The sequence below is a fragment of the Hakea prostrata genome, chromosome 2, assembly GCF_041222555.1.
Source record: "Hakea prostrata isolate BN-2017 chromosome 2, UWA_Hpros_2, whole genome shotgun sequence".
Taxonomy (NCBI): domain Eukaryota; kingdom Viridiplantae; phylum Streptophyta; class Magnoliopsida; order Proteales; family Proteaceae; genus Hakea; species Hakea prostrata.
The window spans coordinates 11,641,163-11,713,251 of NC_142601.1; the positions used below are offsets into that span (position 1 = coordinate 11,641,163).

The 72,089-nt window shown below is 37.6% G+C and overlaps 4 protein-coding genes and 1 non-coding gene across 6 annotated transcripts in view; 1 reads left to right on the plus strand and 4 right to left on the minus strand.

The window, feature by feature from the left end:
- Window positions 1–938: 938 nt before the first annotated feature.
- On the minus strand, window positions 939–3,560 carry LOC149023736 (alpha carbonic anhydrase 7-like). The gene is made up of 7 exons (XM_089143353.1): window positions 3,473–3,560; window positions 3,117–3,334; window positions 2,869–2,975; window positions 2,659–2,761; window positions 2,398–2,562; window positions 2,036–2,089; window positions 939–1,211 (listed from the first exon to the last, which is right to left on the minus strand). The coding sequence occupies exons 1-7, from the start codon at window positions 3,558–3,560 to the stop codon at window positions 1,101–1,103; spliced, it is 846 nt and encodes a 281-aa protein (XP_088999479.1). The 3' UTR covers window positions 939–1,100.
- An 11,750-nt stretch (window positions 3,561–15,310) lies between these two features.
- LOC149023737 (uncharacterized) lies at window positions 15,311–17,695 on the plus strand. Its single transcript, XM_089143354.1, has one exon. The coding sequence runs from the start codon at window positions 15,311–15,313 to the stop codon at window positions 17,693–17,695; it is 2,385 nt and encodes a 794-aa protein (XP_088999480.1).
- Window positions 15,847–15,948, minus strand: LOC149023738 (small nucleolar RNA R71). Its single transcript, XR_016171880.1, has one exon. It is a non-coding gene; the product is annotated as a small nucleolar RNA R71 (small nucleolar RNA).
- An 8,084-nt stretch (window positions 17,696–25,779) lies between the features above and the next one.
- LOC149023739 (ABC transporter G family member 9-like) lies at window positions 25,780–28,961 on the minus strand. Its single transcript, XM_089142843.1, has 4 exons — window positions 28,863–28,961; window positions 27,970–28,759; window positions 26,647–26,969; window positions 25,780–26,433 (listed from the first exon to the last, which is right to left on the minus strand). Exons 1-4 carry the CDS (start codon window positions 28,959–28,961, stop codon window positions 25,780–25,782), a joined length of 1,866 nt encoding a protein of 621 aa, XP_088998969.1.
- Window positions 28,962–57,143: 28,182 nt separating this feature from the next.
- Window positions 57,144–72,089, minus strand: part of ATP5 (delta subunit of Mt ATP synthase) — a 15,556-nt gene continuing 610 nt past the window's right edge. Inside the window, exons 3-7 of one of the 2 annotated variants that reach the window (XM_089144237.1) lie at window positions 70,567–70,810; window positions 64,262–64,374; window positions 60,879–60,965; window positions 57,507–57,657; window positions 57,144–57,416 (exon numbers count right to left, since the gene is read on the minus strand). In XM_089144237.1, the coding sequence (XP_089000363.1) occupies window positions 57,529–57,657; window positions 60,879–60,965; window positions 64,262–64,374; window positions 70,567–70,810 (573 nt within the window). In that variant the 3' untranslated portion in view covers window positions 57,144–57,416; window positions 57,507–57,528. Of the gene's footprint in view, window positions 57,658–60,878; window positions 60,966–64,261; window positions 64,375–70,566; window positions 70,811–72,089 lie in introns of both variants that reach the window. The other variant, XM_089144236.1, reaches the window with a different exon arrangement.

The following is a 72,089-nucleotide window of genomic DNA, read 5'->3' on the forward strand; positions in this document are numbered from 1 at the left end:
TATTTTCAAGAATGAGAGTTGAATATTTAAACACAACATGGATTCCTAGTCTAGTGTTCGAAGTAATCTATTGCACAATTGAACCAACCTCGATTTACTACATTTACCAACTAAATGCTATCACAGATTCACATCTATCAGTTACCTTTTTCCTGCGAATGAAATCTCTGTTATTTAATTTCAAACGCCCAATGTGTTTCCCTTGCCTTACATACAAGTTGAAATGCGTACAAAGATATGAAAAGTGATTTCTAGATAGGGTGTAAACAGATCGGATTCGGATCGGATAGTGGTAATACCATATCCGCATCCTATTATATTCTGACGGATTCAGATAATATCTTATCGATTTTCGAAACAGATTAATCGGATTCAAATGGTAATCGGATATTATTTTCTTAAGTAGATTCTTCTAAATGGGTATGAATACAGATTGAATACAAGTTTTCGACTACCCTATTAACATCTTTACCATTTTATTTGTGAGGAATAAGTTTGAAATTTAAGAATTTAGTAACATTGGTATTTATTTTAGTAGAGAATATAGAAAAATAATCACATATTTCAAGTAAAAGGTCTATAAAAATAAGAAATTAAATAAATTCAAATAAGTAACTTAATTGGATAATTTTATCGGATGGATAATAACAGGTAAGAAATGGTATAATATATCCGCATCCTATTAGTAATCAATTCCAACCATACTTATCACAACTCACATCGACACATTCTTATACACATTAATTGGAATTTCAAATTAGTTCGAACCATACTTCTTTTTTTAAGTTCAGTCTAAATTCCAACTTGGTTGTCCGATCAAGGGATGTATCATATCATAAATTTCTGATCAAAGTCAATAAAACAATAAATATGATTACAATAAATGCTTAAGAAAATTCCCATGAAAACCCCATGAACCCAAAATAAGTTCTCCCTTTTATTGTCTATATACTAAATGAATGAGAAGGCAGCTAGGGGATGCATCTGAGGATCAAAATTGAGCAATTGTAGAACTCCATCATAATGTTCTCTTCCATGTCTAAGCAAGAAAGAGGATAAGGGCCGATCAAGACAATAGAGTTCAAATATGAGTCTCCCACTCATGCATGCTTTTGTGAATGCTGATTTTCTGATGAAGTCTTCTTGGGGTCATAGAGTTCAATAGTTCGATCATTCAGTGCCTGCAATGGTCGCGCGTTTGATTCTGCATACTGTAAGGAAATGAACATCATCATCAATTTATACATATTGCATGGATGGATATCAAAATTGTAGTTGATATTGGAATAGAAATGGTTGGACCAGACTAATTAACCTTAAGATGATCCACTAACATTTTGGACTCTTGAACCAAGTCCGGATCCTCTACCCTGATGGGTAGAAATTTGTAATCTCTCATCTTTTTTCTTGTAAAAACTTAGAGACAAACACCCCTCACCCCTTTTTAATATGTAGCAAAAAGATATAAGAAAGGCGCAACAGAACCCATCTGGATAGAAAATCCAAATTCCTTCAAACCTATTGAAGAGTCAACTAAGTCCATTAACATAGCTTGAGTGGTCAACAAGAACCCGGCCAAATCCTATGGATGACTTGGGGATCAATAAATGCAGCTGCACTCAAGCTGAGTTGGTCAACCACTATGGCTTGGTTTGAAATTTTCAACCAACCAAGCCTCCATCTTCATCGGACAGGTGGGCATAAATTCCATGCATGCAAAATATTATCAATATATAGAGGATAGAGTAGTTGGTTCTAAGCTTTCCCAAGAATTAAGTAAACATTATTAAAAGAAAAATTTCCTCCTACGAAGAGAAGGGAAGCGTTTTGGGAAAAGGAGGGGGTTGCAAAATGATTGTTTCACCCTCATGAATAATCCAAATCCCTTCCATGGTGTGAAAGTTCACTCTCATCAGTCTCCGTGATGCCAAACTCAGATTTTTCATAAAGAATCTTACCTATCGGTCTATAATATATCTTCTCACATCAAAAGGGGGGAAAATTCGAGAGAAGAGCTCGAAAAAAATCTACTTACATCATGAACTGCTGTCCGTAATAGTTCCACTTGATATTTAGAGACGGTCCTCACCTGTGAATCCAATCCAGACTTTGTAAGTCTATAATGGAATGCAATTATCTAATATCTGAAATATTTTGAAGGGTAAGGGAAAGAAAGAAAAAAAAGCAGTCTGAGTACTTAGTTTAGTAAATTTTTCTTTTTTTTCCAAACATAATTTGGGCTAAAGGTTTGATCCTAGATTTTCTTTTCCAGAATTTGAAAAAGGAAAATGGCATGTTATTCTTCTGCTACTTCCCTCTCATAATATCTCCTGTCTATGTTGGCAGTGAATATGTCTCCAGAAAACAAATAAAGCAATGTAAGAATACTCTACGTACCCTTTTAAGGATAGTCCAGGTGACACCTTGTGTGCAAGGAGGAGTTGTGAGAGAACCCAAATATCTGTAATACTTCCTTCCACCCAATTTGATGTGTTTTGGATTAACCATCCCAACTGTAGTCTCGTTATGGGTATCAGCAAGAACCTTAATTTCCTCCTCTAACTGCCATCAAACACAAACATCCATATGACTCTACAGAGAGAAAGAGATGTAATCCTGTTGTAGACTAGCTTTCATGGGTGTCAATTTGTTTATTACCTCAGAGAGAAAAGGGTCAGGTCGCCCAATCCTGTAAAGGACTCCAATCACTGCGACGCTCTGATTTGAGCTTTCATGAACCATATGGAGCTCCAGAGCAGATCTGACGAAAATTTACCAGGTATTAGAGAGAGAGAGAGAGAGAGAGAGAGAGAGAGAGAGAGAGAGAGAGAGAGAGAGAGAACTAGAAGTGGGCAAGTTAATAAGCACCTATTGCCATCAATGGAATGCTCGGAAGGAGAGTGCCAGTGGCACTGTCGGAGATTATAATCAGTTCCATTGATGCGAATTGATCCAGCATCACTTTCCCATTGAAGCTGCCACCATGAAACCATAATAGTTAAGTAAGTTGATCTGAAAAAACTTCATATTCTGCGTCTCCAAGTTATAATCACTTCCATAAATCCAGTTACAGCTGTTAAGGAGCCAAGAGGATGATATACAAGGTTGGGTTTTACCATTATATCGTGACCCCTATTCTTGAGAGTAGCATTAGCAGTCTTATAATCTCTCCTGATCTTCCCCAGATAAGAAACCACTTCCACCCGTTCATGCAACAAGTCGATGGGAGATTGCATATCTCCATTATTACAATCTGCCCATTCTTCATGAAGCTCTCCCCAGTGCTCTGGTCCTTTACTACTCCCTTCTAAATAATCGAACTCTCTCTCATCCTCTGCACAGCCAAATGAATCATAATCATAGTTAGAAAAATAAAATCATGTATGATGTAGGTAGGGTTAGGAAAACGTGTATCGATCTCAGTGACATTAAAACGAACACATAATGTAACTAATTGACTGGTTTCATTTACCAACTTCTTGGCATATGGTTGGTCTTAACTGCAAGATCAGAAGTAGGAAGAGAAACCCAATAATACTAGAGGACATAGGTCTCGTCATATTGTTGTTAGCAATTAAAACAACTGATGGACTCATTTGCAGAACCCACAGTTGAGAGGGGAATGAAGAAATCAAGGGAAGCAATCTAATGTGAGAGCAGAGATGACCGCTAAGCTCACCTTATATAGGTTCCCAGATCAGGGAAACAACAAATCCTTGTGAGTTTCTCGGTGACTTCAAATCTGCAGATGTAAAACACATAACCCGAAGTGGAACGAATTTCAAAGTTCCATAGGAGAAGGAAATACAAACCTGTTGACCTTAAATCCATCTTAGCACACGCAGACACTTGGAAAATGAAATTTTAATAATCTGTTCACACTATGTTTTCGTACTTGCAACACGGAAAACTTCAACTGAAAAAACAGCTAGTTTGCAAATTTCGAATTGTTAACCATACTTGGCATAATTCTTAAAGCAAAGAAAGAATCCGTACTTGGTATAGTTCCCTATAATTAATATACGTTCCAAATTAAGAATAGGGGATTGAATGGATGGTTGCCATTGTTGAAATATAATACAGTGCCTACAACTCAATCGTTGTTTTTTAGTTATATTCAAGTTAGGATCTTGAGTTAATTAATGAGAAATCAATGATCCAAGGAAGAAAATAGTTGAACAGCTGATGACGACATGAATAGGGCACAATGGAATTGTTGGTTGTGAAGCAACCATGATTGATAGGTTGGATTCATTAAAATAGAGTCAGGCATAGGCGTCTTTGTTTGACGGGTGTTCAGTGTTCTTCCTTTTAATCTAACACAATTATGGGATCTGATAAATTAGAGAAACAAATTAAAAGGTTTCAGCATTTTAAGGTTGTGACTTTCTACTTCTTCCGTTTTCTTCATGTTTCAAAGTTTGAAATGACGTAAACATGCATCATTGTTTCAGTTTTCATTCAACTTTACAAGTGGTTTGAAAAAAAAAAAAAACTTCAAGAATCCAAATTTCAATTCGAATCAGAAACTCTAGAACTTTTCAGTACTGGTGCACAACTTTATTAAATAAAATTTCTTGAGAATATGTATTGCTTCTTCCCATTTCCACGCCTAGTTTGGTTCAGTTAAAACTTTTTAATTTGATGTGTTAAAAGAAACTTGATGGGCCAGGTTTATGAAGCAACGGGTCTAGCATGGTGTTGTTTGGTCTCTAATTTGTTGCCAAATTTTCTTTTGAGTCTTTCTTTTTTGTCAAGTATATACATTTTCATCCCCTTCTTTTCTCGCATATAAGTCTAGTTGAAATGTTAAATATGCTCCTTTTTATACTTAAAATCAAGATCTTTACGTAAGGATGGACTTGTACACCACAACATCAACTGCATTAAAAACAATTTTCTACTCAGTATGGAAAACATTTATTCAATTATTACAATAAATATGACGGTAGTATCACTCGTCAAATTGAATAACCTATAGAATCTTAGGTTCTACGATTTTTATTTTTTGGGGGCATGTATCTTGCTTTGTTGAACTATTCTAACAACCCACTTTTACCACCGACCTACTATGTCGAAGAAGACAATATAATGGAAGAATGAATAATGAAAAAGCATAAACCAACGAAACACTTGCTGTGTGGTGAAGAAAGCTTTTTCATGATCAATTGCAAGAAAGAAAGTCACTTGTTGAAAAAATTGTAAATTGAAATCTAAGAAAAGAATGGTATTAAAAATAATTTTGAGATAAATTTTATTAGGGATAATTTTTGTTGCCTGTTGTACTATAATTTAATTATACTTTATTCCCCAGACTTTTTAAAATTAATATTCCAACATTAAACTTCACAGGTAAGTACTATTGCCCCTTACCGTTAAACTCAGTTAGTTAAATGATGGCGTGGCAATTTTTTATTTATTTAAAATTTCCAAAATAACCGTAAGGTTTTATTCTACTTATTTATACTTTATACTAAATTACATTATTACCTTGGGTCTGTTTGGTTACATGAATCCAAAGATCTCAAATCAAATCTTTGGATTTATGAATGCGAGATTTATACCCGTTTGATCGTGAAAATCCTTGGATTCATGAAATCTAGATATTCATCTTTTTGCACTAAAAACATGAATATGTAGATTTATGGATATGAGGTGAAATCCAGAGATTTCATCCCTACTATAAAAACGCTAAACATTTTTGTATTCACAAAAATTACAGATGAATCCACAAATTTCATTCCACATGCTCAGTTAAACAAACAGTTAATTTTAAGAATTATTATTCTATATATATGAAATTTCTAGATATTTGAAATCTCCAAACTCATGTACCCAAAGTTGCAAATCCGAAGAAGGCTGAGAATTTTAGACCCATTAGTCTATGTGGTGTTGTGGTTAAAATCATTTCCAAAATCATGGTAGAGAAATTGAAAGCATACCTCCCAGATATAATTGCACCTAACCAGTCAGCATTTGTCCTAGATAGGGAGATATCTGACAACATCTTTATTGCCCATGAGCTCTTTCACTATATTAAGCATCGTAAGAAGGGGAATACTATGTTACTAGCCCTGAAGTTGGATATGAAAAAGGCCTATGATAGATTGTAATGACCATTTATTAAAAGAGTATTACTCAAAATGGGATTCTCAATAAGGTGGGTGGATTTGATTATGGAGTGTATTAGCTCAATTTCTTATACTCTTTTGGTGAATGGCACAGAGAAGAACTCTTTTGCTCCAACTAGGGGAATCAGGCAAGGAGATCCCCTATCTCCATTTCTATTTATCATGTGCTCACAGTTCCTGTCAGCTGTGATTGAGAAGGCAGAGGAAGAAAGGTTGGTGAAGGGGATTAGTATCAGGAGGAGGGCTCCCTCAATATCCCATCTCTTATTCATTGATGATTACCTACTTTTCTCCCAGGTGAAGATGGATAGTGGTGGAGTTAAAGCAATGTTTGGAATTGTATTGCAGGGGCAGTGGTCAGGAAATAAATTTAAAAAAGTAATCAATGACCTTCAGTCCCAATACTTATAGAAGAATAAAATGTTGGTTTTCTAGGGTGTTGAAAATTCCCTATTGCTCCGGTCCAACTAAATATTTGGGGCTACCCACTGAGATAGGGGTCTCAAAATCAAAGGTCTTTAAAGGCTTAACAGAGAAGACAGTGGGCCGTATGAAATGGTGGAAAAACTGCATGCTCTCAACCGAAGGCAAGGTAACCCTCATTAAATCTGTTGCAACTTCTTTGTTTACATATGCTGCTGCCCATTTTTCTTTGCCTGAAAGTCATCATAGTGAAGTGAGAAGAGCTATGAGTAACTGTATTTGGGGTCAGAAGGAATCAGAAAATAGGATCCATTGGGTGTCGTGGACAAGAATGTGTAAATCTAAAGAAGATGGTGGATTGGGTTTGAGGGATCCCACTTTACATAATAGGGCACTTTTGTGTAGAGTTGCTTGGAGGCTATGGCGGGAACCCAACACATTATGGGGACAAATCATGAAGGCTATATACTTCCCAAACTGTGGGTTGTTAGAGGCCAAAGCGGGCCATAAACCTTCATGGGCATGGAGAAGCGTCTTGGTGGGTCTTAAAGTTTTGAAAGCTGGATTAATGTGGCAATTGGGATCAAGTGAGCTTATAGACCATTGGGAGGATAATTGGTTACCATCTAGAGTGGATTTTAAGGTAATGGGTCGAAAACCCTCTCGATGCCCTATCACTCATGTAGCCCAATTGATTGAGCCTCAATCACGCACTTGGAATCAGGATATCATTAATCAATGGTTTTGTTCTCAAGACGCTGAAGCCATTCTCATGGTAAGGATACCGATATGTCCTAGTGAAGACACAATAATTTTGGGGGGGGGGGGTGCGAGGAATGGATGCTTCTCAACAAAAAGTGTCTATCATGTCTTGTTAAATCTGAGGGAATATGCGAAGCAAAGCCAGCCTACTACATCTAGAAGCCATGAGTGGGAGTCTATTCCTAAGAGGGTGTGGAAGAGGATGTGGTCATATAAAACATTGCCCAAGATCAAGAATTTTCTCTGGAGGGTTTGTGCAGATGGTATCGCAACAAGTAGTAGTTTGGCCCAAAGAGGAGTACCATTAGATCCTATGTGTCGTAGGTGCGGGGGTGGTCAAGAAACTTCAGCTCACTTACTATTTCAGTGTCCATATGCCGAAGCTGTTTGGTTTGGTAGTGGATTGCACTTTTTGATTCCAAGAGGCCCTATAATCTCATTAGTAGAGGTTTTGAAAGCATGGGAGAAAGTTACATTTCCAAGTAAAGAGGTGGGGAGAATGGTTCTAAGTCATTTTGCCTTTGTATGCTGGAATATTATTTGTGGCTAGCTCGAAATGAAGCAACATTTAAGTACAAAGGCCCTGATCCAGAAGAAGTTGTGGCTATATCCCAACGGGCATTCCAAGAGTACTGGAATGCAATGGGGAACTTTGAGGGTGTGACTACTTAGTATCATCCTCCAACTCAAAGAGAGGACCAAGAGGCAGGTGTTGCAATTGATAATCTTGATGCGACCATTTGGTGTGATGCGGTTGTACCTTTGAAGGGTCATGCTGGAGGTGTGGGCTTTATTGTAATGGATCACAACAGCAACATCCTACATGCTGTATCTAAACCAATTATAGCTTTGGATAGTTTGGTTGGGGAGGGTTTAGCTATACTGGTTGCCATGAAATGGACAGTGACAGAAGGAATTGGCAACGTGCATATTAGGTCGGATAATGCTACATTCGTGGATTGGCTCAATGGCGGGTGTGGAAATGGTTCTGCTGAGGTGCAATCAATTGTAAGAGATATCAACTATGTAATACACCACTGTCATCGATGTTCTTTTGTGTATTGTTCTAGAGAAGTGAACTTTGTTGCTCATTCTCTAGCTAAGAAGGCCTTGTCCCTTGGAGGCAGGACTATATGGCCATCTTCCTCTCCTTGGCTCCTTGAACTATGTAATCAGGGTGCTTCGGCTATTGCCTTTGAATGAATGTTGGGTTACCAAAAAAAAAATGCCCTTAGTAATTAGGAAAAAAATTAACCCTAATTTTTCAATTTGATGTTATCAATTTTAAGAAGTTCATTTTCTTAACAAGAAAAAAAAAATTATATAATCTTTTTTTTGAATTCAAATAATAAGAATACAACTCTAAAATCAGTACTTGATATGAATTTTTTTTAAATAATATTATATTTTGACTTTAATTTTAGAATAACAAAAGAGACATTAAACATTCAACTATAGATGTCTCTTAATACTGTTAGAACTGAGGGGGACTAATAATAATTTCATAAAAACCAAAATGGTTTTAATAATTAAACTATAGTATAGAGGGCAACATTAATTATCCCATATTACTAAGTATGTACCATTAATGCTCTAAAACAAAATTAAAATAAAAAAAAATATTGGTTTTGATTTATGAATTTAATATATATTTTTCAGATGAAAGTGGATTCAGGACTTCACTTATACACTTTATCTCAGTTAAATGCAATTTTGCCATGGATTGGTTGTTGGGTATCTGCAGGTTATAGTATTTGAGTCATTTAGTGTGGACAAGTGGAAACAAGAGAAAATCTTTTTGCACATTTAGAAGAATGAGAGTTGAATATTTAAACACAATGTTGATTCCTAGTTTGAGTGTTTGAAGTAATCTCTTGCATAGTTGAACCAACCTTGATTTACTGCATTTACCTACTAAATGCTATCACATCTATCAATTATCTTTTTCCTGCAAATGAAGTCACTGTTAATTAATTTCAAACGCGCAATATGTTTCCCCTTACATCAAAAGTTGAAACGCGTACAGAGATCTGAAAAATACTTCAGAGAATTAAGGTGGTGGAAATTGAGAACAAACCAAACGTGGTTGATCATCTTCTCCGTCCATCATCATTAATTGGAAAAATGAATAGAAGACGACAATTCGTCAGCAAATTAAAGGGAGATGTGAAGGAAATTAGAAGGAAGATGATAGGATTTAACACGTAGAGATTTCAAATGGTTCATACGCTGATGTTGTATGTTACGTTTATGGGTGAAGCAAAAGAGTTTTTTCACTTTAAAAGGAGATTTCACAACCAATTGCCAAGAGTAGCGTTATAAAAATTCTCACCCAAAATCTTAATCGAAATTCTCAAATTAATCACTCAATAATGTGGTGAGCGAACATAAGATATATTTATACTGGGGGCCAATCGGGTATTGTACATGTAGTATGAACCAACCGGTTTGGTCTTATGGTTCATAGCAATTATATTAGGGGCTGGGGTTGGCACTCAAGTATGCAAATCACCAAAATATATCAGTGTGAGTCCATTTTTCAAACCGGGTACAAGAATTCGAGTCAAAACATAACACTATCAAATCTGAAAGTGGCATCTCCATAATTAACTTTCTTAAGATATTATGAAAACCCGCTAGATCTCTGGAATCCCTGGGCCGGGGGGGGGGGGGGCACAATATATATATATATATATATATATATATATATATATATATATATATATATATATATATATATATATATATATAAAAAAAATATATAAAAAAAAAATAAAAAAAACAACCCCCCCCCCCCGGGGGGGGTCTCTAAAATGCATAGCTTTATACATCTTCTTAAACAAACTTGAAAAACAAAGAAAAAGAAAATACAAGGAACATCATCATTACTTCACTGAATGCAACATCAGGAAGTTCAAAGTTCTCTTCCTATAGTTGATCATTCAAACTTTAAAAATTCAACTCATTCAGCTTCAACTTCACATTGAAGCAACTTGTGATCTCATAATTACTGTGAATTAGAAGATAATAAAAAAAATATATTCCAATTAATTTGCCCATCCTTGATTTTCACAATCGTTCATACGATTCCATACACTGGAATCCAAATCCAATCGGATGATCGTTCATCAATTTGAATTAGAGTCATCCATTGAATACGAGCGATTCTCGCAATTCACTAGAATGGGTGTTTGTTCATGTTTGGTCTTCCTTCCACGGCCCCATATGTCAAAGCCCAATTAAAGCTCGCTTAAAGGCTGAATAACTAAATAAGACCCAGCCAAGCCCAATTTTCTGCCAAGTATAATTATTTCGCCAAGGCCCGTCTTGATGGTTGGCCCAGACAAGTTTTTTTTTCAATCATCACGAAACTAATCAGTGCAACTGAGGCCACAGAATGCGGATCATCACCCCCGACACGGTTTTTTCACCACAAAAATGGTGGACCCCACCACTGAAAATATTAAAAAAAAAACCCTCCCATCACCACCCCTAGGCCCCCTTTTTTTGTGGTGGTAAGCCGTCGGGGAGCACTTTTGTGCTCCCCGATGGGATCGCAGATCCGGACTCGAGGCCACTTGCTTAGGGGGTGGAGGGGAAAGGTGCGAAGGGATGGAAATTTGAATCCCTGAGCTCCTTGAATTTACTGCCTCCACATAAAAAGCTGTTATCACTATACTAAAAGCACATCTATAAAAAAAATGTAGCACGAAACTTCCCAAAAGCTCACCCATCTAGAAAATTTGGGCATGTTTTTTTATTTTTCTTCTTCTGTGGGGGTTCAAAGATAGATGTGTATTTTGGACAAATGATGAATTTTTCTTTGTTATCACATGGGTACCTTCTACATGATTCTTAGATTGAGATATATGATGTTTAGAGATTCAACGACTGTGATATTCTTGTTCTTTGTAAATATAGTTATTAAAATTTTAAAATGTTATATTTTGCGATTTGACGCAGCAGCACACACAAGGGATTTTTATCAGGTCCATTTCTTTGTCAGAAATGAACCATTCATTTTCTTCTGGATGGAGGACACATGTTTATTAATGACATTCAAAGGTTGAGGTAAGTAAGATTTAGAAGAAAGACATTTTTTTAATTTAATTTAAATGCTTAGATGTGACTGATGGATATGTGTCATTCATTCAAAGAAAAATAAATGATTCATTTGCTAATAAAATTTTGCACATAAGATACTTGTGAGGGAATAAATAAACAATGATTAACCGTCCAGCCAACCAAGGGTTTCTTGATTTTAAAAACATTAATAAAGATTGCGTATCACTAGTAGCAAGGATTAGTGATTGGACCACATGGCCATATCGCAATAGATGAAAAAGTATTTAAGCTTCTAATGATATTTATGACAAAATAAGATGGAAGTTAATGTTTGAAGCATTACCAAAAGAAAATTATATTAGACACTTGTGTTGCTGAGTGCTGGAGATATTCTCTTAAACCAAATATAGTTCGTATACCTACTTCTATCACATCAATCCATCTCCTTTTTCCACTCGATTATATCTCTCTCTGCTAATTCCCACCTTTGGATCCCTACGTAGAAGAGAGCCCAGAAAGCAATTGAAACTTTAAAAAAGGATTCCAGAGAATTGTAGAAATATCCACCATGGTGAGAATAAGACCTTCACATTACGAAGTGGCAATTCCTCCTTTGGCAAGTGATCATTAGTAATGAATTAATAAAACATAATAACATCGGAAAAGATGATGACTATTGGATGATTTCTCACCACCCAAATCTAGGCTCTGATCTGGCAATGGTAGGAAGTGGAAACTCCACAATAAATTTTTTTAAGTGTTTACTGATACCCACTTGTCCTCTCTCTCTCTGTGTCCCCCCTTCTCTTATATGTATAGCTTACATGTTCAAGTGTTTTATTGCAACCACTTCTCTCTCTTTCTCTCCCTTCTCTTATATGTTGAGTTTGCATCTTCTTTCTACTTCTTGGACAACACAGAGTACAAGAACCAACCCTATAAGAGTTCGAAGTCTAGCTGAGTTCCCAATAGTTAATCAGAAAGCTGAAGCTCAATTAGCCATCTTTTCAATTTCCACCATGAAGAAGAACAGCATCTTGCTCTCACTGCTTCTGCTACTTACTGTATTGGCAGCAAACATTGGTTGCAGCAAAGGCAGAAAGCTCTTGGGAACAGTTGAGGTAAGCAGTGGATCATCGAGATGGGAGGAAGAGATCGGCAGAAAGCAGACCCAGAAGGTGGGGAAGGAGAGCGTGGAGGAGAGCCAGGCATCCTTGAATAACCACCATAACATTCCAAGGGAATCTTACGGTGACTGGGAAAATAGCCCACCATCACCTGCAGATGATCAGCGAGGAGAACACCAGTGACAACCGTACTTGAAATCAAAGGAAGTTTTGATATGGTCATATGGAGTTTGTACATACTACACAGTGGTTCTCACCTTATTAAGTCTGTGTAATTTAGAAATAGAGGTGTGCCTTGGTAGCCTAGATAGAGGCCCCGCTGTGAGAAAAATATGTAAAGTACGCGTGCCACTTTGATGGCAGTCTTTGAGGAATAAGGTCGAACAAGATGGATGCGGCCCATGTTGCAAGGTGAAGAACTTGTACTACCACTGCTGTAGTTCCATAGATTTAAAAATGCATTTACTACAAGTTTGCTATTGGTAAATCTACATATAAATCCTCAATCAAGGTTTTACAGTATCAGAGAATGTGATTTTAAGAAAAGTGTGAACTTTTGAAGAAACTCGTTGGTTTGCCCCTGGTGAAATTTTGCCAAGTCTCACCCGGATTTCGAGTCTTCGAAACCCCCCCCCCCCATTTATCTTCCAAACCCTCGAATCCATCCACTGTTGAGGTCACAGATTGATGCATTATTTGTGTCATCATTGTTTGTGAATTTGTTATCAGTTAGTAAGATTACTCAGAGTTTAAATTGTAATATAATCTTTTCAAAAGACAAGGTAATTAGTAAGATTACTCAGAGTTTAAATTGTAATGTAATCTTTTCAAAAGACAAGGTAGTTAGTAAGATTACTCAGAGTTTAAATTGTAATGTAATATTTTCAAAAGACAAGGTAGTGTTCCAAGAAAATTTAACAAGGATAACGATTGGTGAAGGTAGATTGCAGAATGGACTTTATATGTTAGATCCTACAAATAGTGCCTCAACTTCTATGAGTAATCATGAGAAATCTCAACTTTGGCATTAGCGTATGGGTCATCCTTCTGATAGGATTTTACGATCTTTAAATCCTGGTTTATCTTTTAATTTTACTGGTTGTGATGCCTGCCATTTTTCCAAGCAACACAGATTAGCGTTTCCACATAATACTCATGTTTCAAGTGCATTATTTGATCTAGTGCATTCTGATGTTTGGCATTCTCCTATAGACTCTAGAGATGGATTCAGATATTTTGTTTCATTTGTTGATGATAAATCTCAGGCTACATGGTTGTATTTATTGTTTTCCAACAATGAAGTACTACAGATATTTCAAGAATTGGCAGATGGTTTTGACTCAGTATCAGACTCGCATTAAAGTTTTGCGAACAGATAATGGGACAGAATACACCAATAGGTCTTTTCAATCATATCTCAAAAGTTTGGAAATTTTACATCAAACTTCATGCGCAGGCACTCCTAAACAAAATGGGATTGCTGAGCGCAAAAATAGGCATATACTTGAGGTGACTCGATCTTTATTATTTCATGGGAATCTTCCCAAGACTTATTGATCAGATGCTGTCAGTACGAGTTGTTATTTAATCAATCGTCTCCCCAGTACAATTTTGAACTTTAAGATACCCTTAAAGGTTCTATATGATCGTCCCATCATGATGTCTTATCTTTGAGTTTTTTGTTGCATTGTTTATGTTCATGCTCAAGGTGGTGATAAACTTGATCATCGTGCTTGCAAATGTGTGTTTTTAGGATACTCCTCTACTAAAAAAGATTACAAATGTTTTGACCCATCTACTAGTAAACTTTTTATTTCATGGGGTGTGTCTTTTGATGAAACTCAGATGTTCTTCTCTAGCATGAATCAAACTCAAGGGGAGCTAGATTACAGTGAATTTGTTCATGTCCCGTTACCAAGTATACCAGACAACATGTTTGTAAAGGCTGATGCTAATGAAGACAATGTTATGGGCGATACCACTGAAGGTAGCACTGTTATAGGTGATGTCACTGAAGATACTGATGAGAATCTACATAGTGAAGCAACTACTATACAAACGAGAATCTACATGGTGAAGCAACTACAAATGTACCTATTGCAAGAAATGATACAGTTGAAACTATAGCGCAATTACTAATTCGCAGATCTACTTGGGTCACACAACCTTCAGTGAGATTGTGTGAGTTTACCACTTATCATACAACTAAGTTCCCAATCCAATCTCATATAAGTTATGATAATATATCCCCTCAATATTTTGCATATCTTTCGGCTATTGAAGACCATGAGGAGCCGACCAATTTTATTGAAGCTAAGAATTCACCTAAATGGGTGAAGGCTATGAATGAGGAATTAGAAGCTCTTCATAAAAATAAAACATGGGATATAGTGCAACTCCCAAGTGGCAAACATCCAGTTGGATGTCATTGGGTCTACAAGACCAAATCAAGAGTGATGGGACTTTAAAGAGGTATAAGGCAAGGCTTGTTGCCAAAGGATATACTCAAATATATGGAGTTGATTATATAGAGATATTTGCTCTTGTAATTAAAAAGAATACAGTAAGAGTGTTGATGTCGATCTTTTATCATTATATTACTTGTTACGACAGCGTACACTTGCGTTGTACTTTTTCACAACAAGTTTTTGGCGCCGTTGCCGGGGACTATTAGATTAATATCAATATCAATTATTGCTAGTTTTAATTTGAATTCTTTTATTTTTCATTTTATTCTTTTATATTATTTTATTTTATTTTTTAGTTGTGAATTGGAGTTCTTTCAGGTCCTACTGATTTTGCATGAGAAGGAGAGGAAACGATAATTTACTTCCTTTTGATCCTGAAATTGAAGCAACTTGTCGAAGGAACTCAAAAGCAAAGAAAGATAGAACAAATTCATCTTCCACTTCTAGAGCAATGGATCCTGAAAATAATCCACCACCGCTTGAAGTTGAAGCACCAAGGCGCAAGACTTTGGGAGAGTATGTTGCGCCGACTGTGAGAGATAATAGGACAGCTATAAGGCGTCCACCTGTAGCAGCTAACAATTTTGAAATCAAGCCTGCTATCATTACAATGGTGCAAAATAATCAATTTTCTGGATTGCCTAGTGAAGACCCAAATCTTCACATTAATGGGTTCTTGGACATTTGCGACACATTCAAGAGCAATGGCATTACTGATGATGCCATAAGATTGAGATTGTTCCCTTTCTCATTAAGGGACAACGCTGAGAGTTGGTTGCATTCTCTACAACCAGGATCCATCACTGCTTGGGATCAAATGGCTCAAAAAATTTTGGTAAAATTCTTTCCACCATCTAAGACTGCTAGTTTATTAACAGGTATTTCTATTTTTTTGCAGTATGATTCAGAAACACTATTTGAGGCATGGGAAAGATTCAAGGACTTGCTAAGGAAATGTCCACACCACGGAATAGAGCAATGGAGGCAAATTCAGATTTTTTATGATGGTCTATCTAATTCCACAAGAACATTAGTAGATGCTGCAGCAGGAGGATCAATCATGAACAAGGATCTAACAGAAATTTTTGATATTTTGGATGTTATGGCCTCAAATGCATATCAAAGGCCAAGGGATAGAGTTGCCCCAAGAAGAGTTTTGCGGAGGAATGAAATTGATCCCATGACTGCCGTGGCCATCCAACTTGAAGCATTAACAAAGCAAGTAGGGTTGTTAGCAACCCAAGGCACCAAACCTCCAGCTGTGATATGCAACTATTGTGAGGGAACACATTATAGCAATGAATGTCAGATGGCTAATCCTTTTGAGCAAAATCAGTTAGAGCAAGCAAAATATGTGGGGAACTTTAACAGACAGAACAATCCATATTCAAACACATACAATCCAGGGTGGAGAAACCATCCAAATTTTGGATGGAAAAACAATCAAGATACTGAAAGACAACCTGAAAATCAACAAGCTCAATCATTTCAGAAGAAGACTCCATTGAAAGATGCTATTGAGAAAATGGCTACAATTTCTTCACAATTTATACAGAAGCAAGAGATGACCAATCAGAATATTTTTGCATCCATTAAAAATTTGGAAGTACAAATGGGGCAACTCGCCCATGGGATGAATCAAAGGCAAAAAGGATCACTGCCTAGTAATACTGAGATAAATCCTAGAGAGTATGCAAATACTATTGAGCTTCGAAGTGGAAAAGTATTAGAAGAACCTTTCAAGAAAGCTGTAGTAACTGAACCCTCTTCTGAGGGGGTTCATGATGAGCAAAAAGATGCAGACGAATACATTAAGGAGGAGGAGAAGCCAAAATCCAAATTGTTTCCAGACAATCCATCACCTTATAATCCACCCATTCCATATCCTCAGCGGTTCAAGAAACAGAAACTAGATAAGCAATTTTCTAAATTTCTTGATGTATTAAAAAAATTGCATATTAATATTGCTTTTGCAGATGCTTTGGAACAAATGCCGAGTTATGTTAAGTTTATGAAAGACATTCTTGCTTACAAGAGGAAACTTGAAGATTATGAGACTGTGGCATTGACAGAGGAATGTAGTGTTATTTTGCAGCTGAAGCTTCCACCTAAGCTAAAAGATCCAGGGAGTTTCACAATACCATGCACTATAGGAAATTTTCATTTTAATAAGGCTTTATATGATATTGGTGCTAGTATTAATTTAATGCCTCTATCTATTTTTAGGAAACTAGGCCTTGGAGAAGCTAAACCTAGCACAGTGTCACTTCAAATGGCGGATAGGTCGATTAAATATCCGAGGGGAATCATTGAAGACGTCTTGGTTAAAGTGGATAAGTTTATATTTCCAGCAGATTTCTTAGTATTGGATATAGAAGAAGACCAGGACATACCCATTATTCTTGGTAGGCCATTCTTAGCGACTGGGAGGACTCTGATTGATCTTCAAACAGGTGAACTTACTATGAGAGTACAAGATGAAAAGATCACATTCAATGTATTCAAGGTCATCAAGTTTCCAAATGAAGCAAATAACTGCTTCAGAATTGATTCTATTGAGAGGTGTATAAAGGAGGTATTTCAAATAAGCTATCCAGTTGAGGCTTGTTTGGTAGGTGTGACAAATACAGAAAATAAAGGAATTTTCGAATGTGAGATGCAGTTAGAAGCTTTATCACCTATATCTGTTTACAAGTCTCCTATTGAGGACCATGGCTAGTAACTTAATCACTCCTTTGGAAATGGCTTCGACCCCCAGAAGTCACTCTTATCTTTGACCTAAAGTTGGGGGTAGTTTAGCTACGAACTATGATGCAAGCGCTGTTTGGGAGGCAACCCAAAGTTTTTCTTTACTACTTCTTTAATTTTTCAATTGTTAATTTTTTTTTGGTTTGATGTTTTTTGTTTCTTTCTCCATAATTAGTTTTTTTTTTAGGAGAATGAAAAGAAGAGAGTGGATTTGGACTACATCACTTTTAAGGCTATGAATCAAGGGAGTCTCCTTCACCTTACTTCACATCTTATTATTTTTTTTCCCATTGCATGCATTTAATATTTTGATTTTTTCCACTGCATTGAGGACAATGCTCATTTTAAAGTTGGGGGTGGATGTTAAGATTCCTGTCTATGGGTTGAGACTCACTATGCTGAAATTTCTTTTCAAAAGCAGAATTTTTCAAATATTTCAAAACTTTTTATCAATGGTTTAAGCTTACTTGTCTAGTTAGTAGAGTAAAATAGAAGGAAGTTATGACATGTAAATCTCTAATCTTATTTAGTATTTCATGTTTTAATTGTGTTCCTCTATAATTCTTTGAATATGATGACTTCGCTAAATATCAGATGAGTATGTGAATCACTTTAATCTTGATTATGCGACCCACCCTTTGAGCACTGAACCTTGTTATTGAGTTATTGCATTTAGGGATTTTCAAATGAGACTGCAATTTTCTTGTTCAGTCAACATATTAGAATCCACCAAGATTTCCTCTTGAGGTTAAATTCATGAGTGCCACTTGTTTAGGGATATGATAGAGGCCATTCTTCTTTCATTTAAATTTTTGAAAATATATATATATATTCTCTTCTAATATGTTCCACTTCTACTATACAATGTTTCACTTCGTGGAGATGTATATGGTTTATATATTAGATCTCATTGGTGACTCTCCCAAGTCGTGTGATCTCTTGAATAGACCGAAGGTGATATGGATTGTTAAAAGCATGGTGAGGGTTAAAAGCATTGTGAGTAGATCTTCTTTGTAGTTGCGGGTCTCCGTAGTTAATGCCACTGAGTGAGCCTTTTGGATTCTCACTGAGTTAACATTGCACAATTGGGGCTTAGGGACAAAGGCCACCGCAACGCTTAGATAGATAGTTATTTGAGAGCCATGTTACAGGTGTAGGATATGTCTTGGACTGCTTCTTGGGAGATGTGTTATCACCTTAAAAGAAAGAAGAAAAAAAAGTATGAAATTGCTAATTTTTGGCAAAAGGAAGAAAAGAAAATTGGTGCTTCAATGTTATCATCTCCATATATGTATTTCAGCTCTAGTCTACATTTCTTCCACCTTCACAAGTCCTCTTGACCTTGGATAAGTGATTGCTCTTCATTAGTGGAGAGAGGGATGATAGGCTGGACATATAAGAATTGACCTTGAAACTAGGGAGTTGTCGGTTGAATTTGGGATCTCAAACATGCATCCACTTGATTGGTTAAGGTATACACACACACACGGGTCAAACTTTTGATTTTTGTGATCTATCTACTCATCTCTTATTTAGCTTTTATACATTCTTTGAATTATGGTTGAACTTGACTAAGATTGAATATTAAATCAAAACGAGAGTTTGTCTGATCCTGATATTTGCTCGAGGACTAGCAAATGTTAAAGTTGGGGGTAATTTGATAAGTTGATTTCATGCATATTATTTTATATGATTAATTTACTATATTTCCATGTATTTACAATTGTTTTATATCAATTTACCTAATATAATATGAAAATGAATATGTTGCACTCTTTCCTTTAATTTCTATAATTTTGGTGATTTTATATATTTCCTAACAAATTCTAATCAAGATTTATTACTTTTACATGTAGGAAATTATCAATCAAATCTGGGTATTATTGCAAGAGTCCTACCTCAAGTCAAAAACATAGAGAGAATGAGTCCTTGCATGCTTCTATGTTTTATTTCCTATTTAAGATTTGATCAAAGAAGGGAAAAGAGGAAGAAGAATCCAATTCAAATAAGAAAGATAGAAGAATCCCGGTTTTGAGTGTCTCTGTCCAGTTTTGATCGAGATCCTCATCGGATAGTCATATGGTGTCCGATCGAGCCGAGTTTTGGAGGAGAGCTTCACGACATCTTGGTCTTCAAATCCAACGGTGGGATTATGCATTGGAGATCTCTAAGTTAGTCCGATTTATACATCAAAACACTCATTGGTTAAGTCAGATAAGAACTCTGAGTTTGATTCAAACTCTAAGTTTAATTAATCTATAAAAGGATAGCAAAGCCAAGGAAGAGGGAGAGGACGTTTTTGGAGCTTTGGAGGAGCGGAGAGATCGAACCAGGAGACGTTGGTTGGCTTTGGAGATCTGAATCTTGGGAATAAGTTTTTATTGATCTTCTTTCAATGTTCTTGAACTCCTCTGTAATGTTTTTAGTTTCTAGTATGAATTAATTTAGTTTTTATCTAGGGATCAGATGTAGCCTATCTTTGAATTCCCACTCTTGACTTCATCAATATAATTTTGAATATTGTTTCCTTTGATTGAGTTTTTACTTATATTCTTCATGCTTTTGATTAATTGGCCACTAATCAATTGATTTGTTAATCATAATGATCGGAGAGGGGATTTATGTGTCTAGTTCATTGTAGTAAAAGCCATGAATTACATGTAAGATAGAGATATACTTACATGGTTTGTGTAGTTGTTACATGGGAATCCATAGAGTTTAATGATTTCTCAGTTGTTGTAACCCACATAGAAATATAGTGAGTTAGCAATTGAGGGAATTTCTATTAGTACTCGAGAGAGACTAGTAGATAGGGAAGGAAATATCGACTATCAATCAGGAAAATATTTCTCAAATTATAAAGAGGGATAAAAGGGTGGAAATGCTTAGTTATGGTGAAATCTGATCCCTAGGTCTTTAGCAATTAATAATCTCAATTTAACTTTCAATTTGCAATATAGTCTAGAATAATTATCTTCCTTATTATTTGTTCAAATAAAATTGGTATAATTAATTTGGTACTTAATCTATAGTCTTCGAGGGATCGATCTTTTATCATTATATTACTTGTTACGACAGCGTACACTTGCGTTGTACTTTTTCACAACAAGTTTTTTTAAGGTGATAACACATCTCCCAAGAAGCAGTCCAACGCAAGTGTATGCTGTCGTAACAAGTAATATAATGATAAAAAATCGATCCCTCGAAGACTATAGATTAAATACCAAATTAATTATACCAATTTTATTTGAACAAATAATAAGGAAGATAATTATTCTAGACTATAATGCAAATTGAAATTGAAATTGAGATTTATCAATTGCTAAAGACCTAGGGGTCAAATTTCACCATAACTAAGCATTCCCACCCTTTTATCCCTCTTTATAATTTGAGAAATATTTTCCTGATTGATAGTCGATATTCCCTTCCCTATCTACTAGTCTCTCTCGAGTACTAATAGAAATTCCATCAATTGCTAACTCACTATATTTCTATGTGGGTTACAACAACTGAGAAATCATTAAACTCTATGGATTCCCATGTAACAACTACACAAACCATGTAAGTATATCTCTATCTTACATGTAATTCATGGCTTTTACTACAATGAACTAGACACATAAATCCCCTCTCCGATCATTATGATTAACAAATCAATTGATTAGTGGCCAATTAATCAAAAGCATGAAGAATATAAGTAAAAACTCAATCAAAGGAAACAATATTCAAAATTATATTGATGAAGTCAAGAGTGGGAATTCAAAGATAGGCTACATCTGATCCCTAGATAAAAACTAAATTAATTCATACTAGAAACTAAAAACATTACAGAGGAGTTCAAGAACATTGAAAGAAGATCAATAAAAACTTATTCCCAAGATTCAGATCTCCAAAGCCAACCAACGTCTCCTGGTTCGATCTCTCCACTCCTCCAAAGCTCCAAAAACGTCCTCTCCCTCTTCCTTGGCTTTGCTATCCTTTTATAGATTAATTAAACTTAGAGTTTGAATCAACTCAGAGTTCTTATCTGACTTAACCAATGAGTGTTTTGATGTATAAATCGGACTAACTTAGAGATCTCCAATGCATAATCCCACCGTTGGATTTGAAGACCAAGATGTCGTGAAGCTCTCCTCCAAAACTCGGCTTGATCGGACACCATATGACTATCCGATGAGGATCTCAATCAAAACTGGACAGAGACACTCAAAAACGGGATTCTTCTATCTTTCTTATTTGAATTGGATTCTTCTTCCTCTTTTCCCTTCTTTGATCAAATCTTAAATAGGAAATAAAACATAGAAGCATGCAAGGACTCATTCTCTCTATGTTTTTGACTTGAGGTAGGACTCTTGCAATAATACCCAGATTTGATTGATAATTTCCTACATGTAAAAGTAATAAATCTTGATTAGAATTTGTTAGGAAATATATAAAATCACCAAAATTATAGAAATTAAAGGAAAGAGTGCAACATATTCATTTTCATATTATATTAGGGTAAATTGATATAAAACAATTGTAAATACATGGAAATATAGTAAATTAATCATATAAAATAATATGCATGAAATCAACTTATCAATGTCAGTAGCCGTTAATTGTGGATGGTCACTTTTACAAATGGATGTAAAAAATGTCTTTTTATAGGGAGACCTACAAGAAGAAGTTTATATGGAAATTCCTTCAAGCCACCCATTAGAAAAACAAGATGGATTTGCTTGTAAATTGAAGAAAGCAATATACGGCCTAAATCAATCACCACGAGCATGGTATGAAAAGTTAAGTACAGCTCTTATTAGATTTGGATTCACTAGAAGTGGATCAGATTCCTCCATATTTGTGAAAAATGCCTCTACTGGCACAACAGAAATTTTGGTATACGTGGATGACATTGTAATCGCTGGAGATGATCATGAAGGAATCAATGCCCTCAAAGAATATTTGAAGAAAACCTTTGACATCAAGGACTTGGGACAACTACGATACTTTCTTGGAATTGAAGTTGCTAGGTCTAGTAAAGGATTATTCATCTCTCAAATGAAATATGTTCTTGACTTGTTGAAGGAAACTAGCAAATTGGGTGTGAAACCAACCAACACACCTATGGATTACACTTGTAAGGTTACTAATGATGATTCTCCATTGCATGATAATAATTGTTTTCAAAGGTTGGTTGGAAAATTGATTTACTTGACCATTACCAGACCTGACATTGCATATGCAGTGAGCTATGTTAGTCAATTTATGCATAATCCTACCAAAGGGCACATGGAATTGGTTAATCATATACTACGTTATCTGAAGTCTTCTCTGATGGCTTTTTTGGACTTTGAAATCCCTGACCTTGCTAATTGTATTTCTGCGGCTTTACCTACTCAAACTATTGCTTTGTGCACCCATCGGATGGTGACCAGAACATAGGATGGCACACGTATTCCTAAACTCCCCAAGAGTTTTTATGCCACACACCATCCTCTACCTTTAGCTCTTGCTGCTAATAGTGTCTCTAATATTAAGCCCACTTGTTATATGCAAGCTTCTAAACAAGTTGTTTGGCGTGCCACAATGGATGTTGAATTTAATGCCGTAATCACCAATAAAACTTTGGTTTTGACTACAACCTCAAGATCGTCGTATCATTGGTTGTAAATGGCTTTATTGTATTAAACATCGCTCCGATGTTACTATTGAGAGTTATAAAGCTCGCCTCATGGCCAAAGGTTATACCTAAGAATATGGTCTTAATTATGATGAGACACTTAGCCCTGTTGTTAAGCCCACTACCATTCGGATCCTTTTGGCTTTGGTCGTGTCCTCTAATTGGTCCATTAAACAACTTGATGTCAACAATGTGTTTCTACATGGGATTCTTAATGAGGAGGTTTATATGCAACAACCTCCTGGGTATATGGATCCTCAATGTCCGTCACATGTTAGTAGGCTTCAACATTCTCTCTATGGTCTAAAACAGGAACCATGGGCTTGGTTTCATTGTCTCAGCTCTTTTCTCTTAAAGTTGGGCTCTCATGGTTCCAAGACTGACTCATCCTTGTTCTAGTATCACGGCCGATGACCCTCTTTATATTTTAGTCTATGTACGTGAATGATATTCTCATCATGGGCTTGTCAAACCTAGAAATCAATCGCCTTATGACATCTCTTTGTGTCGAGTTTTCTCTCAAGGATTTGGGTGATGCCCACTTCTCAGGGATTGAGCTTATTCCTCTCTCTACGGGTCCTTTTTATCTCAATAGCAATATATTTTGACTATATTTCAGAAGGTTGGGATGGTAGATGTTAAGCCTATTGCCATGCCTATCCCCTCCATCTCATCGCTTATCTAGCACGGGAGGGACTCCATTATCCGACCCCACTTTATATTGTAGTCTAGTTAGTGCCTTACAGTACGTCACACTCACCCGCCCCAAGATAGCCTATACGATGAACAAACTATGTCAGTTTCTTGCTTCACCTTCGGAGATCATTGGGTTGCTTTAAAGCGGCTCTTACGCTATCTCAAGGGACTCTTCTATATGGGTTGCATTTACTCCCTCTTCTTCCTGTACACCTTCTGGCTTACTCGATGAAGACTAGGCAGGCTGCGTAGAAGATCGCAAGTCTTAGGGTGGCTACCTTATTTTTCTGGGGGAACAACTTGGTGTCATGGCAATCTCGTAAGCAGTCTATTGTTGCTCATTCAAGTACAGAGCATGAATATCGGGCTCTTGCTTCCACCACTACTGAGCTAACTTTGATACAGTCTCTTTTGACAGAGTTAGGGATTTCTACATCCTTCCCACCCACGTTGTGGTATGACAATATTGGTGCGACTTATCTCTCGGCCAATCCAATGTTTCATGCTCACACTAAGCATATTGAGGTGGATTCTCATTTTGTCTATGACAAAGTTGCAAAGGGAGATCTCCTTGTTCGCTATATCTCCACCAATGATCAATTGACAAATACTCTCACTAAGGGGCTCTCCTCTGCTCGTTTTCAGCTTCTTTACTCCAAAGTCAAGCTTCTCTCCAATTCGTTGACTTTATGGGAGTGTGTTAGGGATTAATATTGTATATTATTCTTTCTTATATTTGATATTTTTGTATATTGTATCACTATATGTTGTACTTCGTATTCTTGTACGACACACACACACACATATATGTGTGTGTGTGTGTGTGTGTGAGTCAGACACTTGACTCAACACTGATTCATTCATTACTTTCTCAAAACCTTAACATTCAGTGATTCAAGATGAATTCAATTGATAGGGTTAGGGTTACGAAGTTTCAAGATTAGGAAACCAAACAGCGAATTTTAACGATTGGCGGTTCCTGCATTTGTTGGTGGATTTCCCAATGAAACCCCTTTTAAAATTAAGAATGCACTCAGCTGTATTCAAACAATATCATCCTGCATTCATGGGAATGAAACATTCTTATGATTTGTTTACATGCCTAAAATAGGCATGGATTTGTTTCCGTTCTAATTATTTGTTCTAGGTGACAATTATGACAAGCATGGTGACATTCATGTTTTAGTTCAGATATTAAGGGCAGTTCTAAGATTTTTCCAAAATATAGTATCAACGCTTTAAGCTTAATTATTTACTTCTAAGACACAAGACAGAGCAATTCTGATAAAGCAACAACTACATTTGTTCATTTTGAGAAGGAAAAAAAAAAGATATATCCCCAAATCTGCAATTGAGAACCTGCAACCACTCTCATATCAAGCAAACATATATGAATCTTTCACTAATACCTTTGATGTCTACATTCCTTACCAGTGCAGAGGTTATATCAGTAACTGTAGAACCAGGAATCACGAGAAATTATGATTACACAGATCTTTTATCATTCTTAAGATCTCGTCTACTCTAAAGGACAAATACAAGTAAAAAGGATTTCAAGAAATTAAACCTCTTTGTCATGTCAACGGAACAAATCTGCAGCTCTCATTACTACTCCCTATCTGCATGGCGAGTTTCTCAAAAAATTTCGACACTGATGACAAGTGCTTACAAATGTCTGAAATCAATGTAGTTTGTCACTAACGGGGCACTCCTACCCTCATGAGAGCAACATAAGCAACAAGCCTATAACCTACAAGCATCAAGAACATGACAAGGATAGAGACAATCATCGAATCAAGCCCTACAATCTTTATGCCTGGAAACTCCCCAACCAAGCAGGTAGTGTTGGTACCACACTGGTACGTTTCACTGGGTTTAAATTGTGATTGCAACAATAGCTTATAGGTGTAATGGCTGATGGATAGGTATTTAATCCATGCTATGAAAGCAGGGACGTGTTGCACATAGTATCCACTAGCAAGAAGAAATGTGAGCATTATGACAGATGCAAGGCTTGAAGCAGACTTAAGGTCCATCAATATTGCACCAATCGCAAGCCCCATGCCCTGGGTAACCATTACGCTTAATAACAAAACCATCAAGGTCCCTATGAAGTTCCCTGCTGTGGGTTTCATTCCTGCCATCCAATAGGTTATGGTGACAAAAATGGTTGGGAGAACAAGCTCCATGGGAAGATCACCTACAGTGCTGGCCATGACGTAGGATGAAAGTCTATACATTCCTGAAGATCTCTCCTTTGTGAGCATCATGCGTTCTTGAGGGAAGGTGAATATAGCTTGGAAGAGAGGGTAGAAGCCCCAAAACTCAGAGTAAAAGAAAAGTAGCCCAACCTGCATACACCAGAATCAAAGCAAGATTAAATGTCATAACTGTTGGATTTGGGTGTCTTGTATTATGTGGGTCAATGTAATTATGGTTTTGGTTGTATTTATAATTGAAACAGGGTTTGGTTCAATTACTAGTACTGGGGTAAACTTGTAATTACATTGGGATTAGGATTTTAGGCAGGTGTAACTCAAGGAACCTGATTGTGGATTTCTTACCTGGTCTTGTAAGTGCACACTGGATTTCCACCATAGAAGCCCCGTGAAGAAAGCAACAACCAAAACCTGACTGACTTGGCTGCCTGAAAAGGACTCGTGCTTCCTCTCTTTTATTCCTCTGTGAAGCAACACTGAAAACTGTTGCCACCAAGTTGTACACCATTGATCAAATTTCTTATGGTCCGTTCCATCTGAAACCTGACTGCTCATTTCATTTAATTGTTCCTTCAATTTGTCAGCAAGATTGCTCCTGTAAGCTGAGATTAAAGCCTCCTTCACAGCTCCTTTGTCCTCCTCCTCCTCTCTACCATCCAAAGAAACACCTGATGAAGTATTAGGATTAATTCCTCCAGATCTAGTATTAGTTAGTTACTAAAACAAACTTGACAAGGTATTGGGCAAGATTTTGATTCAGTAACTCTCATTAATTTCGCTACCAAGTTAGCATGTGTATCTATATTTGGGGGTGAGTAGGAAGTTATTTACAGTAGAGTTATACAACAAAGATGTGAAATTGGTGAAACACACATGAACAAGATGATATGTACGTGGACTAAGATGGGTTTTCACTATGAAGATGAAGAAACAAATTACATCGGAAATTAATCTTCTATCCTTGTCTGACATATGAGAGACTATTTACAAAAGATAGATGAAAACTTATTTTAATAAAGAACCAAATGCTCGTATGCCCAAAAAGAACAGAAGCACCTCAAACAATTTGGGCCCAAAAATTACTCATTCCTTAAAGCTTGAAATTTTGAATACAACCTACAGCCCGAGAAATGCTACTGCAATCCAAGTTCTTCACTTGGTCAATTAAGACTACGTAGAAAATTGCAATTCCCCACTCGCCTCATAGAAACTTGACTCAAAGCATGGAGACTTGTTATCATTTATGATATCTAGTATCTAGATCTTGGAAATTAGCTTGAGCTTAGAAGGTTACAGCAAGAAAGTCAACTAACCAATCTGTGTGCCCTGGCTCCTACAGGTTCAAATTAGAGGAAACATCATTGCCTTGTCCCTAAAGCAAAATCCTATTTTCTGCGCTTTAGAGCAACCTTATCCCAATGCATATCTGTTTTCTTTCCAGTGCCACAAAAGTGCAAAACCTAGTTTAGGGTTTTAAAACCTTCTTTTATTTTATTTTATTTTTTCACCTGATAATGATATCCTAGTGTTTTTCTGTTTTATCTCTTTCTTCCCCTTTTCGAACACATCAACTTCTGAAATCCAATTCTCAAAAAATGTTGTTCCCAAAAGAATAAGAAAATTAAGATAAGGAAGTGAAACTAAAAGGAGGCTGATTCATGTACGTACCATTTGCAAGATCAAGAAGGAAATCCGAAGGGTTCATGGCGAGTGAAGGGACATAACCAATGCTAGAGAAATAATCCATTGCTCCAGCTCCAGTTCCAAAATACAAAGGATTACCATCTGACAAAAGCAAAACCTTATGAAACATGTAATAGAGTCTGCTCGAAGGCTGGTGTATGGTCATCACCACTGTCCTTCCACCTTGTGCAAGGTCCCACAAGGTCGACACAATTCGTTGAGCCGTGGTGGAATCAAGCCCTGATGTGGGCTCATCCAGAAACAAAAGGCTTGGGTTGATCAACATTTCTTGTCCAATGCTCACCCTCTTGCGCTCTCCTCCTGAAACTCCTCTCAACATTGGCCCTCCTATGATGCTGTTCTTGCACCGAGACAACCCAAGTTGAGCAATCACTGCTTCTGCATGCATGACCTTCTCATCTTTAGTTAAGCTGTTGGGAAGCCGTAGAAGAGCAGTGAAAACTAAGGTTTCAAAGACGGTTAGGTGGGCATGGAGCACTTCATCTTGTGTAACGAAACCAGTGTTTCTCTTCATTTGGTTGGAAAAGGGTTGGCCATTGTAAGTAATCGTTCCTCCAAGGTGCCCACTAAGTCTCCCACCCAATGCAGTTAACAGTGTTGTTTTGCCACTACCTGAAGGACCTAACATGGCTAACATCTCCCCTGGTGATACAGCACCTGTTATGCCTTTCAAGATCACCTTCTCCTCTGTGTTCGAATTTTTACTCAATAATCCTCCTTTTGGAGTCTTGATCCTGTACACAACATCTTCAAACTGCAACATAAGATTGATGTTAATTGATATCATTTGTTGATGATTAGTAGGAAGGGGAAAAAAGAAAAGGAATTTAACTCATAGAAGGTGAAATAGAAAGGACCTTGAGAATGACAGGACGGTTAGCCTCTTTAAAAATGGCGGAAATTTCTGGATCTTGTGATTCATTTAAGTTAACAGTCTGAGCCTCAATGTCCAACATCTTGGTTCCTTTGTGTGCTTGAAATATGTGTTACTTATTCGAGAACTCCAGAATTTCCTCCCTGCTGGTGTTGGATTCAGGGAAGAAAGAAGGAAATTGTCTATTCTAAAGATCAGAAGAACATATAAGGATGGAAATAGAGTCGTCGTCGTAGCTGAATTTATGATACTTCAAAGATTGAGAGATGCAATTATTATTACAATATAAAAGAGAAAGATGAGATGAACGTGTGATAGATGAGAGAGGAGGTTTGAGCAGAGGAATTTGCAGTAACAACAAATACCTCATGAGCGATAGATGAGCTTGATATAGGCTGTTTTTACGGGACAGTTTTGTTTGCTACAACTACGTGTATTCAGCAAAATCCAATATGCATGTAAATTAATGGCAACCAACTCAGTAGGTACCACACTGAAATCCGATATGCATATAAATAACGGCAACTAACCTCAGTAGGTGCCAAAGACGCACAAATTTCCAATCCTCTAAATTTGTATATATTCCTCTCTCTTTTATGGACCGCACATCCGAGACATGGAGAATCCTTGGAGAGAGGAAAATAGAGGTTACCCCAAAGAGAGAGAGATTACCCGCAGTGAAGAGAGAGGAGAGACGAGAAAATCATGAGAGATTTTAGGGAGAGAGAATTTAGAGATTAAATAATGAGATTTTAGAGATTTTCTAATTTCAGAGAGAATTCGAGAGGGAGAGGGATATAAATAGCCATAGACTTTGAGAGAGATTGAAAGAGGTCATCAGAGAAATTTAGAGAGAGATTCAAATAGAGTTCGAGAGGGAGAGGGATATAGAGAGCTACAGACTTTGAGAGAGATTGAAAGAGGTATAAATCCTGAGAAAAATTAAGAGAGGGATTAAAATTAATAATAATTCATGACTAAAATGTCTAAATTATCCTTGCAAAAATAACTAAAGAAATAATAAATGGTACAACATTATTGGTATTTGGAAAAATAATAAGGACAGAACAAATTTTGCTAAAAAGGTAGAGTACATGCTTTTAATAATTTGTCAAAATGAGATAGTTGTTTACTTTTATCCTATTAGTTTTCAAACACATTAAGGTTTTTTCAAAATAAGCATGAATAAAAATTTTAAATTAGATTTCGGTTATCTATTCACACCCTTACCACTGCCAATCAGATTGATACCCAATAGGTAGGGTGTCAATGGTGCGGTTTGGGACTGGGCCTAACGGTTTCAAGCTGAAAAACACCTAGCCCAAACACAACCCATTAGCAAAATAACGGTTTCAGACCGATTTCGGTTTGGTGCGGTTTGGGTCCGGGCTAACTAACGGTTTAGATTCGGGTTGACTAACGGTTTATGGTGTGTAAGAAAAAACAAGAAGAAACAATTGAGCATCCTACAACAAAAGCGAAAATTATATAGAAAACAAAGTTGTTATTGGTCAATTTCCATTAAAAAAAAAACCCACCCATTCTATAAAAATCAAGAACTTAGATATTAAGTAGTAAAATGACTATTTGATCTTTGAATTCATGCTTAATTTTTTTAATTGTCTATACCAACTACCTAATGGTAATATAATGATTCAAATACTATTTAATGTAAAATTACAAAACATGTTGCGGTTCAGTTTCAGGTTGGTGCGGGCTCCACAATCCTCAGCCCAATTATGGCCCATTAAGGTTCGGTTTGGGCCGGTTCGGGCTATAACGGGCCTGTACGGTTTTGTTTTAACGGTTCGGGCTATAAATTGATACCCCTACCAATAGGAGAGTTGACTAACGATTGTTGCACTTCCACCTTCTATTGATGTGCTTTTTATATTATAGGGATAATTACTATTACCCCCTATACTTTGTTTTTATTATTACTGTATCCCCTGTACTTTTCAAAATTACTAACCCAACCTTTAACTTTGTATACAATTACTAATGCCCCCCCTACAGTTGAGTTCCGTCAGTTTACTGATGATGTGGCATCTTTATATTTTCTCAAAAATCCCAAAATAGCTTTATACTTATCTCTTTACTTATTTTCCATGTTGTCAAGTTACAGTAGTACCTTTAATTAAATGTGGAGAAAATAATAACTATAATCCGTTTTAATCTAAGAAAGAAAAAAAACCACCAAATAAAGAAATAATGATTGAATAAAACTCAAATAGAAACCGAAGAGGAAGGAAAATCGAATTCAACTCAAATTGAAAACTGAATGTCACCTAAAATATTTTCAAAATAAATGAAGTTTAGTGAAGGTAGAAAACCAAATGGGATTTGGATTTTGCCCATTTCTCTAATTCAAAATAAATGAAGCTTAGTGAATGTGAGAAACCAACTCGGATTTGGATTTTGCCCATTTCTTTAATTTAAAATAAATGAATTCAAAATAAATTAAAGAAATCGAATTTCAATTTTGCCCATTTCTTTAATTCAAAATAACTGAAGTTTAGGTTAAAATTGACATTTAATCTGATTTTTATAAATGGGGTAGCATCGTCTTTTGATTTATTAATTTTAATGAAGGACAAAGTAGACATTACATATTCAAACTTAACGGCTACTTAACACCGTTATAAGGAAATGGGACAATAGTAATTTAGTAAAGAACAAGGTTCTATCAGTAATAAAATCAAACTACAAGAAGGCAACAATAATTATCCCTATATTATACTATTAGTAAAGCCCTACAGATTTCATAATTAAGTGAGGAAATTATTTAATAATTATCCCTATATTATACTATTAGTATAGCCCTACAGATTTCATAATTAAGTGAGGAAATTATTTTATACATATGTGCAACGTTTGCTACTTTATTGGTTTTCCCTACTATAAAGTTTTCTTTTCTTTTTTAAATAATTTTTTTCCCTCAGCATAAGGCATATTCGCCATTCACGTGTAAGTATAAAATTAATACTTTAAGAGCTGGTTAGCAAAAAAATAATACTTCCAGAGATTTAATAAATAATAATTACTATTCTCCCCCTGTATTATTGTTTAATTACTATTTTATCTCTTATATTTTTTTTTAAATTACTTATCTAACATTATATTTTTCCTATAATTACTTGCCCCTTTATCGTTAAGTTCAGTTAATTTAGTGATAATGTGACATTTTTTATTTATCTAAAAATTAAAAAATAACCCTAAGATTTTACTTACTTACATTACTATTCTAACTTTCTTAGTAATTAAAAAAAAATTACTATGATTAAACAATCATATTGTCCTTTTTTTTATATACAAAGGTGTTTTTTTCTTGTTTTATTAATACTCGGGATGGGGATATTAATATGCATTAACAAGAGTCGAACCCACGACCTCTTCACTAAGAGGTGTTGGTTTCAATACTAAATAACTCTGCGTTGGCAACAATCTTATTTTCTAAATAAAGAGAGTAAAAAAATTTTGTTTTCAAAATATAAGAAAATAAAAAGGATAGTTTTTATATTTTATCTTTTATTTATGTACTTTTTAATTTGACATTATCAAATCTTAGAAAATTCATACTTCCAATCTACTTTTATTTATTTACTTTTTGTTTTGATATTATTAATTTTACAAAGTTCTTATTATTGATAGAAACTTTTTTAATAGAAAATAATAAGAATACAAGTGTAAAATTAGTATTTTATTTTTTTAAATGAAGATAATATTATTTTTTTATTTTCTTAATTATAAAAATATAAATAGATATTAAACATCCAAGTCATAACAGTTTCTTAATATATTTGGAATTGGACGGGTAATAGTAATTTTATAAATAATAGAATTTTTTTAATAATTAAGTAATAGTACAGAGGCATAGTAATTATCAAAAAATAAATTATTTTAAATTATCTTTTGAGCAGGGAACGATTTCTCGTTCGTTTCGCCCGGTTCGCCGGGCGGCGAACTGGGCGAAACGGCGAGATATCGCCGAAAGTTCGCCTGAAGTTGACGGTGGAGTTCATGGATTTCAGGTTTTCAACCTTTGGATCTCGACGCACTGGGAAAGCCTTGACGAGCGACGGCGACGAAGAAGATGGAGTGCCATGGAGCTCAGTTGCAGCTTTTTCAGAAACTGTGGTCGAGAAAAAGTTCCTCTTCAAACAAGTAGTTGCCATCCATGAATATGACGATGACAAAGACAAGACTTTTTCTCTTAGCAGGCAGTTCAAACCCGCCATGGATTGAATTGAATTGCAGAGAGAGGAAGAAAGACCAAAAAAAAAGAAAAGGGAAATTTCAGAGTCTTCCGAGATTTTTTCCTTGTATCTTACCGACAGAACCAGAAGGAAGAAAGCTAGAATTCAAAATGAGCCACCTCTTCCCTTCTTGGTTTACAGTAACTCTCATGAACCTCTTATTTTCTACTTTTTATTATTTCTTGGTCGACTTGTGAGTTGTGACCTCTATTTTGGAAATCAGAACGGAGAAAGAAATGGCTTGCCGCAGTGGATCGATTGCGAGGTCGTTGATCTCTCTTCCTCATTTCGGTCACCACAGCCGCTACCACACCTTCGTCCTCCACCACTTAGTTCTCCTCACCTGCAATCTCGCCGGAGAGATCTCCAATCCAAATCAGATTCCGGGAATCTCGATCGCTGCAACTCTTTTGGCCGAAGTTCCGATTGTTCAGGCTTGTCTCTGTTGTGTTCTTTGACTCAGTAGGTCACTAGGTCGAGCTTTGTGGAGGACGGTGGTTCCCAAATACAGAGAACAGCGGCGGAATATTACCGATATTGCCTCTATTTCGCTGAATCGCCGGGATATCGTCGATATTCCGGCGATATATTGTAAAGTCGACTTCGGTGTGGTTTCGATTCGCCCACCACCGAGATGGGCGAAATTCGCCGAAATTTCTTTCCATGCTTTTGAGTACATACTTTAGAATTAAGAAGAAGAAAAATACTTCGAACGCACAAACGACACGAAACGGGGGAAAGAAAATTCATAGCGATGGCCTGGTGTTTACGCAATCAAAATTCGCAACGACCCCCACCACCCACCCTAGTAAACAACGGTCCAGTTTGCAACTGACTTGTTTTCGGATCACTTTCCGATCATTCAAATAAAATCAAGAGATTCTAGCCACTTTGCTGCAAGTCCTCTGCCCGGGATTCTCCGCCGCGATGGCCAGACTTGCTTTTTCTCTATTTTTCGTCTGTTTCTTCATCCTTCTTTCCCATGCTCATCGACTCCCACCCCTTAAATCGTCAATTTTCCCTTCAAATCATCTGACAGATTCAATCACCCATCCCAAGATCCACCTTCCGTCAGCTCAAGTTGCCGGCGCTGAATTGCCAGGATCTGATGCAGTGGCCATCGCTTCCGACGATCACCTCCAACCTGACCAACTAGAGAATAAAGAAGTCGTCGAATGGAAAGCTTCAAGTTCAAACGATCTTCCTGATTCAGCCGCCTCCGAATTGGCTATCTTCCCTTATTACAATCAGCCGACAGATTTAGCTACTCTTCCTTCGGAGAAACAAGGTGAAGATTCTGTTCCCTCGGAGATCGTCGCCGAATCTGAACCAATCAACGTTGACAAATCGATCAACAAGTGTGGCTTTCACTTCCAATTTGATTTTCTTCGCGTCCACTTCCACTTCCATTTCCCCTCTTTCCACTTTCACTCACACTGCCATCACGATGACGAGGAGGCCATGGAGATCGAGAAAAAGCTTGAGCCACGCGTCGCCGGAGAAGAGATTCCCTACACCGACGACATGCTCAAGGCTAGGACGGCCTGGTTTCCTGAAGAGAAGAGTGCTTGTCATCACAGGCAAATTGTGGATGTTGAAAGCAGGATGATGAAATTCGAGGAAGGCAATATGAAGATCCATAAGAAGAAGTGTAAGAAAGAGAAGGAAGACGATGAAGATGAAATCAAGATGCAGCGCCATAAGGAGTGGAAAAAAGACAAGGAAGACGATGAAGAGGAAGTCAAGATGAAGAAGTACCATAAGAAGGAGTGGAAGAAAGAGAAGGAAGACCATGAAGACGATGAAGAGATGATGAGAGTCGAGGAAGGCAAGATGAAGCGCCACAAGAAGAGTTGGAAGAAAGAGATGGACGAAGATGAAGGGATGATGCAGCTGAAGCGTCACAAGAAGGTTTGGAAGAAAGAGAAGGAAGATGAAGGTCTTAGGAAGCTGTTTCGGAAGCTCTTCAAGCGCTGCCGCAGGAAGTTCTACAAGCTCTTCAGCTGAAGCAGCTTTTCCCGATTGAAGAGAACGTTGCACCCTGCCGGCGTACCCTATTACTAGCTAGCACCTGCTCTATAGTTCGTTTTTAAATCATATCTTTACCATATAATCACTGTACGCTGGCAGTTTCCCATCGCTTTTGCTCCATTTTCTCCTCTTCCATTGTGAAATTACTTCTATGAGCAAATTACACGGCACCTCTATTGGGCCACAACTCCTTATAAATTACATATCACCTATGTAAATTACAAGTTATCCACGATTAACCTGGTTGTTAAAATAATTTATAAAATCATCCAAATGCTTTTTTTTTATTTAAAAATTTTAAATTTTAAATTTCAAATTACCTAAAAACCCTCTAAGTAGGAAAATGACGATAATACCCCATTTTAATTAGGGAAATGATATTATTACCATCACTGTATATTTATGATTGACAAGATGAACTAAAATTACAAAAATACCCTCCGTTATGTGAAATTACTGAAATATTCTAAGCATACCCCCTAATAGTGGCGTCCCTCTGCAACCCATTTCTCCGTCTTCTCCAACCACCCCTCCGTTGCTCTCCATTAACTCATCTTTCTACCCTCCATCTTCTCGAAGTGATTCCATCGATTCCCCTTCACTGCTCTCCATTAGCACCTCTCTCTACTCTCCATCTGTCGGAGTGATTCCATTGATTCCCCTTCATTGCTCTCCATTAACGCCTCTCTCTGCTCTCCATCTGTCGGAGTGATTCCATCGATTCCATTAACACCTCTACAACTCGCCTTGAAGAGGTTGTCACTACAACTCATCTCAATGAAGGAATTCGCCTCTGCAACTCATCTCAATAAAGGAATTCGCCTCTGCAACTCATCCTAGTGAAGGAATTTGTCGATTTGGTTTTTCTTCTTCTTACACCTCACCTCAACTCTACAACACTCACCATCGAAGTGCAAGGTAAGACTAGGGTTTTTCTTCTTACACCAAATCACACGTACAGATAAATCGCAGTGTTCACCACACCTGATGTGAGCTTCTACTACCACCAATGTTGGTCACGTTGGTCTCTTATCAGGCAACCTAGCGCCCCCATACTTGGTGCAGGATCATGCTCGACGAAAAGCCTCATTGAGATGAAGGTCAATATTATGATGAAATCCATGGTTAAAGCCAGGGTTAGGGTTAGGATTAGGGCCAAAATCAAAATAAAAAATCAAGGTTCGGATTAGTGACAAATTCATGGTAATTGGATGTTTTACTCCTAACTTAACAGAATCTTAAATGGAAAATGATGAGCGTGTAACTTGTAATTTTAAGAGTGTACAATCTATAATTTAGATCACTAAAACATGTAACCTAGAGTTTGAGTCTCAATAAAGCGTGCAATCTATAATATCACCATATTACATAATTGATCATGTTGGAATTTATTAATATGATTAATAAATTAAATGCCCAAGGGCAATATTGGAAACTCACTATTAGGGCAGTTACAAAATAGGGTTATATATTTTGGTAACCACCGCATTAGTGAGTAACTGAGTGATTCATTCACACGAGATTTATCTCTGAGAAACGACGGCTCCATCTCTCTCTCCCTCTCTCTTAGAATCGCAGGCTTGGAAATTTTTCCTTTCCTAGTTTTTGATCTTCATTCGATTAATCCACGGCATTTGGTTGTGGATATTATTCCCTTTCCTAGTGATTGTGGAATCTCGCCGGTAAATCTTTGGTGGTGGAACGAGAACGTGGATCTAGACTTCCGCTGCGAATATTTCAAGTAAGGGAAAGCGAATCCAGGTGTTGCATATAGAACTTCTTCGAGAGCCGGATATTGAGATGACCACCTTAAGAGCTCTCCACCCAAGTTGGAATAACTGAGATGCCTGCACACACAAAGAAAGCAAGAACGGTCCGGCCTAGTTTTGGCCGGGGAACCGCCTCCGACGCTCAAGTCAGCCTAGGTAACAATAATGGTTCTTGAGAGAGTTCTCAACAACGTAATGAGTAAGTACTCAGATGAAAGTTCTCGTTACCTTTCTCCATGTTGGAGGTAGGTTTATATAGAAGTTACCTGGAGGCGGCGATTCCTTAGATTCCGGATCGATAGTTGAGGAGTGAGTGGAGTAGTGGAATAACGGCTCCTTCTTTGTCGCACCTGATAACGCCGTTATGCTGACTCACCTCCCCAATTCTCGGAATAGATATGCTGAGTGTTTATGCGTAACTAACTCTTCTTGACTTAGTCAAGAGAGTCTTCTGAGAAATGCTAGAGTTGGATATTTTTCCCAAGTGTGGCACTTCTCCGACGAATAAATGAACCTGCCCAAGAGGGAGGCGTCTCTCTCGAATGAGGCCCTCGGGACCTTCTTCAGGGATGAGGTGAGCCATCCCACATGGGAGGTGTCTCTCCCGAATGAGGCCCTCGGGACCTTCTTCAAGGAAGAAATCAGATAACCAAGAGAGGTGTATTTGTCCCGAGTGAGGCACTAGGGACCCTTTATGAGGGAAGAGATGCATCAACCCGAGGGAGGTGCATCTCTCCCGAGGGGGGGTGCATCTCTCCCGAGGGGGGTGCATCTCTCCCGAGGGGGGTGCCTCTCTCCCGAGTGGGGGTGCATCTCTCCCGAGGGGGGTGCCTCTCTCCCGAGTGGGGGTGCCTCTCTCCCGAGGGGGGAGGATCGGGACCATATTTCCCCACAACACCAGGTAAGGAATCTTTTTCCCATCAATTAATTGAATTGAATTACTTTTGAAGTATTACCAACATTGGCATCAGAGCCATTGGTTCCCACGTTTATTGTTCATCCCCATTGTTTAATTTTATTGTATGGATCCAATGGGAGGATCAAGGGTTTACTACGAATCCCATGGGAGAATTGATAGGGTTTTTGGAAACCCTTAATTTTGATTCGGATCCGAGTGGGAGGATCCCTGTGAATTTCCCTAATTAAGATTTGCATGAATTGATAATCCATGATGATAATTATTTTTGTTTAATAATTGATGCTGGATTTTTTTTTTCATGTATTTTTTTTGGATTTTTTTTGGGTGAAAAAACGTGTTTTCCGTTTTTTTTGAAAAAAATTTCGTTCAAGAAAAATTGAAAAATCGCCGTTTTTGGTCACTGTGGACCAGACGGTCGTCCGTCTATTATCAGAGTAGTCACAGTGACCCAGACGGAATTTCCGTCTGGGAGACGGTCATCCGTCTGGGCCAGACGGTCGACCGTCTGAACCAGACAGTCATCCGTCTGGTCACAGAATGCCAGACGGAATTTCCGTCTGGGCGCATCGATCATCCGCCTGGGCTTAAAAAAGGCGGACGGAATTACGTCGGGCAGAGATGGCGATCCGTCTGGGAGATGGATTTTTTTGGATATTGGTCCGTCCGATTCGAGAATGTGTTTCTAACTTACTGGACACCAATGGCCCGACAATCTGTGTGATGTTTGGGCATTGAGGGCCTATTGGGGCCTAGTGGGAGCTAATGAGGTAGAAGTGTTCTGTGTGAACCACCTCATAGCTTTAACATGATTGCATGTTTTATTTTAATAAAACTATTTTTTTATTTATGGGTCTATCAATCATGTTTCTTGCACAGAATGAAGCTAGTGTATAAGTCTATGTGGGTTTGCATGAGAATTTGATTGAATGTTTTTTTAGCATCTCTTTTGGTTTAAGTGCTTATCCCATAGGTTGACTATGCTAGTGTGATTTTTTGTTGCATGAGTTGTGTTTTATGCTAGATTTATTGAACTCATTCTTGTATGTAATATCTCTAGAAAAAATGGCTGCTACCAAGAGCATTGTTGCTGACCTCACTAAAGGAGATAAGCTGAATGAGAGGAATTATGACCTCTGGCACCGAAAGGTGCAATATCTCCTGGAAGAGCAGGATATGCTTGGAGACCATAAACCGGACCATGAACCCACCTCGAGGAAGGTACCACCGCACAAAGATCGCAGGGACCTTGATATATACAATGCTTGGAAGAGGAAAGACCGGGTAGCCAGGATTACAATCCTGAGCTCCATGAGGGATGACCTGATGCTTTGTTATGAGAAGCATAGGACTGCAAAGTCTTTGTGGGAGGCTGTGAAGTTCCAAGATGGAGGGACTTCCACCACAAGAGGCCGCCAGCTCGGACTCACTTTTGACGGTTATAAGATGCGCCGGTGGTCACACCATCAGGCAGCATATAACCATCATGTCTAACATGATTAGTGAGTTGAGCGCATGTGGGCGTCAGAAGACTGATGAGGAGCAAGTCTCCGCAGTCATCAGGTCATTGCCAAAGACTTGGGAGCATATGAAGATCTTCTTGACTCATGCTAATGAGGTCAAGACTTTCGATCAAGCTGCCAAGCACCTTAAGCTTGATGAGGATCGGATGTTGGCCGATACCCCTCAAATCGATGTATTTGTCTGTTGAAGCTAGCACTAGTAAGGGTGCAGAGCTTCAAGCGCAAGAGAGAGAAAGCTTAACCTCAGCGGTCCAAGCAAAGTAAACGGGTGGGAACAAAAACAAGAGTGGGCCCAAGCGTTCAAGGGGGACTAGTGGTTGGCAAGAAGAAATCAGCTTTGATTTGCTTCAAGTGCCGAAAGCTTCGATCATTTTGCTCGTGATTGCACTGAGCAAGAGGTGTGTACTGTGTGTTATACCTCATCTTGTTATGTAACAAGTTCTACTATGCTTGCTGAATTAAATCCTTTGTGGATTGTTGATTCAGGTGCGACAGAACACATAACAAGGGAACGCTCGAGCTTCGTGGAATACCGTCGTATTCCAAGAGGAAGCAAAAGAATAACGATGGGGAACAGCTCAAGCGTGGAGGTTCATGGCATAGGCACATGCAAATTAGTTTTGCGAGGTGGCCAGACGTTGTTATTCCATGATGTGTCTTGTATGCTCCGGACATTCGGCGAAATCTTGTTTCGTTATTTATCTTTTAAGACATGGTTTTAGAGTTGTATTTGAAAACAATTCTTTGGTTTTGTATCTGGGTGATACAGTTTATGGTTATGGTTTTCTTGATAATGGTTTCATTGTATTGGATACAATTGATTATTCATTTAATTCTAGTAGTGCTTTTGTTTGCCAAAATACTGTGTGTATTGATTCTAATTTGTGGAATGCTAGACTAGGACATATTGGCTTAGATAAGATGAACAGGTTGGCAAGAGAAGGTCTCTTAGGCCAAGGTTCACTATCTAATTTGCCAACCTGTGAGTCATGTCTAGCAGGAAAAGCAACTAAAAAACCATTTATAAAGGCTTTGAGAGCCTCTCTTCCTTTATAACTTATCCATTCAGATGTGTGTGGACCCATGAATGTGCATACTAGAAAAGGACAGGCTTATTTCATCACATTCATAGATGACTATACAAGGTACGGTCACATTTATCTAATTTCTCATAAGTCAGAAGCTCTGGAATGTTTTAAGAAATTCATGAGCTTGGTTGAGAATCAGTTAGATAAAAGGATTAAAACTCTTAGAACAGATAGAGGTAGAGAGTATCTCTCTGATATGTTCAAAGGGTTATGTGATGAAAAGGGGGTATCTAGACAACTTACTATTCCAGGGACTCCACAGCAAAATGGGGTTGCTGAGAGGAGGAATAGAACCTTGCTAGACATGGTGAGATCCATGATGGCGCAGGCAAATCTACCCATCTCTTATTGGGGAGATGCTTTGTTGACTGCGGCCTATATCCTCAACAGAGTTCCAACCAAATCGGTTCCTTCCACACCATATGAGTTGTGGACCGAAAGGAAGCCAAATTTGAGTTACTTGCGCGCATGGGGATGTGCAGCATATGTTCACTTTACTTCTCACCAATATGGAAAGCTTGGACCCAGAGGAAGAAAGTGTATCTTTGTGAGATATTCTGAACCCTCAAAGGGCCATGTCTTCATTGGACTATATGAGAGTGAGAGGAGAACGGAACTTGAGTCTAGGGATGCAACATTCTTGGAGAATGATTTTCCATCTCTTTCAGGAGTTAACAAAGAATCATCAGAATTCTTTGAGATACAAGATAGTGGTCTTGTCACTCCAGGGATTCAGATTTCGGATAATGAACCCGGGGTTCATCCGGAAGATCCTAGTGGGAGTGGGAGTGCAGATGTGATAGCTACCTTAGACGGTGAGCAATCTGACATGCACTTGCGCCGTAGTGGGCGCGGGCTAGTTCCTTGTCGACGTTTCGACATAGAGGATGAAGCCTACATGGTAACTCCTGAAGAGATCGACTATGAGATGATTTCAGTCAATGAGCATGAACCAAAGAGCGTGCAGGAAGCTCTTGCGGGGTCAAGCTCAAAGGAATGGTTAAAAGCAATAAAGGAAGAGTTGGAGTCGATGAAAGTTAATCATGTCTGGGACTTGGTTGACTTGCCGCCAGGCCGAAAGGCAATTGGGAACAAGTGGGTTCTCAAGATCAAAAGAAAGGCAGATGGATCTATTAAGAGATTCAAGGCTCGTTTAGTGGCTAAGGGCTACACCCAACGAGAGGGCGTTGATTATGAGGAAACTTTTTCCCCTGTGGTTAGGTTTGCCTCAATTCGCCTCATACTAGCCATTGTTGCTCAGTTGGACTTGGAGCTTTATCAGATGGATGTAAAAACTGTTTTTCTCAATGGAGAACTTGAGGAAGAGATCTATATGGATCAACCTCAAGGCTTTGAAGCACATGGACTTGAGCGCAAAGTGTGCAAGCTTAAGAAGTCCATATATGGCTTAAAGCAAGCATCTAGACAGTGGAATGTGCGCTTCCACCAAGCTATGATGGAAAATGGTTTTTCCATGCTTGAGGAAGACCACTGTGTTTACACCAAGAGATCGATAATAATTATGTCATTTCGACACCGTACGTAGATGACATACTTATGGCTAGCAATAGCAAGGAGCTATTGGAAACCATTAAGAAATGGTTGTCCTTCGTATTTGATATGAAGGACATGGGTGAAGCAAGCTATGTGCTTGGTGTCAAGATTGTCAGAAATAGGCAAAAGAGATTACTTGGGTTTATCTCAAGAGACCTATATTGACAATGTCTTGACGAGATACTGAGATGCACAACCGCAAACCAATTGATACTCCAAAGTGGAGAAGGGTTTGCATTTGAGCCTTGATATGGGTCCTAAGACTCCAGAGGAGAAAACCAAGATGGAAAGAGTTCCATATTCCGGTGCGGTGGGTAGCCTTATGTACGCTATGATGTGTACTAGGCCGGATATTTGTTATGCGGTGGGTTTGGTTAGTCGATACCAATCAAACCCAGGCATAGAGCACGGAAAGCAGTCAAGAGGATATTGAGATATCTCGGAGGAACGAGTAACTACATGTTGTGTTACCAAGGATCGGATTTGCGGTTAGTTGGCTATAGTGATGCCGATCGGGCTGGAGACATCGATGAGCGCAAATCAACCTCTGGATATGCTTTCTTGCTGAATGGCAGGGCCATTTCGTGGTGTAGCAAGAAGCAGGCTTGTATATCCCTCTCGACCATGGAAGCAGAGTATGTGGCATGCTCAGCTGCGGTTCAAGAGGTTGTTTGGTTGAAGAGATTCCTTCGACATACTGGGATTGTGATGACATCCAAAGAGGCTGCCCTTGTCTACTGTGATAGTACGGCAGCTCTTAGCTATGTCAAGGACCCCAAGTATCATGGGAAGACCAAACATATACAGTTGAGATATCACTTTGTTAGAGACATTACATCAAGAAAGAAAGTTGTACTTAAGCACATATCTACTAGTTTGATGGTAGCTGACCCTCTTACCAAACCTATAGCCAATGATGTTTTTATTTCTCATGTAAAATCCTTGGGCTTGCATAGATTGTGACTTATTTTTGTACTGAGACTTTCTTATTAATGAATAATATGAGTTCATTACAGCATTTTTTTTATTCACTTTCTGTGTGATTGTGTTTCTTCTAGCATAAAACAACATATGTCAATAGGCAAGAGAATGGCTCACTCACACGAGCATTCGCCTCGGCGCCTTGGAGGCGAGCGAGAGATGAGACGGATTGTGAATGACTTTGTGTAGGTCAATTCATAATCATGATGTCGCCTTGATTTGGAATCAAGATGAGTTTCTCTATTGTGAAGACAATCGACATGAATGTTCCCACTATTCATGTTGCCTATAGGAGCCAAGTGCGAGTACTTTATGTGGCGCTAGGGTGGCGACAATAAAGAAACTCGGGTTAGGCGCAAGGGGTTGCGACTGGACTAAGACATGTATGGTGTTGAGATGGACATACGTTCTATTGTATATAGAATGCTCCACCATAGCACATATATCATACTATGTGTGCTTAGCAATCATTGGAAATGAGAGGATGGATCCCTGCTCCTCTCATTGTGTGAGTCCTGGACCTTATGGTCCATTAGTGTTCTTAGTGACTTTTGACGACATCATGAAACGAAGGGTTGATGTGGCTACTTTGGGGTGTTACCTATGGTCATGATTGATTCGACCTAAAGGGGCACTACCGGGAAAGGAGTCAATCCTAAGTGTAGTGATGGTGCGGGGCGAAAGGAAAGGTTTGATTCAATCGCACCCTAAAAAGTGTTTGCTGGCGCCAACTGTATGTGTTACAATAGTGAACATTTTAAGGACAAGAAGGTGATCTCTTAGAGGGATCGAGATACATTTAGTCTGGTGAGTTTGAATAAACCTAGGACACTGTGTTATACTAATACTTATTTGATTTGTTTCTATGAGTGATGTGCCATTCTGGCCTTCTGGGAAGGTTTCTAGTTTGGGGCTCACACGTGCAGGTATATCACCGGTCGCACAACCCATTTTGCCAGTATGATTGTGGATATTAGTGTTTGGGACACAGGTGGTCTATGTATCTGGGATACATAGTGAAGAGATCAATATATATGTATATCTAGGATATACATGTGTGTCTGGGACACAAGAGGTCTATGTATCTGGGTTACATAGCAGAGAGATTGAATGTGTATATCTGGGATATACAAGTGTGTCTGGGACACATTGAAAGATTAACACTTGCCCTTGTGCAAGTGGGAGCTGTTGGAATTTATTAATATGATTAATAAATTAAATGCCCAAGGGCAATATTGGAAACTCACTATTAGGGCGGTTACAAAATAGGGTTACATATTTTGGTAACCACCGCATTAGTGAGTAACTGAGTGATTCATTCACACGAGATTTATCTCTGAGAAACGGCGGCTCCATCTCTCTCTCCCTCTCTCTTAGAATCGCCGTGGATCTAGACTTCCGCTGCGAATATTTCAAGTAAGGGAAAGCGAATCCAGGTAAGTAATCTTTTTCCCATCAATTAATTGAATTGAATTACTTTTGAAGTATTACCAACAGATCATTATAATTCACAACGGTCTAGAAGATTCTATTTTGATGTCAATCTTCATTCCCCATATGGAGATTATGCTATACTTAGGGACTAGAAGGAGGCTCTTAAGGGTTCTCATAGAAAGCAAGCGAATGGTGGGTGGAAGACAGATATAATGAAAATTGAAAGTATTCTTTCTCCCCATTAAGTACGGGTGTAAATGGACCAATTTAAGATTGGTTAATGAAGTTACTATATCCTCATCCAATTTTCAAACAAATTTAGATATTTTATATTCAAATTGTTTTTTTTTTTTTTTTTTTTTTTTTTTTTTTTTTGGGTTGCCAATCCCGGTTTCCAAGGCTTTGCCCTGACTAATCTGGTGTTCGACCCGGGTCGCACACCTGTCTGTGGTGGGTGAGTCTCCCAGCAGGAATTTTTTGCATCCACAAGATGCTTAAGCGGACCAAGCTGCTTACCACTTGGACCAACCCCGTTGGTTTGTTATTCTTTTAACATAGATTCTTTTAAATAAGTACAAACACAGATACAATTTATTAATTACCAAATCTTATTAATTATTATCAGGGTCAAGATTTAAAGATTTAGATTTTTTTTTTTTTTGTTAAATTGGTAACTTTTTACAATTGAAGGTGCAGACGATTTTTTTGGCCAAATTTAACTTCTTCTTCTATTACATTTTTTTTATGAGGTTCATCCGGGCCAGCTTGCGTGCACCCCGATTACATCCTCAAATTAATGTCGCCGAATGGGTGCGAACCCAAGACCTCCCCGTGGGAGGTAGAGTCTTCAACCGCTTTACTAACCCATCATTGATAGGTGGAGACGATTACGTATACCAATTACCACATGAGACTCGCATTTACAACTTCTTCAATAAGAAGTGTTGGTATTAATAATTGAGTTATCCTTCATGGTGGTTTAGAAACTTTTCTTTCTTCTTTCTCTTGATTTTAACTATGAATTTCTTCTACATTTAATAGAAAATCTAGAAAAATTAATCACATTATCTTAAGTTAAAAGCCTTCAAAAATAAGGAAACAAATCCAATCGGATAAATTAATTAGATAATAATATGTCAAAATGAAGTATTGCATCTTATTAGTTTTCGAACGCATTCAAGTTTTCTTAAATAAACACAAATACAGATTTAAAAGTAAATTTTGATTATTTATTCACAATCTTAACATTGCCATTGAGATTGATACCTAATAAGAAAGTAGACCCGTAATTATTGCACCTTCTCTATCTTTTGCTGATGTAGTTTCTACATTAGTATGTCCTATAATTTCCATGGTTAAGTGGTCAAAGATAAAAAATTCTTTTACATGTCCGTAAAACATATACCAATTTTCTTACGAAAAAAATCTATATACCAATTTTAACCCCAAAAAAATTCCATATACCAATTCAATGGTTTCCTATTAAAGTGTTTTTACAAGTATTTTTTTTTTCCCTCAGCATAAGGCATATTCGCCTTTCAAATGTAAGTATCAAATTAATACATTGCGAGCTGGTTACCAAAAAATAATACTTTTGAGAGGTTTTATCCAAAAAAATATAATAATGATAATACTTTGAAAGCACAGTTTAGTTAGACTATGTTTGTTTAATGGAATAAAAGTGGAGTGTAAATTTCTTACTTTTTCCTTTAATTCTAAAATTATAGATTGTTTGGTTGTTTGGGGTTCTTTTTCCCACATGTTTACTAGAATAAAGGTAGGGTGGGAAAAAATAGGTGAAAAAATTCTTAAAAAAATAAAAAATTTCTACTTTTCCAACTTTTCCTATTTTTTCTACTTTTCTTAAAAGTGTATATTATTTTGTTGTATGGGGTGAAAAAGTGTGAGACAAACTTTCTCTAATTAATAAAACTTGTTTGGTGAGGTGGTAGCCCAACTTTCCCACCTCAAGACTTTTTAAAATTTCACAAATTTAGTGGAATTTTATAGTAAAATTTGAAAAAAATTAAAAAGTGAAATTCACCATTATCACTTTGATAAAAAACCTTTCATTGGTTTTTCCTCTTCACTCACCCCATTCCGCTAGACTCATATATATTTTTTTTTTCTTTCCCAAACCCCACCTTTGCAAACCGCCTTAAGGAAAAAACAATACTTCCAACGCACAAACGACACGTAACCTGAGATTCCCTTTGAAAAGAAACTCACAGCCTCACAGGGATCATCTGCCGCAAATTACTTCGGTACCAGCTGGCCTGCTTGGTTCTTACGCAATCGCAAACGGTCCAGGTTGCAACTTGAAACTGATTTACTTTGAGATCACTCTCCAGTCTTTTCAAATAAAATCAATTCTCCCCCACTGCGCTGCAGGTGTCTCTCTGCGCCGGGGGATTTCTCCGCCACAATGGCCAGACTTACTTTTTCTCTGTTTCTCATCTGCACCTTAATCCTTCTTTCCAACGCTCAAGGGCTACGACCCCTTGGATCGTCAATTTTCCCTTTGAATCATCTAGCTGATTCAATCACCGATCCCAAGATCAGGCTTCCGTCCGATCAAGTTGCTGATGCTGAGTTGCCAGGATCTGATGCAGTGGCCATCGCTTCCGACGATCACCTCCAACCTGACCAACTAGAGAATAAAGAAGTCGTCGAATGGAAACCTTCAACTTCAAACGATCTTCCTGATCCAGCCGCCTCCGAATTGGCTATCTTCCCTTATTACAATCAGCCGACAGATTTAGCTACTCTTCCTTCGGAGAAACAAAGTGAAGATTCTGTTCCCTCAGAGATCGTCGCCGAGTCTGAACCAATCAATGTTGACAAATCGATCAACAAGTGTGACGATCACTTCCACTTCGATTTCCTTCGCTTCCACTTCCATTTCCATTTCCCCTCTTTCCATTTTCACTCACACTGCCATCAAGATGACGAGATGGAGATCAAGAAACAGTTTAAACCACGAATCGCCGGAGAAGAGATTCCCTACACCGACGACATGCTCAAGGCTAGGACGGCCTGGTTTCCTGATGAGAAGAGGCCAATTGTGGATGTTGAAAGGATGATGAAATTTGAGGAAGGCAAGACGAAGATCCACAAGAAGAAGTGGAAGAAAGAGAAGGAAGACGATGACGATGAAATTAAGATGAAGCGCCGTAAGGAATGGAAAAAGGAGGAGGACGACGACGATGAAGAGGAAGTCAAGATGAAGAAGCACCATAAGGAGTGGAAGAAAGACAAGGAAGGCAAGATGAAGCGCCAGAAGAAGGGTTGGAAGAAAGATATGGAAGAAGATGAAGAGATGATGAGAGTCGAGGTAGACAAAATGCAGCTGAAGCGTCACAACAAGGGTTTAAAGAAGAAAGAGAAGGAGGATGGAGGTCTTCCGAAGCTGTTTCGGAAGCTCTTCAAGCGCTGCCGCAAGAAGCTCAACAAGCTATTTAGCTGAAGCAGCTTTTCCAGCTTTTCCCGATTTAAGAGAACTTTCACACTGCCGGCGTACCCCATTACTAGCTAGCACCTGCTGTATGCCTCCTGTATAGTTCTTTCACTTCCTTAAAACCATATAATCACCGTATGCTAGCAGTTTTCTATCACTCTTACTCCTGTTTTTTCCTCCTCGTTTGTGGTTTGTGGTTTGTGGTTTTTGCTTCTGTAAAAATATACCTATAGATCTAATAAATATTTTGTCGATGCAGTGTTCAACCGAATGACCAGTTTCCATTCCCTGGCTCCAATAAATCCCACCCATTGATGTGGTTAGAGAAATCCTCCTAATGAATTTTCACTAACTGCATCAATGGTTTGTGGATAGAATTGTTCCACGATCAATGCAACATCCATGCCCTGTAACCACTCACTAGATAGATATCTTCGGGAGAAATGTCTACAATTGTCATTTATATTTGGTTCTTGTATAACAATCATTAGTGAACCACTCGAAAAATCAGGTTTACATGTTTTGCAGATACAATTACTTTGCTCCCCAGAAATCTAATGAAAACGAAACCTCGGCTGTCTGATACAGTATACTTGATGATTCGCTGCTGAATTTGCTATAGAGTCGGCAAGTCTACTCTAGATTTGAGAGTTGGTTGTTTGTTGGGTTCTTTTATTATAATTAAGGTATGAGAAGGGTATTTAAGTTCACTGGATTGGGTTTCCATGAGGACCATGACACACCATCAGCAGATAGACAAGATAGAAGATTGGAAGAATGTTTCTTTGTTGGCTGCTTCCAACCCTATTGCTGTGGGTTACACATTAGGGATTCATAGATTTCTGCTAGTTTAATATGTTTCTTTATGAAGCTGTGGAATCAGACTAAACCAAACTCTAACTAGATGATGATTTGTTCTTTTCCTTTTGGGTGGTAAGAACAAGAAAATAGGCCTGTAAATAGACCGGATTCGGATTCGGATACTGGCTCGGATACACCAGTATCCGAATCCAAATCTGATTAGCATCCGAATCCGAATCCGGCAAAAATTTAGGGAAGGCATCTGAATCCGAATCCAAAACTTTATCGGATATCCGATAATAATCCTATCCGATAAAATATCCGATTATTGATTGATAATTGTCACTTTTTTACATTTTTTATTATAAATTTCTAATTTTCGATTACCGAATACTCTATCCGAATCCAATTATCATCTATTTTTAAAGAAAAAATGTTAAACACTTTACTCTATCCGGATGTTATCCAATCCGATAAGCAATTATCCGAATCCGAATCCGGTTGCTTAGCAGACGGATACGGATATTTTCCGGTAAGAAAATTTTCGGATACGGATACCCTTAAATGAATACGAATGCAAATTTGGAGCGGATTTCGATTATCCATTTACAGGTCTACAAGAAAAGCACTACCCCGGAGGCCTACACATCTGAAAACAGTACACATACTAATGTGAGGGGACCCACATTGCATTCCTGAAAAATAGGATTTTTATTTGCAATAGCTACTGATGACAGTACTGATTGTGCCACGTGAGCAAAATATGATCGAACGGTTGAGAATCAAATTGCGGGGATATACTTGTAAATACTAAAAAAATTACATTTTAAGGTTTTAATGCTTACTAATTTACAAAATGAGGTCCCTCATATACCTGACTCCCAAATCACTCTCAACGTGTATTTTGATAAACGGCAGATCTAGGGCAATGGAAGTAGAGCCCTACATATCTATTTGATGGTTCAATTGGGCCAGTTAGATCTTGCAGCCGAACAATCTGACGACTCAGATCTGAACGTAGGCATTTGTATCCTACAAAAAAGTGCATCCATATGAACAAAGTCATGAACTATTCAGTTAAAGCACCTCAATGCCTTTAAATACCCTCTAGCTTCTCAATAGCACAACATAAAAAGAATCCAAAATTTTATCTGTTATTGGGTTTTGTCTGTGCTTTGCAAAACTTGGGGAAAAACAACTTTGAGTTGGGCTTCTTTGTATCTTGGGAGACGGTTCGTCAATACCTCATAGCACCTTCTGTGGGGGCAAATTACGTCTTAAGGATAGCAAATATAGTAACGCACTTAGAAGTTCCAGCTTTCACACTGTGATCTCGTGCTCCTAATACTTGTAAACTTTTACAATCTTAAGACGTAATTCTTTTTCGAAATGGCACAATCATTGAAGCAACTTGCCATGGACATCATAAAATTGGACTGTTTGATGGAACTAACTTCAAGCACTGGCAGAAGAAGATGCATTTCTTATTGAGTCAATTAAGTGTGGTGCATGTACTGACGACACCCAAGACAAGGAGAACGAAACAGTTGCAAAGACTCGAAATAGGCAGAAGTGGGAGACTGATGACTATTGTTGCAAAGGTCATATTTGCAATTCTTTGTCTGACACTCTATTCGACATGTACCATGAGAAGCAGTTTGCAAAAGAGATCTGAGATGCTCTGCAAAACACCTACCTAGTGGAAGATGTGATGAGCATGAAGTTCCTTGCAAGTAAGTTTTTCTAATATTCTATAGTAGATAATTGAAAAGTGATGGAGCAATTTTATGAAATCAAACATCCTCAATCATTTTTCCCAACATGGCATGAAAATGGATGAAAGCATTATTCTCTCAGCCATCTTAGATAAGTTGCCTCCCTCCTAGAAAGACCACAGGAAAAGTTTGAAACACAAGAAGGAAGATATCACTCTTGCAGAATTAGAGAGTGATATGCAAATTGAAAAAGAGGACAGAATCCATGATGGTACTGATACCTCTAAAATTCTTGTAGTGGAAGAAGACAAAGACCCTAAAGAGAAGAAAATTTATAATAAAGGTAAAATGAAGAGGAAGGGGAACTCGAGTTCTAATCTCAACAAGAAACAGAAGTATGATCAGAAGAAAAAGGGTCCATGTTATCATTGTGGCAAGATGGGTATATCAAGAAGGAATGTCAGTTTCTAAAAAAGATATCAAATAAAAAGAATAACCATAAGGATAACCTAGTGGCTATGATTTCTTAAACTAATTTTCTTGGTGTTGACACTTCCTGGTGGGCCGACTCTGGTGCAACTAGACATGTCTATAATTACAGAAGTCTCTTTTCTGAGTATAAGTTAGAAGATGGGAGCATTCCCTATATGGGAAATGCTTCTACTGCTACAATGAAAGAAAAAGGGAAAGTGCAACTTGAGTTCACCTCTAGGAAAAAAACCTCACTCTAACAGATGTTTACAATGTCCCAGAAGTTATAAAGAACCTTGTGTCTGAAAGTTTGTTGAGTAAATTTAGGTTGAAACTTGTATTTGAGTCAGATAAATTTATTATGACTAAAGGTGGCTTCTTTGTGGGGAAATGATATTTGTATGAGGGTATGTTTAAGTTAAATATTGTTCCTGTTTCAATAAACAAAGTGAATAATTCTGCTTACATGCTTGGTTATTTCTCTTTATGGCATGGTCGATTAGGACATATAAATTTTCGTAAAATGAATGATATGGTTAAACTAGACTTGATTCATAAAGTTAACCATGATGTAGATAATTGCAAAACATGCATGCTGACTAAGATTATTAAGAAACCTTTTCCTAATGTAAATAGAGATTCAGATATTCTTGACTTGGTACATAGTGATGCTTGTGACCTTCATAGTACCCCTACTCGAGGAGGAAAAAAGTATTTTGCAACATTTATTGATGGTTGTTCCAGATTCTATTATGTCTATCTCTTGAATGCCAAAGATGAAGTTTTGAAATTTTTAAAAAATTTTAAAAGTAAGTTTAAGAATTTTTGTAAAACAACCATCAAGTGTCTTAGGAGTGATAGGGGTGGGGAATATTATGACCCTGAATACTTTGAAACTGTGGGCATAGTAAATGAGGTTACAACACCTTATTCTCCTCAGGAAAATGGCATGGTTGAAAGGAAAAATAGGACTTTAATTGAAATGGTGAATGATATGATGTCCTATTCTGGTTTAAGTAGTGGTTTATGGGGTGAAGCATTATTAATAGCATGTCATATACTAAACAGAGTTCCTTTCAAGAAGAGCTCAAAGACCCCATATGAACTTTGGAAGAAACAAAAATCAAATTTGGCATACTTAGGATTTGGGGTTGTAGAGCTATTGTGAAAATCCCATAACCAAAAAGGAAGAAACTAGGTGAAATAGGTGTTGAGTGCATTTTTCTAGGATATGCTCTACATAGCAAAGCATATAAGTTCATAGTTATTGAACCTAATGACTCAATGGAGTTAAACACAATTATTGAGTCAAGAGATACCATTTTTTGATTAAATCAGATTATCTTCCATCCCTAGAACCGCAAGTTATTTATTCGTGAGAGATATGAATGAAGAGTCTCAAACACCTAGTGCAAAACAAAGGAGCAGCAAAAGGAAAATGACTGAAAAGTCTTTTGGCTCAAATTTATTTATGTGTCTAGTTGAAGGAACTAGAGAAATTCAGAGTAATCAAACCTTATTAGCTTTAAATGTAGAAACAGATCCTAAAACATATGAGGAAATTATGAAGTCTCAAGATGTTGCTTTCTGGAAAGAGTCCATAAATGATGAAATTGACTACATCATGGGAAATAATACTTAAAAATTAGTTGATTTACCCCCTGGCTCTAAAACGATAGGGTGTAAGTGGATTTTCAAAAGGAAATTAAAGGTTGATGGAACCATTGATAAATTTAAGGCAAGGTTAGTGGCAAAAGGTTTCACACAAAATGAGGGCATCAATTATTTTGATACGTATGCTCCAGTGGCTAGGATTGCTTGTTTGAGTTTTAGTTGCTTCGGCATCTATATATAAATTTGTCATTCACCAAATGGATTTCAAACAATATTTCTAAATGGTGAATTAGATGAAGAAAACATACAACACCCTGAAAGATTTGTTGTGAAGGGATAGGAACGCAAGGTCTGTAAGTTAGTAATAAAGTCACTATATAGACTCAAACAAGCACCAAAACAGTGGCATGGGAAGTTTGACAAAGTAATTTTGTCAAATGGGTTTAAAATACATGAGTCCGACAAATGTGTGTACAACAAGTTTTTTGGAGGAAAATGTTTGAATTTTTTTATATATTGATGGCATGCTTATATTTGGTATTGATTTAGAACAACTAGAAATTACTAAGAAGTATTTGTCTGCAATTTTCGATATAAAAGATATGGGTGAAGATGTTATTTTCGGTATTAGAATAATTAAACATGGTGATGGATTAATGTTGACACAATCTCATTACATTGAAAAAGTGTTAAACAAATTCAACCATTTAGATTGTTCACCTGTTAATACATTTTTTGACATCAGTGTTAAGTTAGTACCAAATGATGGAAGAGTTGTGTCTCAAAAAGACTATGCTAGTGATATTGGTTGTCTAAGTACAAGACAAGACATAGCATATGTTGTAAGAAAACTTAGTAGGTACACCAGTAACCTTAGTAACCTACATTGGAAAGTTGTATTTAGGATTTTTAGATACTTGAAGGGAACAACTATGGCTTCACATATGCTAGTTGGATAAAAGACAGAAAAGACCACTCATCCACAAGTGGTTGGATATTCACTCTTGGTGGGGATGCAATATCTTTGGGTTAAAAAAACAGACATGTATTGTTGATTCCACTATAGCAGTAGAGTTCATGGCGTTAGCTTCTAGTGGTAATGAAGCAGAATGGCTTAGGAATTTATCGATAGATATTCCAATATGGCCAAAACCCATGCCACCAATATCGTTTCATTGTGATAGTGAAGCAACATTGGCTAGAGCATATAGTTAGATTTACAATGGAAAGTCAAGACATATTGGACTTAAACACAATTTTGTGAGGTAATTGATTGATGGAGTAATTATCATTGACTTTGTAAGATCAAGTCAAAATTTGGTAGATCCATTAACAAAAGGTCTTACAAGGGATTTGGTCGAAAATACTACAGGAGAGATGGGTCTTAAGCCCATTTCCTAAGATCACCAACAAAGGAAACTCATCTGAATACTTGAGATATCAAATTTGAGTTCGATGAGTAAAGTACTTTGTATGGTGTGGTCTGCCAACACTAATTATCTACCATCCCATACAAAAGTGTTTGGTTCCTATAATGTAGATGGAAGGTAAACTAAATGCTCTTAATAGATTTATAATAGTTATTGTTGAGGTGTTTATTACAAGACATCTTTGATAGATCTACCTAAGTGAGTGTATGAAGTGAGGCTGCTTCTATTGAGTTTGGGGCTTAGACTCTAAGATACTCATGATACCGAGACAAAGACGCATGACCTTATCCATGTCCGCTTATTAGAGAGTATTCCAAGAAGAAATCAAGTTTGTGAGATACGTCCAGTTTGTCATTATAGAATTATCAATCCAAAGACTTATCTAATGTATATATTTGATTAGCCTTGATGGATTTCATTAAGTAGTTGTTCAAGTCTAAGTACACTTACCATTTAAACATTTGGTTTTCAGTTGTTGTTGTGCATTTTTAATCATTGTATTGAAAATAGTGGGGACTGTTGTATTATTTTTAATATAATAAAATAATAAATGTTTCAATTTATTGGATTTATAAGTGCGTAAAACTTTCATTTATTTATTTTAGGAAGATGTCTTTTATTTAGTTCCACATTGGAAACCTAGAAATCGGAATCCAAGTTAATTAATAGGTGTTGCCTATTAACTTGATTTATAATAATAAAACATGTCAATGCATGTGCAGTGTACGAGCAAGGACGGTATACTGTTCGAGCGCCCACACACGGCTTGGGCAGTGGGTTGTTTAGGCGCTTTTGGCGTACGCACTTAGCACGCTTCGAGCGAGATCAGATCTGAAGTGTGTATTTTGATCAACGGCAAATATAGGGCGATGGAAGTAAATCCATACATTTCTATTCAGTGGTTTAACTGCTCAGATCTGAACATAGGCATTTGTAGAGATGCACCCATACAAACAAGACCATGAACTGTTCAGTAGAAGTACATCAACACCTATAAATACCCTCTAACTTCTCAACAACACAACATAAAAGAATCCAAAATTTTATCTGCTCTTGGGTTTTGTCTGTGCTTTGCAAAACTTGGGGGAAAACAACTTTGAGTTGGGCTTCTTTGTATCCTGGGAAACGGTTCGCCAGTACCTCATAGCACCTTCCGTGGGGGCGAATTACGTCTTAAGGACAGCGACTATAGTAACGCGCCTAGAAGTTCTAGATTTCACACTGTGATTTCATGCTCCTGATATTTGTAAACTTTTACAGGGTTGTCATCATTCTACACAAAAAAAAATCAATAGATTCAAGGCCATAGGCACCCAAAAGGATAAGAACTTTGATTTTCATATCAATAAGAAGGGCATGGACCCCAACCCAAGGTCATGAAGCCACGGAGGTAGATGACTTGTTCTACAACGTTCCCCTCTTTTCATGAAATTGTAGAAGATGATCATGGTGAGGGTAAAAGCCACTTTCAATCTTTCAATAATCCAGAGAAGCTAATCTCAAGTACTTGCGTATTTCACAGTTGCTTCAAACGTAAAATCCAGTTTTTAAACTGAAGATACATAGTGAAATTGAGACTACGAGGTTGTGGAGCCTGTCATCGTTTATTCTCATTATTAACAGAACCTCATGCAATCATGCATATCAAAACCTTCAAATGTATAGAGCTGGTGGAGAAGGTATTATTCAGTTCAACTCAAGATATAAAATACCAAGGAAAAAAAATATGAAACCAACAATAGATACATATTTTCAAACCCAAAACCAAACTGATTTGGTTCAATTATTTTGACTGTTATGTTAACAGGTAGGTAACCCAGTTCAGTTAACAGGTGTATGTTAGGGATGCAAGTTTGCCTTGATGGTCCGAACCTATCTTGAACTTGAATAGAGTTTGAGCTACCTCAAAACTTAGCCTTAATGGGCTGGTCAGAGCTAACGCAAAGACGCCTTCATTAAGATCAAGTATCCGGTCAAGATTGAGGATTTAATTATGCGTTGTCTTATCATTTTGTGGTCAAGGTTAGACTAGGTTCAGTGTCTAATCTATTTACGACACTCTTGAAGGGTCAAGGTCAAGATTAGGGTGAATGTCAAGGTCAAGCTAGGATATTTAGGGTCAGGATCAACATTTTGAAACCATGATCTAGCTTGATCCTAGTGTAGCCCTAGTTTTAGCTATGAAATTGATACTAAACTGAAAAAAGTTCATCTTTCGATTGGACTTCAAAATTTTCCAACGCTGGAGAAATATGAACTCTTTACTATCAGGGTATTGATACTTTGTCAACTAAACCAATTCCTTAGGGTTAATAACATGCACCTTCCTATTTTCAAATTAAGGAGACTATTTTTCTAGATATACTTGTGACACAGTAGTTACAGTCTCCTATACAGAGCCAGTAAGACTATAAAAATCTTGAATTCGAACTTTCATCCCTTCACATCTTCTCTTTCTTCCCCCTCCCCCTTTTTCGATATCCTGCGCTCATGAACCCGAAAGTCTTTATGATTGATTTGATGATGCTAAAAAAAAAAATGAATTTTCAACCATATGATCCAAAGCATTAGCTTACATGCCACACCAGCTTCTAACCAATACATGATTTTATTCGGTCAATGTTTTGACTTCACTTCTTTATAAAGTCCCTTAAAAAGAAAATAAATTTATGGTCTCCCAGTCGAGCAACTAAACTCAACTCATAATTAAATGTTAACCTACACCTAACCCGGAAAAAAAAACATAGCTTTGCACGTTGTCTCAGATCTCAACATTAAGAAATTGGATTACAAATGTACTCTAAGGCACGTAAAGCATTGTACATTATTGTAGACAAGTCACACCTCACCATCCGGGCTCACGGGTTTTCCTGTTTTGGGTAAACGGCCGGGTTGACGGGTTAGGGAAGGTGAAGAAGGTTTCATTCATAAATCATCATTGGGGCCCAAGATACTGGCTTTTCATTCCATGCTTTGTTTGAGAGATAGCCAAAGGACCCTTCAATAAGGTATTTTTTTCAATGTTTGGTTCGGTTTTTATAAAGAACTGGGTGGGTAGTGAACATTCCTCTTGAATTAAACTTTTCACTAGCTGACATTTTGACTAGGGTGGGGAGTAGTACATCTAATAACATTAAAAACAAAGGCCTTCTCTCCAACAGAGCCAAGGAAGCTGTAAACGGCCCCACACTTGTAACATGAACTGATCAAACTCTGATGTAATCAGTCTAAATGAAAGAATTTTATTTTTCAAATAAATATTATAAAATAAAATAACATAAAACGAGGGTTTCCAAAAGTTTCTTGTGAGTCATTAAAGGGCCCTTTATCTGGTGTGGCTGATTCATTTGCATATTGAATTTGAAAGCCACAACGGTAGATTCCTCTCAAATTATACGGTTCAAAATACAAAATCAGGTACTGAAATAGCTAAAAGAGAACCCTTCGCTTTTATTTTCTGGTGTGCCTCCAGAAAAGCAGTGACAAACAATTCAACCCTACAGAAAATGGAAATGTAAGTTCCTCCCTTCTGCCAAAAGGAGGACGCCACAGGCGACCTGAAGAAAAGGGATTGCTACCAAGCTCACCAAGCATAAGTCAGAAGCACCTTTAAATGCTAGCGAAGTTGACAGGTTCCCTGAGGAAGCGCTCCATCTGCAATGCCCTAGTCTTTATCGACACGTCAAAAACCTTCAGGTCAAATTCTACCACCAGTCCACCAAGAATGCTAGGATCAATCTGCCAATTGATTAAACAAGAATTAATTCACTTCCATAATAAGCTAGGGCAATAGAAAACAGCAGCCAACCGTAAACGGGAATTTAAAGTGAAAAACAAATATACATATAGATGGACTTTGGCTTGTGTAAAAAACATGTAGGACCAAGAAAGCGACAGTAGGCACTAGAATGAATATAGCTAACATATCTTATGCCGAGACATCTTCGTTGGGAGACCCGGATGAGGTTATGGAATGGTATAGATAAACTCAGAGAACACACACACTGATGCTAGAGAGCACTGCCTCAGTAAGAGGGCTGGAGGTATTGGAAGCCACTACAGTAACTGCCTTGGGATACACAGGGAATTGATTGTGTCTAGTTTAAGAATCCTGCAAACAAGGTTTCAAGTATCAGGATGGGGTAGTTCCCTGATACAAAACAGTTGCTTTTGATTCATTCATACATGAAAGTGGAAGGCAAACAGATTACGCTTGTAAGACCAAAGATCCATTTAGGATAGCTAGGTATAATTAGGTTGGAGTTAACTCAAACCAACAGTCTGCTATTTTTGAGGTCATACTAGATACAAGGCCCAAGCATATCCTTTCTCACCACTTCTCTTAAGGTTATCTTAAGTCAACCCCTAGTTCTTCTAATCCTTAATCCGAATTAAATCGCTTCAATCAAATATTAAGTGAATAATGATAACAACATGCTAAAGCAATTTATACAGAATAAAGTACACCAAAATTGCCTTATAAGAACTCAAGACGTTGGGACCTAGTTGGGTCCCCCAGACCAGTCAATTAAATTTGTATGGGAGTCTGATGGAGACATGCTTATTAAAATTTAAACAGTTTAGAAATCGAAAATTTTGAAAACAGTATATACAGGCTTTAAATGTTTAGATCTGAAAGGAAATGCCATTGGACATCTGAATAAAAATCAAATAATACACACACAAACAAAAAAAATTGTAGGTGGATAACAATTGCAGCCTAACGTCAGTATTGAAACAGCACCTCACAAAAAATTGTTGGGGTAAGGCTGCATAGGATCATTGCCTACATGAGAGAGGACTAATTACCTCTTCTGGATATTAGATTTTAATATGGACAGAAAAGATAGGTTGACAAGGTAAAGGCACAGAGAGCAGAAGGGTTTCCAGACTTCACAAGTGTACTGCATAACCCAGAAGAAAATATTCCTCTCTAAAAGGGACTTTTAGGCACACAAAAAATAGGCATTTTAGCCATGTTAAAAAGAAAATGTCCATAGTTGGAATGCCAGGTTGCTTTTTCTTTTTTTTTCTTTTTCCTTCCTTCCAACTTTGTTATTAATTCGGCCTGGTCATACCTAGTCCAGATTAGTGACTTTTTTATCATACTTCTATATAAAAGATTGTACACAAGTTGTGGCAAATTTTTCATCAGACAAAATTATCCTATTTCCTACTTGCGAAGACTATACACGAAGTAATCACAAACAAAGAATGGACTATTTAGGTTTCTTTTAAGGCTAGATTTGTCCATTTACTTTTGTGACAAATTTTCTCATGGACAAAGTTATCCTAATTCGTACCTTCAAAGACTACTCACAATGTTATTATAAATAAAGAATTTAGATTTTTTATGAGGTCAAACTTGTCCATTCACTTTTGTATTTAATTACTATATTCATTGATGCCATTCAAATTTGAGGTTGACAATATTACCCTCTTTTTTAATTAGAGATTTGAAAATCACAGTATGCTATAATCATCATCATCACTTTTAAATTAACATTACTAGAAAGAAAGATTTAAAATTTGGTAGCATGGTAAATGTGTCCATTTACCATGTGATATGAATTGATAAACTTTTCCCTCCCTTGTTGATTCTCTCTCCCTCATTCCCCTTTTTTATGGAAAGCTACTTGATCTCCTCCAACCCCACCCCCCCCCCCCCAAAAAAAGTGGCTCTTCGTCTACTCTTTTATCTCTCCCATTCTTCTAGTCTTTCGAATTTTAAATTTTGCTTTCCCATTCTTCCTCTATGTGGAATAGATATTTTGCAAGAAAAAAGACATGATTGGATTATTGTCCCTCAATTTTATTTCTCATGAATTTTTAAGTAAATTACTTTTTTGCTAAGCGAATTTGGAAGTAATTTTATCTTCTTTACCTTTGTCACAGCCATGCTCATTGCAGCAAGCTGGTGGTCAAAAAAAGTTTGACACTATGGCACATGGGGATATTTGAATTTTGGCTTTACTTTTACCTAATAAATTTCACAATTTGAATTCAATTCAAACTATGTTAATTTACAAGTAAACTAGGCCCCACGTGCATCTGCACGTATACCATAACTAACACACATCTATTTCAATTAATGCTTTAGAGCATTAACACTATTACATAACTTAGTCTATTTCAATTAATGTTTTTATCATAGAAAATTTGACTAATTCCAAGTAATTTAATACTACTAAGGCTGGGTTTTTTTTGGGTGTTGACTGCTGCACTGATACACCAACCCTTCTCCTTTACCCAAGCTTTGAGCTGGCAGCAAACAGTGCCAGACCTCTTATAACCTTAGGAGAAGCGGTGAGAAAGGATATGCATGGCCTAGAATAAAGGGCTTCAAACTGGCAGCAAATATCGCCGGACCTAAAAAATTAACCTTAGCAGAAGTGGTGAGAAAGGATATGCATGGCTTAGGCCTTGTATCTAGTATGGCCTCAAATAGAGCCGATTAGAAGGCAAGGATCCACTTAGCCAACCCCATTTAGTTAGGATTAAGCTTCTTCTTCTTCTTCTTCTTCTTCTTCTTCTTCTTCTTGTCATTTTAGTCATCTTTAATCAGCTACTTGTACTATTATTGCAGTGAATAATACATCTACTCAACAGTCAAACACCAAATGAGGAATCAGGGTGAGTATCCCAACGTTTTAAGAAATTTTAAAATGGGAAATTAGGTTAAACATGTTGAACTAGGGTTGTAGAAGCTTTTCATAAGATTAGATAGAAATAAGGTTGAGGATCTCCTCTAGGTTAAGTTACAGGGCTGTTAAGCCCAACGGGACCCATGCATACCAACTGGCATCTGTAATACATTAAGGCAGCTTTGCTAGCCACTATTTGATTTTTACCACTGCCCCCCTTGTGTTCTTTTTAAACATCAACTAGGGGGGGGGGGGGGGGGGGAATTATCCATAATAGATCATTATAAGCTAGATCTACAACATGTAGCTACATACCTTCTGCTCAAGCTTAACCGTCTTTCCTTGTCCAATAATATCCTGCAGTGTCTCCTTTAGTAGTTTCTCTTCCTCTGGAGGAAGGGCCTGCAAAAATGCAAGGAAAAATTAAAAGAATTATTGATGTATTTATCATCAAAACCAAAATAAATAATAATAATAATAATATTCTCACTAATGGCAACATAAAAATAAAAAACTATCAAACACAAGCAGGTTCATGATTACAGTGCATCGTAGAGTCAAGTAAGAAAATGAGAATCAGTTGTTTTTAAGTGTATGTGCGTGTGTGTGGGTGTGTGGGACACAAAGCAGAAAGGGGGCAGGGAGGCACTGATAGAATCCATGAACACTATTACACATTACAGTACCATTCTAGTATTTTTCCTGCATATAGTATTCCCTAGTTTGAGTTGGAGCCACAAAGTGGGCCTGGCATGGGTTAGTTTGGAGTTGGATTAAATTCCGATGTTACATAATGTTCTAGAAATTGCTGCTTCTTCCATGCCTTTTGAAAAATTAGTCTTTGGTTTTCAGTTATAGGTTTGGAATCAGCCTAAATCCAGTTGTCCAGGCATCACCAACATGACAGCTAAGATCCAGGTGGACTTCTAGGGATCTAGGCTAATCCCACTTTTCTCACACTGGTTTTGGTATTGAACCAGGATCCAGCACTTATTTATGTGAATATCATTTACTTTAAAAACATCATTCATTAACAAGCAAATACTCTCCCTCCCAGCCCCTTCCTTTTTTCGACTATGTTATAAATCTACTATAGTGTCTTAGTGTAAGTTACCTTACAGATTAAGAATTGGGTTAGGCCTTACTTTTATAGCACACGAGTCTATATTTGAATCTTTTATATCACGGTTGCAACAGGAGAGTAATAAAAATGAAATGAATAGAATTTCTTGAGTTCTGTTTATTGCTAGCCTTAAGCTACAACAGCATAGCATGGTTGTCAAACAATCTTCTCCTATTCCCCCCCCCCCTTTTTCTTAAACAATTTCTTCTCCCTCAAGTTACTGAGATTTCTCAAGTTCAAGAGCATTATCTATCAAACAAGCTGCTGTCAAGGTACTTCTGCAACAACAAGAAGTTTAAGGCATCCCCAACCCCATAGTTCTTCTAATCCTATAATCTGAAATCCCCAACTGTCCTCGCTCGATTTCATTTCCCACACCCACCCAATCACAGACCAAATTAACCATCAAAACATCTCTGGATCAGGTTCTAAGAACCCCTCTACAACCACCTTGACCTTTGATCCGATGTTGGTCCAATTCTTTCCTGCAAAGACCCTAAAATTCCAATTCCATCTGTAACCTTTTAATCCTGTAAATCCAAAATTACTTCTAATCCATCCATCAAAATCCTTCCAAACTTTGACCACATCATTATCCAACTCTAAACAACATTCTATCCCCTTTGTTACCAATCCAACAACAAAAGCGCTAACCTCCAGGTCTCAAATTCTTCCTGAGAAATTTACCCAGCCAAGACTAGCCATCAGATGAACTCCAATTCTGATGATTACTCCCCATATTCTCCTAACAAAACCATCCAAGTTTGGTTGCATCCTGACCATTGGAAAACCCTAGAAACCTCCATCCTTCACTTTCGAGAAACTAGAAACCCTAACCCTATTTTTATTTTTTTATTTTTTTTATTTAATTTCAAATTCAACAAAGTTGCACCATGTGCAGAACCCCAAACCTTCACTCATAGACTCCCCTTAACTCATTTGACATGACCATCCTATCAAACCCTGGGTACCATGATGTAGCTACGATAGGATTAAGGACTAGTGACCATGATCTCTAAAAGAACCACCAACTCTAAGTCGAAAAATAATAGAATACGTTAGAAATTTGATATCAGGGAATGGGGTGTTGTCCTAGTATCATTCTAAAAGTGCCAAAGGAAGGCTTTACCCAAGAATTCATGTAGTACAGTCTCTTCCTCCCCCCTTCTTCTTCTTTTTTTTTTCTCTTCAGGTGAAAGTATGTAGAGTCTAATATGTTCAAAGTTTGAAACATGTGAGCTGTGTAAAAGCTGTTTTTTTTAGATTACTTGGGGTTTTAGGAGATGACAGAGCATTAAGAAATAGGGTTCCCATGGTCTTGATCTAAAACTTGGATTGAAGTTAGGGGATGGTGTATCGGGATGAAGCTCCAAGTCCTGGACAAATCACCTTCAAAGACAGATTCCACAACCAAGAAAGGAACTAGGATCCCAAGCATCTGGCACAAACATTCCTGTACTTTTAACCCCCAGGGAAATCAGCATTTGGAGTTTAGACACCAGCAGCTGAGTTGTCAGGACTTTCAGTACCAGAGAACTCCCTCTCCAGAGAATGAAGACAGCCACAAAAAGTTTGTTCAATGCCAAAATCATTTACTCAAGTATGAATTTACTCATCCGCTGGAGAGGGGGGGGGGGAAGGTGTAGGGTTGTGCTAAGACCAATTACAAAGTCAAAATCCAAAAATGATGAGAAATCCTAACTAAAACATCACACAACTACAGCAATGTGCATGGGAGTGTGAAAAAGGCCTAATTATGATCTATTAAGATTCTTATACCTAAACTTAAATTGGCCCACTTGTAACATAATCTAAACCAACATGGCTCAAACTCTAAATTATGAAGCGAACTGTCTAATTAAACCCAAATTCATGTACCACCTACTTACCCCTATTTTGGGCCTCATTAATCTTAAATCCACGGGACCAAAGGCCCATAACTTACACAATCCAACCCTAGACATATTCTAAAACAAACCCAAATAGTTGCTGGATCCGCATCATAGTATCAACCACCTAGTTGAACTCCCATCAGTCTGGGACTACACCAGAAGAACAAAGCAAGGAGAACACTTCACCACATCATCAGCAGAAAATCATCAACGGCTAGAATGACCAAGTACAAAGATCAGCATGTAAATATACATTTTACTAGTATCCAAAACAAAAGCATGCAAGAGAAAAACAAACTTCTGAAATCAACTTCATATGCATCATGAGAAAATGCCATCCACTTAAAACTTAATCATGCAATGATGCAAATACACCATCGATGTTCCAGTAATCCAAAATGTCCCCAAAGAATGTAGCATTGATGATACATTGTTGTGGCTACTATTTAATAGCAAGAATGTCTACGGTAAGCAGTTGCAACAAAGTATTACAGTATACATTATTGTTGTCTTAATTAACAGGTCGAGCTGTTACAGTAAGCAGCTGTAATAAAGTATATGATACCCAGCCTCCAAAATTCTAGAGAGACGCTAGTATATAAGCTACTAACATGTTGCAAAATGAGAAAATTATGAAATATGGACCTTTGCAATGCAGGGCGCAAATATCAAGTAGGACTTACAATAACAGTTGTCACCACAGCTTTCACCTCTTTCTTGTGTGCCATGGTCAAGTCCATAAAACTCTTTGCAATACTATCAATATATCTTAGTCTCCTGTTCTCAGCCAGAAGAGCTGAGGTAAATAAATTCAGAATGTGCATGTATGAGTATATATAAAGAGTTGTCTAAAAGTATGACACTTCAAGCAGAAGTAAAACTTCAAATAAATGGTTACAGTATTTAGAATAACATTCGAAAAGAAAACCAGTAATAGACCAATAACAAGCACTTGTTGAGTCTTAGTTAGGGGAATTCAAGTTTCGATTTGGTGATGAATTACGAATTGTATCTACCAGTCCAATTCTTACAGCAGTGTCTGGGTAAAATATATAAGAAGAGGGGTGGGGGGAAGGTGGGGGAGGTTACACAGATATATGCAACTAGGATATCATACACATGATAACAGATTATTTACAAATTAAGAACAGGATGTCTACGAGGGAATTCAACCACGCACAATTTCAAGCAGAACTGCAACCTACTAAGTAATGCTCACTTTAAGCTTGCTAAGAGTCTCAGACTGACATCCACCAGTTGCTTAAAAGGTGGGAAACTGACATGTAAACTAAAAAAATTATTAAGGAAATCGAGTCAAGCCAAGTCAAGATCCTTCTTTGGTTGAAAATTCAGCCTACAAGTTCACACCAGCCCTTCCACAGTTCATACAGAGCTCCCCTATCCATGTATCTGGCAGCTAGTGCCTCATCCTGCTTCCCTGATGTCCTTTTTTTTCCTTGAATTTTTGGACTTCCCAAGACACCCAAAAGTCAAGGCCAGATCTACACCAACTTAACTAATTTTAGATCTGTCCCAAAAGTCAGGCTGAACCAAGGTGTTGAAGAAGGGTAAAATACAAGGTGGAACCAATTAAGCAACCAAAACATCCAAGGTACCCACCAACGTGACCAAGGTGCCCAGGCCAACCAAAGTGCCTGCACAAGGATCTGCATGACAACACTCCTATTTCTATATCTCTATGTTTGCTTTTATTTTTTGGGTTCCTAGGAATGGAAATAAAATAAATAAATAAAAGGCTTCAAGTTGTAGTTTTTCAATCACAAAAATAAAAGGAGAATTGTTTTTCAAAGAAAACATGGTGAATTTAATGGGCAAGAAAAAACTTCAAGCTCACAATAACATACTACTTCTACTGCAATTTCAACCAACTCCACCTCCAACTTTGTCATAGCAGCAGCCACCACCACCATTATTACTAGCATCAATGTTGATACTGATGCCACCGCCACCACCACTAGCACCACCTCCACCTCCACCCCCACCTCCACCAAATTTTTGGGTACTCAATGGCTTGTTGAATTTTTAGAATTTCTGAATATATAAAAGATTGCGCATAAAAACGTGTTTTTCTTTCTCTTTAGGCCTAGAAATACAAATTATTACACATAGGCAATCACATTTATCTGTTCAAAAGTCTGTCCTACTAATAGAAATACAAAAAGTAAATTCTAGAGAAAAGTACGGCCCGGAAATATAAGTGTTATCATACAAACACCAAGGCATCAGCTAGATGACACCTTGACAACCACGTCATACACATCATTCCCCATAATCAAAGTGGCCTTAGATCATAATTTGAACCCATTCTTACCAACTAATTTCAAGATAGAAATATTTTCTTGGATTTTGTATTCTCTGACCCCCCCCCACCTGGAAGAAACTTCATATCTTCCAATTCAGCCAATGAAATCCAACCAAACTTGGAAAATCATATCCCTAGATCGTCTCCTAAATTACCTCCAAGTTCCAGCCCAATCTGACACCTATAGACCCTAGAACCCTAAATCTAATTTTTCATGCCATATCACCCAATATCAAGATTCCCCCCCCCCCCCATCTGTTTCCATCTTCTATCACCATATCATTCCAACAAATATCATTATAATTTCAACCTAAACCCAAGATCCCATTTGGAATGCTTCCCAGATTTTACCCCATAACTGAATTTCCAAGAAACCCTCTTTTGGACCCACATTTGAGTTGGTTATCTTAAGCGATCTTGATTAAATAGCGCCCTCTTTCGAGGCACATGAGACCCTCTACCTTAAATCATCTTCTCATTTCCCCATTTCTATTTTCGTTTTTCGAAACCGTAATCTAATAAAGCCTATAAATAGTCTAGATCTACCATCTGAACCCCATCCAAGATCAACCCATATCATCCCAATCCCTTTGCTGCCCAAGAAAACCATTAAAGCTTGCCTACATCAACAGCCTTAACAACCTCCATTTAAAAAAAAAACTTGCAACTGAATCTAACTTCCGTTTTTTTTTCCAACCAAATCACCCCTCACTTGGTGGAGATCTTCATTATTACCTCCCCTACAGTACCCCAAAATTTCAGACCTCGACTCCCGTTAAAACACCACAACAAGCCTAGTCCTGACTAATGGAGTTGGCTACATGGATTCATGCCTCCCAATCAGCTCTATTTGTGGCCATAGTAGATAAACAGCCTAAGCTAAGCATATCCTTTCTCACGCTTCTCCACATTATCTTAGGTCTACTCCTAGTTCTTCTAATTCCCTCAATTTGCGTCAAATCACTTCTCCCTATTCAAGGACATTCAAAGGCCTCCATTGAACAAGGGCATGCCACCTCAATCACCTTTCTTGTAGCGTATCACCTATCAAAACTACCCCTAGACCAGTCTAATATGATCATTTCTTACCTTATCCTTACTAGTTTTCTCACTCATCCATTGATGGAAAACAAGGAGGATGGGATGCGTGTGGAAACAAATCTTCCCAATATTGGACACTTAAGGGTTTTGGGAATGGACTGGCTGGGTTTAATAAGCCATGGGATCACTAATTGGGTTGATTTTGAGTTGTCTAATGGTTTAGGGAAGGCTGGGCGACCTAAAACCTTGATGGGTTGATAAGGAAATAGTTGCAGGGTTCTATCAAACTCGGACGGGTTTGGAATGTGTTCAAAATTAGGGGAATGGGGCTAGGGAAACTTGCGGCAAAGGTAGGGAGGTTTCTTGCTCACCTTTTCTTTCTTCTTTTTTTCTCTTTCATTTTCTACTTTTCTGTTCTTTCTTCTTTACTTTTCTTTCTTATTTCTTCTCTTTTATTTCTTTCTTTTTTCTTTCTTGGTTGAGCAAGACTTTGGGGGGCTATCTCTTGGGTTTTGAAGGGGAGGAAGGGGCTAGTAATGCTGGTCGAAGGGTTTAGGGGGTCTAATAGGCTGAATTGGTAGAATTCTTGGACTGAGAATAGGGGCAGCAAGTTTCTTGATGATTTCTTGATCTGAAATTGCAGAAAATAGCTGCCGCATGGTAGAGGGAGATAAGGAGAAGAGAAAGGATTAGGGCTGGGGTTGGGAAAGGGTTTATACTCACTGGTTTGCAGACTATTGAAGAAGGCCGCTGGGATTGAATGCTTGAGTGAACTAAGCAGATCGGAGGCTCTAGAGGGCTGCTTAGACAACTGCAAGGTCCCGCCTCAAAAGAACCATGCTTGATACCTCCTTGGCTGTAAATTCTTCATTGATTATTTATCAAAACAGATTTTCTTCAGCAGTAGGCATGAGAATTTATAGCTTTTACACGATTCCAAAATAGAAAAAAACTTCTAAAAGACCCAACTTGACTTATTCATGGACTCCAAAGTAGACAAGTCAACTGAAATAAAAGGGATTCTGTAACTGATTAGAAACTCAACTAAAATACGTAACCAAATCAAAGGGGAAAAAACCCAAAAGTGACAAAAATACCCCTAGGGGGTGTGCTGCACAAGGTCCTCTTGCAGCTTCTGTTGGGCATGGTGGGAGATCTCGCGAGATATCTCGTTTTTTCACCTTGGCGAAACGAGATGGAGGGCGAGAGCAGAGAGTTGGGATATCTCGCTCGAGATCTTGCCATATCTCACCATATCTCGCTATATCTTGCCATATCTCGCCATATCTCGCCCGGATCTCGCCTGGAACTCTCAATTTTTACATTTTTTTGTGAATTTTGGCTGAATTTTCACTTGCAACTACTCTTAACACATCTACAACAAGGAAGATCAATCATTCTCAACTTGTCTTATGAATTTATGATTTAATGACTTATATAGAACTTCTAATGGTTGTATAATTATTTTATTCTTGAAAATTGAGATTGTGATACTCATATGGATGGAATTTTGATAACATTTAAGTTAGTTGATGCACTTGATATACTTGCTTTTCATTTATATGCCTTAAAGGTTCTATACTACATGTTGTATAACATTGCATTCCCTAATCCTACTACATTTCGGTTTCACACTATGGGTAGACTTAGAAATCATACATAAGGTTGTTTCTAACAAATCCAAGGCCTTAAATAAGTTAAATACCAAGTTTCAACCCAATTGGGACCCTAAAACCCACCGAGATGGGCCACCGAGTTGACGCCAACAAATTGTATATCTCGACCGAGATATCATCGAGATGGTCGAGATCTCTCTTTTTCAAGGTGGCGAGATCTCGAGAGAGAGAGAGAGCGAGATCTTCTACCATGCTGTTGGGGACCCTTTTGTTGTTACACATCATCCATTTTGCATCCACATTTTTACTACACTGAGTTTATGTATGCTTTTTAACAGCCCAACACTTCGCACCATACATCATAGCTGGCTGTACGCCCCATTAAAACTCCATTGATCTTAAATCTCTAAAACCACTCAACAAAACCCTAAAATTCGAAGTTCACCCAGACTCTTCCAAATTCAAATGAGCCCTTCGTCTCACTTTATCCATCACTACCTTGACACCAAAACCCCATCCAACCCCTACAAAGCCTAGACTTTTACCTAAAGTCCTACCTTAAATTGCATGAGGCTGGTTCTGCATTAAGATGATATAGGTTGACTGCTGCCGTGTTTTGGACACCCCTTCCAAGACGGCATCATCCAGTCTGCAACTGAGTCAACTAAAGCAAAAGTACAAAAGAAACTGAATTTCTAAAATAGCTAAGGTGCTGTTTCAGAATTTCTATTTTATTCAGTTTAACTGTTGCTCTTCAATGAGCACATGGTTAGTTTGCTCTTCAATGAGCACATGGTTAGTTTGATGCGCAAACTAATAATTTCACACTAAACCACCCTCCTTGTGGCATCATCACTAAACCCCACCCCTCCCCCCCCCCCCCCCCCCCCCCCCCCCCCCTCCCCCCAAAATGCCACCCCTGGCCACCACCACCAGTCTCAAAGAAACACATAACTCCCCATTCCCCCAAAATGCCACCCCTGGCCACCACCACCAGTCTCAAAGAAACACATAACTCTATCCTAGAAAATCTGAACTGACAGATTTCTTACTGATGCAGTAGTTAACAGAATCAAAACAATTCCAATCTATTGATCAGATACCAATAGTTGACTATTATGACAAGGACAGGCACACAATGGCAGCAATGCGGCACACCCATGATTTCAAATATCAGTGAATTGAATAAGGAATCACCCGGTTCTTAACAATTCATATGGTCAATTCCTGGAGCAAAACAACAAATCGTTGGAATGTTCCTCAGATCTGCCAATTCTAGGCATTTTTTCAGACTGATTCTAGGTCCCCCACCGGTTACATCCCTGATTCTGCATCTTAAATCCTAGACAGGCCCAGGTATGGCTGTATCAACCAAATAATTTTACTAAAGCTACTGAAAAAGTCCAGGAATTTCTGCCGTTTATTTATGAGAACTATTTTTTATGCATTCATTGTTGAGGATATTTTTATGGGGGCACAATTATTAAAGGGTCTCAGGATATCATTTTCTTTCTGACAGGGGGTTTCTAATGATCACATAAATATATTATATGGCCCCCAATATTTCTCCTCCAAAGGCCCAAAACATTTTCAAAGTGAACAAGGCTTCAATTCTAGGCCAAATATTCCAAAGCAATAGGGCTTATACTTCTCCAACAATGCAGAAGAAAGCTGAACAAACTGCTACATCTAAGTATTATTATGCACGCAGCATTTCATTTTCTTGGGTAGTCATTGTGAATCATAGCTAATCCAGTCTAAAACCAGTGCACCTGCTTACATCTTTGCTCCAACAGAAAAGGATATGTTGTCAAAATAACAAGTGTGGTAGTTTCTCCTGAAGCGTTTTTCATGATATGAAAATATCATCAGGCAAGCCCCATCATACACAAGAGAGGTAAGACACATCCACTCTTCTTTTCCCACCAATGATTTGTAAGTTTTCTTTTTTCTTTTTCTTTTTTTAAGAAAAAAAAAATCCCTTTTAAGTTTCTAAATAGACACATACCCAAAAAGTTCTTGGTAATATCTGAAAATTTTGCTTCCGAAGATATATCCATTATAGCCTTCATCCTGGTGTCCCCAGTCACTGTCGGATCCTTAATGAACTCAGAAAATGTAGGGCTCCTTTTGATAGCCTCGGCAAGGTCAAGAATTTCAGTCTCAACTTTTTCCAATACATTGGCTTTAACGGCGGCAAGGTACAAAGCAGACGCATAGTTTCCCCTTAGTCCAAATAATGAAAGAGGTACCTGAAACGTTGAAAAGAACCAGACAGAAAGATTAACAAATTTAAAAACTAACAATTTGTAGACTAAACAATTTGGATTTTTTTTTCCTGTTTTACTTTATTCTTCCAAAAATGATGCTAAAATTAAAAGGTGTTACCATATCTGACCAAAAAGCAAATCCATTACGACGAAAAATCAAGACCTAACTCCAGCTTAGTAGAATTAAAGAGGCTTTAATCAAGCAAAATGATCTCCAATCATAAGATAGTGAGAGCTATAAGGCCTTCACAAAACACAATGACCTATAAAACGGCACGTCCACTAAATATACTTTGACAACACACCCCTCAAGTTATTCGGACTGATTCATCAAAGGATAGACTTTGCTGCTCAAATTAAGGCACATAGATGCATAACCTTTAGGGACTGGAACTTTTTTAGCCAATTTCAAATGAATTAAGAAACATGCAGCTTTCTCAATCCATTCTTGATATTCTGGCAGTATTGTCATTCTGACAACATAAATAAATAACTAAATAAACACCTTGAATTACCATGAACCTTGAAAATGGGTTTCAGCAATTTCAGATTTCAATTAAAAAAAATTGCATCATTCTACCTTGTTCAACCAACTAGTAGCTATAGACCCTTATGCACAATATAGAATTGCTGCATAACCACTCCAGCAATGTTTAAACTTTAGATTACCAAAACCAGTACCACCACAACTAGAGGTCCAAAACTGCCATAAAGAATAATTAATCATCTAAAAACCACGTATATCAATGGATTAAAGCTGACCTCTTCGGTTTAGAAAGAGACAGTACTGCCTCCTTTCGATTTCCTTTTTATGTTCTTTTTTTTCTCATAACCAAATTTGTCTATGCATACTGTCAAAGGGTCCCACGAAACATCAAAAGCAGAGATGAGAAGAGCTCATCACTGCAGAAGACTAATCAATGTGTCCAGTAACACCCAAATTTTTTCTTCTTCTTTTTTGAATATGAATTGACATTAAGCTTCTAATTTGGATGGTAGGGAAGATGAATTACACTTAGATGATAACTTTTCCTATATAAGAACTGGACGGGAATTCAAGAAATTGGTGGTGAGATATGCCCTCTCAACACTAGCAAACTGAAAATGCGAACTTGTAACGGTTATTAATGGTGGACGCCCTCTGAGTCTATCAACCATGGCACACAATCATAGACCAAAAATTTACCAAGAGAATGGAAATAATAAGCAGGAAACCCAGTAGCTTCAATGTCAAGAAAAGTCAAACGTTGAATACAAAGAA

Bases quoted from the DNA above. Each gene is read 5' to 3' on its own strand.
- LOC149023736 (XM_089143353.1), bottom strand. From the start codon at position 3,560: ATGACGAGACCTATGTCCTCTAGTATTATTGGGTTTCTCTTCCTACTT. The intron at 3,335-3,472 runs GTAAATGAAACC...TTGGCTGTGCAG, and splicing joins AACCATATGCCAAGAAGTTG to AGGATGAGAGAGAGTTCGAT. The intron at 2,090-2,397 runs GTACGTAGAGTA...TTGGATTCACAG, and splicing joins CCTGGACTATCCTTAAAAGG to GTGAGGACCGTCTCTAAATA.
- LOC149023737 (XM_089143354.1), top strand. From the start codon at position 15,311: ATGAGAAGGAGAGGAAACGATAATTTACTTCCTTTTGATCCTGAAATT.
- LOC149023739 (XM_089142843.1), bottom strand. From the start codon at position 28,961: ATGTTGGACATTGAGGCTCAGACTGTTAACTTAAATGAATCACAAGAT. The intron at 28,760-28,862 runs GTCCTTTCTATT...CTTATGTTGCAG, and splicing joins ACCGTCCTGTCATTCTCAAG to TTTGAAGATGTTGTGTACAG. The intron at 26,970-27,969 runs GTACGTACATGA...ATACTTCATCAG, and splicing joins CCTTCTTGATCTTGCAAATG to GTGTTTCTTTGGATGGTAGA.